Source organism: Corticium candelabrum, chromosome 16, assembly GCF_963422355.1.
Source record: "Corticium candelabrum chromosome 16, ooCorCand1.1, whole genome shotgun sequence".
NCBI classification, from domain to species: domain Eukaryota; kingdom Metazoa; phylum Porifera; class Homoscleromorpha; order Homosclerophorida; family Plakinidae; genus Corticium; species Corticium candelabrum.
In genome coordinates, this window is record NC_085100.1 from 3,133,388 (window position 1) to 3,203,973 (window position 70,586).

The 70,586-nt window shown below is 45.3% G+C and overlaps 9 protein-coding genes and 1 long non-coding RNA gene across 11 annotated transcripts in view; 7 read left to right on the top strand and 3 right to left on the bottom strand.

Annotated features, from left to right (window-relative positions):
• Positions 1-2,308: 2,308 nt before the first annotated feature.
• Positions 2,309-2,634, bottom strand: LOC134191729 (uncharacterized). The gene is made up of 3 exons (XR_009971849.1): positions 2,537-2,634; positions 2,404-2,467; positions 2,309-2,328 (listed from the first exon to the last, which is right to left on the bottom strand). It is a non-coding gene; the product is annotated as an uncharacterized LOC134191729 (long non-coding RNA).
• A 95-nt stretch (positions 2,635-2,729) lies between these two features.
• Positions 2,730-26,453, top strand: LOC134192511 (uncharacterized; the record flags this gene model as incomplete). Its single annotated transcript, XM_062661247.1, has 6 exons — positions 2,730-2,765; positions 2,844-5,607; positions 5,665-5,937; positions 5,996-6,280; positions 6,963-11,882; positions 11,938-26,453. Coding segments are annotated over exons 1-6 (22,794 nt in total), but the record flags the coding sequence as incomplete, so codon positions are not given.
• A 39-nt stretch (positions 26,454-26,492) lies between these two features.
• Positions 26,493-31,593, top strand: LOC134192364 (uncharacterized). Its single transcript, XM_062661101.1, has one exon. It carries the CDS (start codon positions 26,544-26,546, stop codon positions 31,455-31,457), a length of 4,914 nt encoding a protein of 1,637 aa, XP_062517085.1. The 5' UTR covers positions 26,493-26,543; the 3' UTR covers positions 31,458-31,593.
• Positions 31,594-32,481: 888 nt separating this feature from the next.
• On the bottom strand, positions 32,482-36,497 carry LOC134191962 (methionine synthase-like). The gene has a single exon (XM_062660615.1). It carries the CDS (start codon positions 36,420-36,422, stop codon positions 32,670-32,672), a length of 3,753 nt encoding a protein of 1,250 aa, XP_062516599.1. The 5' UTR covers positions 36,423-36,497; the 3' UTR covers positions 32,482-32,669.
• A 594-nt stretch (positions 36,498-37,091) lies between these two features.
• On the bottom strand, positions 37,092-37,774 carry LOC134192059 (2-C-methyl-D-erythritol 2,4-cyclodiphosphate synthase-like). The gene has a single exon (XM_062660737.1). It carries the CDS (start codon positions 37,730-37,732, stop codon positions 37,247-37,249), a length of 486 nt encoding a protein of 161 aa, XP_062516721.1. The 5' UTR covers positions 37,733-37,774; the 3' UTR covers positions 37,092-37,246.
• On the top strand, positions 37,700-39,287 carry LOC134192058 (putative 4-diphosphocytidyl-2-C-methyl-D-erythritol kinase). The gene is made up of 2 exons (XM_062660736.1): positions 37,700-38,648; positions 39,244-39,287. The coding sequence occupies exons 1-2, from the start codon at positions 37,787-37,789 to the stop codon at positions 39,285-39,287; spliced, it is 906 nt and encodes a 301-aa protein (XP_062516720.1). The 5' UTR covers positions 37,700-37,786.
• A 118-nt stretch (positions 39,288-39,405) lies between these two features.
• LOC134192512 (uncharacterized) lies at positions 39,406-41,502 on the top strand. The gene is made up of 2 exons (XM_062661248.1): positions 39,406-41,420; positions 41,492-41,502. Exons 1-2 carry the CDS (start codon positions 39,902-39,904, stop codon positions 41,500-41,502), a joined length of 1,530 nt encoding a protein of 509 aa, XP_062517232.1. The 5' UTR covers positions 39,406-39,901.
• Positions 41,503-47,069: 5,567 nt separating this feature from the next.
• LOC134192087 (uncharacterized) lies at positions 47,070-50,062 on the top strand. The gene is made up of 2 exons (XM_062660774.1): positions 47,070-49,038; positions 49,521-50,062. Exons 1-2 carry the CDS (start codon positions 47,162-47,164, stop codon positions 49,789-49,791), a joined length of 2,148 nt encoding a protein of 715 aa, XP_062516758.1. The 5' UTR covers positions 47,070-47,161; the 3' UTR covers positions 49,792-50,062.
• A 9,738-nt stretch (positions 50,063-59,800) lies between these two features.
• Positions 59,801-64,473, top strand: LOC134192549 (uncharacterized). Of its 2 annotated transcripts, XM_062661290.1 has the most exons (5): positions 59,801-59,944; positions 62,036-62,456; positions 63,403-63,495; positions 63,561-63,591; positions 63,947-64,092. In XM_062661290.1, the coding sequence occupies exons 1-5, from the start codon at positions 59,847-59,849 to the stop codon at positions 63,958-63,960; spliced, it is 657 nt and encodes a 218-aa protein (XP_062517274.1). In that variant the 5' UTR covers positions 59,801-59,846; the 3' UTR covers positions 63,961-64,092. The 2 variants fall into 2 exon arrangements, with proteins under 2 accessions (XP_062517274.1, XP_062517273.1); XM_062661289.1 differs by having other exon boundaries at positions 63,403-63,591; positions 63,947-64,473.
• Positions 64,474-68,977: 4,504 nt separating this feature from the next.
• The window catches only part of LOC134192237 (uncharacterized), a 6,856-nt gene continuing 5,247 nt past the window's right edge, over positions 68,978-70,586 (top strand). Inside the window, exons 1-2 of the mRNA XM_062660952.1 lie at positions 68,978-69,165; positions 69,696-70,086. Coding sequence (XP_062516936.1) covers positions 69,059-69,165; positions 69,696-70,086 — 498 coding nt within the window. The 5' untranslated portion in view covers positions 68,978-69,058. The remainder of the gene's footprint in view (positions 69,166-69,695; positions 70,087-70,586) is intronic.

Below are 70,586 nucleotides of genomic sequence, written 5' to 3' on the forward strand. Positions count from 1 at the left end.
GTATCGTTTCTTTATTGGAACCTCTTCCAGAAAAGGCAGACCACACTAAACAAACGCGCCCCAAATGTACAGTTTTTCAGGACTATGTTTGACGCTTACTTTCGGTCTGAAATCTCTAGTACTTTGTGGTGACTGCTTCCGTATTTTAACACCTTATCCACCTGTGGGTTTTACTACTACTGTACAGTGTAGCTTAGCTGTTTAGCGCACGTTAGACAAAACGGTTTGAATTACCTAAATTAGTGGGCGTCCATTCCCGTCACCTTTGGGCAATCTGGCAACCGAAACAACAATAGTGGATAAAGTTTGTGTCTCAGACTCTGGGCTACCCTATTCGCTACTTTTTCTGGATAAGGCCGGATAATCATCCAGAGCATCGTAGCAGGCCTGTGACCGTTGGTCAACAGGTCGAACCTGTTGTTCTCTTCCACTCTCCACCAGTACTAATTCACAAAGACATAAATCTACCTACAGCCATACACAGGTAGGCTTCTTCTCTATCTCTAGACAGGAAGTCAGTACAAAGTTACGTGGGAGTAACACCAATCTCTATCTACCACCTTGTATCATGTTAACTAAGTGTCATAGCACCCGAGCGACTCCTGCTGTTTCACTAATCAAGACGTCGTCGTCGTAACCTGCCGCCTCCTGCTCATCCCGCATGATACTGGGCTCAGTTGTTTCATTGATGTGCTAATTGAATTGTGAGGTGGATCAAAGTCGGGTGGGTAGGCGAGGCTTGTGCCTTACGCACGCGACGTTGCCTCTTCACATCCGTACTGAACAAGGTCATCACGTCCTATGCTAACATCGTCTCTCCTGTTCGCTGGAGCGATCCTAATCGTTGTGCATGCGGGCGAAACGCAACAGAGTACCGGTCACGAGGATTGCGCAATTGACAAGTTTGAATCACCAGTCATTGGCCGGCTTATCGCTAACTGCTCAGTCAGTGGAATCTTGCCGTTGAAGCGCCTACGATATCTCTACAGAAGATTTCGTTTGTAAGTTCAGTAGCCGTTCGAGTGCGATGTGCATACTTCACCTGTTGATTGTATTAATTTGAAGAGACCTGTCCGGACGGAATATTTCTCGCGTTCCCGAGGAACTCCATCATTTGCCTTTCGTTACTCGCATGTATGATTCACTGCAGTCTTTGCAGTGTCACCCGTTTTATGTAATAGGGTCTTGAATGGTAGAAACCTTTCTGGGAATCCTTTGATTTGTGACTGCCAGCTGGCACGGTTTGTTGGTGGCTTCAACAAGACGCACTATGTGGATGTCCAAGGCACATGTCACGAGCCGGAAGATCTACATGGTCGACGGGTGGCCTCTAGTATAGACTTCATGAGATGCAGTGAGCTATGCACCTCTGCTTTCCTTCCCAGCATTGAAAATATTTCTTGTCGATACAGGAAAGGCCATGATTCAACCTGCTAATATTACGGTCAGAGGTGGAGATGTCGTCACTCTACGCTGTGTAACGACACCGGCAGGCATCACTGCTACGTGGCAGTGGATTGACTCGAAGGTATTTAATCCAGAACACACACACACACACACACACACACACACACACACACACACACACACACACACACACACACACACACACACAACGCAACGGTCTTCCAAAGATGTAGGGCTGGCTGGCTACAGGATATCAAATACATCATACCACTTAGAAGAGTACGTCGTCTAGACACACAGGAGTACTCTACTCTTGTGTAACATATTTTCCTGATTGTTTTAACACACAATAAACCGGGGAACTTAGAGTATTAGTACAGTTTCAATTCGTGTTTTTTATCTAGACTCACAAAGCCATTTTCTTTGGCTGGAATGAGTCTCTAACGTTTGTAGCAGAGGAGGAAAACAGTCCGTACACGTTTCAATGTATCGTACGAGATCAAGCTGCAGTGATCGTGTCTGAGGCGGCAATCGTTTCTGTTGAAGGTGCAATTTCTTCTGTAAACCTAACCTAATGACTGTGACCGGCGTAAAATCCATCCAGAAACGACTCGTAATGCGTCATGCTCCAAGTGCAATGAAGCTGATGAACGCTTAGTCTGTCTCCATGACAGTACTCACATCGGCTCGTCTGGCTGCTGTTGTCGCTGTCGCCCCATCACCGTTTCAGGTACTTCCTACTTTAATAGACTCTCACAGGTGTTGATTAACTGTCGGCTTGTGAGCACAGCTAAAGACACGCTTGTGATGTGTTAGTTTTCAGACATACTGATGACTGCGTTCTGGCTTCGCATGGCAGCACCGATCAAGCAAATTGGACAACCACGTTCAAGTCAACAGAAGCAGAGCACCCACGGTGGACTACGTTAGATGAGGAGAACGCAAACAATTCAATGAAAAGAACGTCCTACAACGTGAGCACGATTGAATGCCTACTTGAAGTGTAGAGAACTGAATCAATGACATTCTCGGTTTTAATCAGGTTAGTTCTGAACGAAATCTTGTTGAATGGCACACAGCTAAAGAGTTCAAGACATTAATTCTAAACGATTCAATGAACAGTAACAACCTTAGAATGTGTCCTGTTGACGTGACCGCACAGGACTCGCTGGTGACCTTATTCAACAGGACGTAAGGATCGAGCTACCGTTGCAGACAGCCGGTTACAGTAACCCGTAACTTGTCTTCCTAGACTACACGCCACGTGGTATGGTCTTGATTTCCGTCATCTTCAACTTCATGGCCACGTCATTTTGTCCGTGATGGCCACTTCGGCTGTCGAACTTGCCTCAATTACCGTCAGCTGATTTATCTAACCCATTAATTCTGTTTGTACAGTAATGGTGATGTTGCTGTTGTTGTTGTACTGTATGCAGGTGCAATGGAAAGCTGTCAATGCAATATCAAAACAGCTAAAGATTGAAAGCGTCGTCAACAGCTGGAACCTCTCCATCATTCCGGTTAACGACACTTTCTTCATGCCCGTAGACAGATTCAGAGAACCAGTAGACATGCGTTTTCTCTTCACGAGGAAGCAAATGACCGGAAAGGCCACCGGATGTGACATGCAGTCTTGGAGTGCGAACTTGGAGTACCGCAAGTCAACGGTACCCATTGGTGGATGGATTCCAATAATGTATGCACACTCGCAATATCACGTCGGTACTGGTCATCAGTACCTGTTGATTCAAGATGCTGTAGATGCCGCTAAACCAGACGCAACGATTATACTCCATCCTGGATCTTACAGTGGACGAGTCGTCGTCAGCAAGGCGGTGCGCATTCAGTCTTCGGGTGATGTCCAGTCGACAATTGTGACCGGTTCGTGGGAAATCAGAAATGACGTTATAGTATCAGGAATTACGTTTTTCATTTCTCACCATATGTGTGCTCTGTATGTCGACAGTGGTAGGACTACTGTAACAGACTGTACCATCATTGGACCGTATCGTCGTGTAGGTCGGAGACAAAGCATTGGAATCAAATTTGGTCAAACCGTGGAAAAGCCTTTCGTCTTCAACAACAAATTTTCCTCTTGGCATCGAGCGGTGGAGCTGCTTGGTGGAAGCTACGACGGAGCGATTGTCGGTAATGTGTTTGAGGATAACGAGCGAGCGTTGGTTGTGGAGCATGCGGCAAGATTGACAGTTGAACGAAACACGTTTGTAGGGAACCACTACGGGTTTGATCTTTCAGAGGAAGTTGGATTTTCGTACAATATAACGATTCGCAGAAACAAATTCGATAGAAACAGGAAGTCTCTTCGTCATCTGGTGTGGAGTTGGATAGGTACCGCGATGCGGGAGAAAATCGATGCCAGACACAACTTCTGGGTCCAAGGAAGACCGACCACAGCTGCCTCCTACTGGGAAGATGGTGACATTTATCCTGGTGTGAAGGGTCTTCGAGGGTTTCTAGTTGATCCTGTGTTGGACGAGATGGTATCTGCTGTAGATTTCCCACCAGTTGCTGCCCTCAGCACACGTGGAAGATGTGATGTCCGTTGGACTGGTAAACGGTGGTTTGTACAGCCTGACGCCTTGTCTTATGCTGTTGCTATTGCACCTCGACACTCTGTGATTCATGTTCATCCAGGAAGCTACCATGGCAGTATAGTGATCAACAAGAGTGTGACAGTGGCTGCTACCGGTCAAATATCTAAAACTGTTTTCCACGGTCAGTTTGTGATCACGAGTGGTGTTCAGGTGAGGATTGTAGGGCTAACTATTCAAACAAAGAGAAACAATGCTATCACTCTGAAAGACCAGGGCAGTATTCTCACTGTAGAGAACTGTGTATTCCTCTATGATTCTGCAAATTCATACAAGCTGTCTCAGTCAGTGGCTTTGGAAGTCGATTCAAGCGCAAAAAACAGCATTCTGTTGCTCAGCAGTGTTCGATTCACCGGTTGGACGTCATCCGTCTATGTAAACGGCGCTTTGTCAACCATCTCCATTCATCACACAGACTTTTCAGACTGCAGCAAAGCTGTTGAGATGGTAGATCCCGCAACTGTCAATTTTACGGACAACAGTTTGATGAACTGTCGAGAAGGTATCGTAGTTCTTGCACACAGTCCAACTCAGTCAAAGTTTCACCTATCGCGAAACAATTTCATTGAAGTAGCGAGAACGGTGTCCATACAAGGAAAGACACTGACGCACTTTTGGACGGCCGACAAAAACTTCTGGTTCCCGGCAGCAACGCTGGCCGTTTCTGTTTTGATGGATGATAGATCAAGTAATGACATATTGTCACCATTGTTGGAACGGCAGCTGAGACTGAACCAGTCTGCGACAAAGAATGTATTTGTTCCTCACACCTATTCGCCAGTCCATTCCGTCTTTGCCATCAACGCGGGATTTCAGTATATTCAAGATGCAGTCCGATTTGCTAACCCATGGGACACGGTTGTAGTTCGGTCAGGTGTGTATTCTAATGCACATGTTCACATCACCAAGGCTTTGAAGATGACCGGAGAGGGTTTGCCCGTTTTACTTGGCTCCATCACAGTCTCTCATAGTCACGTGATTCTTGCTGGTTTGAAGGTCCATTGTGTTTCAGACTGGCAACACAATGCAAGTTGCATCCATGTTGATATGGGTGTCTCACACGTTACCTTTATTGACTTGCACCTTAATGGATCGACCAATCAAAACGTCACAGGAATACGTGATGGTGGCCAAGGTTCAGTTCGCTTTGGCCTATTCTCCAGTGTCTTCGTACAGTTTCAAACTGCAGTTTATCTTCCACGGTTCACGGAAAATGTCATAATCGAAGGCAATCAGTTTGTGTCCTGCGACAGAGCTGTTGTAGTGCATAGCAATAGCAGTGCACGAATACAAGGAAATGAGTTTCAAAGTGGATGTAAGGTGGTAATCAAGAGTGCTAAATATACGTCGAAGTCCCGTGTAGTTGTAGGTCACAACAACTTTGGTGTGGGTAGTTTGATAGTGTACGAAGGCACTGCGGGCAAAACTGGCGTCCACAAAAATTACTGGGCCGAGTACTCATCTCTGACTAACTTGATTTCCGTGCGACCACTGCAGTTGCCTCAACCAGCCGATCTAGCAACTTTCAGACTCCAAGCTGCTGCTTGTTTCAAATACGAGGGAATTCAGATCTTCAACGTTGCTCATGGTTAGCGCTCTAATCCACTTTGTGTTTTATCTCTGTTGAATACGGTGTGTATTCTAGACGCCCCGACTCTTCCGAAAAACTCTTTATGGCCGGACCGTCTCGTTGTTGCTGCTGGAGCGTCTCTACGACTAGTAGCTGCTGTTGAAGTCAGAAATCAGATGTGTGCGTCGAACATGGTGTGGTACGAGTGGAAACTAAACGATAGCATTATCCAGGTTGGAAGAAGTCCAGTACTTCTTATTCGCAATGTGGCCACACATCAGCAAGGACAGCTTTCCTACACTGCCTTGACTGACGGAGGTTCAGTGACGTCCCCACCGACCATGATCGGTAAGTTGAGGCTTGATACTCAAGACAAATGTAGTTGCATTGCATTTTCACATTGCAGTTGTGAGATTCTGTAGGAGAGGAAGTCCCAGTTTATCCCACTTACTGTACGACGTGATGGTTGTTGAAGGTCGAGCTTTTTCGTTGAGGTGTCCGATTTGTTTTGCCTCTGTAGTAGCGAATCTGAACGTGACGTGGCATAAAGACGATTCGTCTCAACCCAGCTTCTCCGGCTTGGTATGGAAGATAACAACTGCAGTAAAGCAAAACGAAGGACGATATCATTGCAAGGTTGTCTACTCAGGACAGACAATAGTTTCGAATGCTGCAAGAGTAACCGTGGAAGGTGAGACCATTTGTTACGTAACATCGGAAACCAGGACCCGTGAGGGTAGGGTGGAAATCAGGGATCACGGACGCGGATTCACGGATCATTTACCTGAGACCGTCAGAGAACACTCGTGCGCGTCGCCCTTCTACTGAATTCAGTTAGTCTCGTGTAACCAGACCGTAGATGGACATGTGCACAGTTGGTTTCATCGCCGATTTCGCTTCGGTACTTTTATAAGTACTTGTTCCGTTGCTCAGCTTGCCTCCAACCGCGTGGACGAAGACTATGCAGGCAGCTGTTTGGTGCTTCCTTCTCATTACGACGCGTAACCGCCGTTCCTGTTTGGTGCTGTCACTGTTGAGCGGCTTAGTGCGGTTGCTTCTCGTTGTATTCTGAAAAGATGTTGATGAGCTGTCGGTTCCAAATGGACGAGGATCTTTCAGCTGACAGGAATCAGGCAAGGCACGGGTCAAGTAAACAGATGGTGCGACTACAGCTACAGTCTAGCTCAAGAATCTAGCTGGAAAACTGACAGGCGCGGTTCCCGGACGGTGTCAGGTAATCATCCGTACGCGTCAATCCGCGTCCGTGATCCGTGTTTACAAACCAACCTTCCGGTGACATCTTTGTTTCTAACTGTTTTTCTGTCGTATGGGAGTTTGATGATCCCACGTGCATGTCTGTACCTTCCATACAGGAAAACCTCGGTTCATCGGTCGGACTCGACTGAGGGCAGAAGAAAACAGTCCACCCGGAACGCCAGTTGGTGACGCAGTCTCTGCCGTTGACAGTGATATCGGACAAGTCTTGCGGTATCAGATCTCCGGAGGTTCGGGAAAGCTCCATTTTGCAATCGATCAGAAATCAGGTCAAGTTTTCGTAGCATCCTGGAATTTGGACCGTGAAACTACCGACTTGTATGATCTGATAATCACTGCTACTGACGACAGCATCTTCAACCACAGTACCGCAGTCAATGTGTCGATAGAAATCACGGATACAATCGATTCGCCTCCTCGATTTGCGGAAGACTTTGCTGTTCGGCGCATTTTTGAAGATGCCAAGAAAGGAACTCTTATTTATCGACCGACCGTAATGGACGACGACATGGAAGACTATGCGCGGATGGAACTTGTTGATGGTGATGACGACAAAAGTGTTTGCCGTAAGTTTATTTGGGATGCCGAAAGACAGGCTGTCGTGGTGTCTGGTTGTCCCTTCAACGTCAGCGATCGGTCAGTGTATGTGCTTACCCTCCAGGCAATCGATACCGCAAACTTGTCTGACTTTATGGTAATAAATGTAATAGTTGAAAGATTCGAAATTCTCTTCTCACCGCTCAACTATACCATCGAGTTGGAAGAGAACACAATTCCAGTCGAGTACATATTGCAAGTTTTCGTCCTTCCCGATGAAACGATCAACTCCACTGCGCTTGATTTTAGTCTCTCTGGACAGGGATATAAGCATTTTCGAGTAGACAGCCAAGGAAAGATTTTCGTTGTTCACCCGGTTGACTTTGAGCAGTCAATGAAATACAGCCTATCTGTGTCAGCATATGATGGTCGAATGGTGTCGAGAAACCCCGCAGAAGTAGTTGTTCTCGTCAAGAATGTCGATGACAATCCTCCCACGTTTCTCTGGACGTCTAGGAATGTTACAGTACGAGAAAACGCTCCACCGACGATGATTTTGGAAATACAGGCATCAGATCCGGACAGCAATTCCAACACTTTGTCTTTCAGTTTGTTGGACGAGAGTCTTCCCTTCGCCTTGAAGAAGTCAGGTGCGCCAAACAGAGTCGTTTTGTACAACACACAGTCACTCGACGCAGAGAAGACCGACCTCCACCATATCATTGTCACTGTTCACGATCAAGCCAACAACTCAGCAGTCGAACATGCTAAGATCACCGTGTTTGTCGAGGATGAGAATGACGAAGTACCCGTATTTCAGGTCGAGTTGTACGAAGCAGTGACGATGGAAAACACCAATGACGTAATACTGACCGTGCTAGCAGTTGATACAGACGTGTCGGAGAATTTCAGTAAGCTCGTCTACCGCATTATTGTCAAAGAGAACGTACCTCTAAGCATCGATGCCAACTTTGGTTCGATCACTTTTGATTACCCACATGATTACGAAACTGACGAAAGAAATTACAACTTTAAAGTGATTGCAACCGATCGTGGTGGTCGTGAATCGGTTCCAGTTGAAGTACTTATCACTGTAACAGACGTTAACGACAATGCTCCTCGATTTCATGGTCAGCTATTCCGGCAGGTTTATGTTTTAGAAAACACGCTGCCCGAGAAGCATCACCAAGAGACAGCCAACATCCTTTTTCAGCTCAAAGCGTTTGACGATGATGAAGTGTCTCGTTCGCTGGACTACATTGTTGAGGATTATTCTCATCTGTTTGCTGTCGATCATAACGGCTATCTCTGGTTGAAAAGGCCACTCGACTACGAAAATCAGTCGAGCTTCAACGTGAGCGTGTCTGTGTCTGATGGAGAACTGATGGCAGTGGATCCGGTGATTGTTCACGTGCAAGTGGTCGATGTAAATGAATATTCACCCTTCTTTTCTAGACGTCACTTCTCCGCGTCCGTCAAGGAAAATACATTCCCCACAGGTCGCTGGCTCAACGTCTCTGCAGCAGATGCCGACGGTGGACAATTTGGTCAAGAATTGGTTTATGACATAGAGACAGCGGAGCATAAAGAGCTATTTGTTATCAACAGTAAAGGGGTCGTGAGTCTGACAAGACAGCTTGACTTCGAAAGCGATTCACGTAACGTATCCTTCATATTGACTGTGTCTGATTCAGGGAACAGATCAGACTCTGCAATTGTCAATATAATTGTCCTAGATGAAAACGAATTCTCACCCGTTTTCAACTCGAAAAGCTACCATATCTCACTTCCCGAGAATCGTCCAGAAGCGGATGTCCTACTAAAGGTTAAGGCCTACGACAGAGATGGTGGTGAAGTATTTGGTTCTGTGCTATATTATCTAGAAAGAAAGGAAGTGCCGTTTACGCTTGATCCTAAAACTGGGTACCTGTTTGCTTCAAGGAGTTTTGACTTTGAAGCAGAAACAACACTACACTATAATCTCGTTGTACGAGTCAGTGACGGAGGTGGGCGCTCAGACTACTGCACCGTTTCAGTTAGCGTAACGGATGTGAACGAGTTCAACCCGTATTTTGAGGACCACTTACTTACTCTGAATCTTTCAGAGAATGTAGCAGTGGGAAGTGTGCTCGTATTAGTATCGGCCAATGACGAAGACGGCGGCAACGTGTACGGTACCATCCGAAATTATACCGTCGTCTTTAACGCGCCAATTTCCAGGGCACCGTTCATTGTACACGCTGACGGGAATCTGGTTCTAAATCAAAATTTGGATTTCGAGAATGGCGACCGTTTCTTTCGAGCAGAAGTAGTAGGGTACGATGGCGGCGGCTTACCGACCTCTCAGTCACTACTGCTACATGTCACTGTCCTCAACGTCAATGACAACGCGCCTTACTTTAAAACGACATTGTTCAACTTCACAGTTGTAGAGAATATGATTCCGACCGATCCAATTGGTTTCCTTCAAGCAACTGATCCAGACGGTAATTTGAGCTTCTTATCGTATGTGGTACACGAAAGAGTAGATAACATGTCATTGGACGTGAATTCGAGTGGAGCTGTAACTCTAATCAGTGCCCTTGACTACGAATCGAGTAGTTCCGTGGTCTTCAACGTTACGGCAAATGACGGAGTCTTTAAATCCACTAATCTGGCTATGGTTGTGATCCACGTCCTTCCGGTGAACGATCGAGCACCTAATTTCTTAGTGACACATTACACAGAAAGCTTGCAAGAAAACGCTCCTCCGGGAAGTCTCAATCTTTCCATTCGTGCCGTCGATTCGGATCGACGGGGACACAAAAACGAAGGTGGAATAATCAAAGCGTACCGGATATTGGAGACTTCTTTACCATTTCAAGTAACGACTCTCAACCAGATAGGATACATCACCAATACACACGTCTTTGACTACGAAGAAGACAAGCATAGCTACTCGTTTACCGTTGCTGCCGTCGACGAGGGAGACTTAGTCTCTGCAGTACCTGCTCAGGTTGTCATCACGATTACTGACAAAAACGATCACAGGCCCGTGTTTGCTCAAAAAGCTTATCGTGTAGAAGTCGACGAGGGAGACACCTTTAGAATCTCAGTCAAAGCTTACGACGCCGACAGAAGTCCTGACTACAGTCTGGTGGAGTATGAGCTCGTCTCTCCGGATCCACGAATCAAATTGTGGCGGAACGGAACGATTGATGGAGTTGGACCGTTTGACTACGAAACTCCACCTAATATCATTTATGCGTCTGTCGTCGCTAGAGACATGGGTGGGCTGTCGGATACCGTGACAGTAAAGGTAATCGTTTCTGATGTCAACGACCATCCACCTGTGTTCAATCAAAGCGTCTACAGGGTGTCGGTCCCCGAGTCGACGACGATTCATTCGGTTATCTTGACCGTACACGCGATCGATCTCGACGCGAGTCCTCAGTTTGGTGGAGAAATTATGTACTACACAAATGAGACCGAACAATTGTTTCTTGTTAATTGGCATACAGGTGATATTTATCTGGCAACAGAGCTGGACTACGAAAGCGGAGTGATGGTGTATCGAACAACACTCGTTGCACGTGACCAAGGCGGGTTGTCCGGTACGGCAGTGTTGGAAGTCGAAGTCGTCGGAGTCAACGACAATCGTCCTGTATTCATCGAAAATATGATTTCTATTGAGGTGGTAGAAAGCAACATGCAAACGCTCGACAAGGAACGTAAGCAGATAGTGGCTCAGTTGACGGCTACTGACCTCGATGGAGACGCGGTCTCGTTCGAACTCGCAGGCGAAGACAGCGTGCCGTTCTCTATCGAATCAAACGGATCGGTTGTTCTTTATGATAATATCGATTATGAGACGCACGATCACTATCACCTCTTCGTATATGCCACCGACGGAGAGTTACGATCGCAGCGTCCGGCATTCCTCAACATTATAGTTATCAATGTGAATGACAACAAGCCAATATTTCAAAAGTTGAGGTACGTTTCAAAAGTGTACGAGAACACAGAACAGGGCAATCCCTTGTTCCAACTGAAAGTGTTTGATCCCGACGGAAACCTGACCCGGATTTCCTATGTTGTCCGCGGTGGTACTATAGGACCCGTGGAAATTAATGAAGAGGGAAGTGTGTACCTTAACGACGTTTTGGACTATGAAAGTTTACCGGAGGCTGAGCTCATTGTGTTTGCATACGATGGATTGTTCATCTCCGAAGTGGGCGCACTCATCAGAGTAGAGGTAGTGAACACTAACGACAACTGGCCCATTTTCGATCCCACTTTCTATAACGTTACGATTAAAGGAGATCTTGCGGCACAGAGTATTCGAGTGCTTCTAAAGGCAACAGACGAAGACATGGACGATATTGATTCAGTGCAAAGTGGAAGCGGGAGTGGGAGTGGGAATGGGAGTGGAGGAAGCAACGGAGATGATCAAGATCAAGAAACATTTACAAACCTCAGCCATGCTTATGGCCAAATTATGCGTTACGAATTTTGAAGACACTGACTTGTTCAAAGTCGATTTCGATGTCGATACAGGATTTGGTATTTTGACAAACCCGTTTTACATTCCCTATAATCATCTAGAAAATATGCTACCTTTCACATTGAAAGTTCACGCATACGATGGAGGAGGTTTGAGATCTTCGGACCCCGCCATAGTAAGAATTCGCCGTCATCATAACCCCCAGAGCAAGACAGATACCGAATTCTCACCAGTATTTGAATTGGAGCAATACTACAAGGAGATACCAGAGAATTCGACCGGCGTTGTGTTTACAATATACGCAGTGGACAGTCGCCACGGTCAACCATTAGCCGAAGGACTCGTACGATACTCTATTTCTGATTCACCATTCGCGATTGATCTGTGGAATGGAACAATTAGTTTGAAAGAGATGCATTACCTCGACTACGAAGAAGGAAGGAACTTTTACAATCTCACCGTTACCGTATCGACCGCTTCGAACATCAGAACATCTGCCCAAGTCGTTATCGTCGTGGTAGACCGAAACGACCATTACCCTTTGTTTGGAAATCTCAGCTACTCCATTGCAGTTGCAGAGTCGTTACCGGTAGGCACGTCCATCTTGAAGTTGACAGCAAAAGATGACGACTTGAGCGAAGAGTTTTCCACCATAGCTGAGTATAGTATTGTCAATGCTTCTGTTGAAACACTGCCATTTCGAATAGACTCAAAGACTGGGTGGTTAGTTGTAATCCAGCCTCTTGACTACGAACTAGGACGGCGCAATTACAATTTCACAGTAAAGGCAGTCGATATAGGAGGACTGTCGGGCTTAGCTGCTGTTCGAGTTGACGTTCTAGATGTCAACGATGCTCCACCTTGTCCCTCAGAACGTCTATACCACGTCGTTATCAAACCAAGCACTACCAGAAACGACGTGCTGAATAGAATCACCGTCGACGACAAAGACGGATATTCCGACGACATGAAGCTGTACTTCTTTCCCGCCACTGAGCTTCTTGTCGTCAATCCTAAGGGAGAAATATTTGTCAACAAACCACCCCACATGTCTCTAAGTCTTCACGTTTTGGCTGTAGATGGCAACTTGTCGTGTCCATCGATGTCTGACCTAGTCGTCACAGTGTTCAAGTATGATGTCATCATGCCCGTTTTCAAGTATACTTTTTGGAATGCGTCTGTAAAGGAAAACAGTAAAGCTGGTGAATGGATGGTTATCCTTGAAACAACAGGCGACAGCCCTTCTCCAGATTTAGGTTTCTACGTCGACGGTTGGACGGGTAATAAAACGTTTAAAGTGGTAGCCACTGAAATGCGTGTTTCTCTCACAAACATCCGATCTCTGGATGCAGAGAGCGACCCAATGTACTCGGAGTTGACGGTCACTATGTTCAATAAGTCTGAACCACTAGTCAACTCGTCATGTGTCGTCACTTTGCAGTTGATTGACGAGAACGAGTATGACCCTGTTTTTATCGCCGATCGTTATAACGTGACAGTCACTGAAAACTCGCTAAACACCAACATTTTTCTGCTGGCTACGGACGCCGATTACAGCGAAAAATATAGCAAGCTAACGTACAGCATTGCGTCTATGGACGATGTCAATCTTCCATTTGCTGTGAACGCAGAAACAGGAGAAATTCGGTGCACGCGACCGCTGGACTACGAATCCGATCGACATTATTTCAATTTCTATGGGATAGCGGCTGATCATGGTGATCGACAGTCGAGTGTGCTGGTAACTGCGTACTTGCACGATGAAAATGAGTTTACTCCAGCGTTCGAGAAAACTGTCTATACGATAACGGTTCCAGAGGACACTGCGGTTGGTTCGGAGCTGCTAACCGTCGCTGCACAGGACGAAGATGGAAGCCGACACTTTGGTACGATTCGCAGCTACGCATTAGTGGAAAGCATCGAGACTTCTGGTATCTTTAGTTTTGCTTCGAGTAGTAGCACGATCGTTCTAAATTCACCGTTAAACTACGAGACACGACCAATAGAGTATCAACTGATCGTCACGGCTACGGACGGCGGCAACCTCACAGGATCGTGTACGGTGAGAATTGTGATAGAGGATACTCCGTCGGCTCCGTGCCCAATACGGAGATTTCAACAAGCGAGTGTGCCCGAAAACTCCGGCGAAGGTTTGGTGTTAGCCGTTGTTGAATTGGATAGCTATCCTAATGATATTTGGAATGTCGTGTTTACTCTTACGCAAGCAAACAAACACGTCGAACTAAGAAAAGGAGACCTCATTCTCAAGAATACGTTCGATTTTGAAAAAGTTCAGAGAGTAAATGTCTCGATCCTTGTGAGATACGGAAGACTCCTATGTCCGTTTGTCTCTGTCGTCTCTATTACTGTCTTAGATGTCAACGATAATTCACCCTATTTCTCTCAACCAGTATACGAAATTGAAATAGAAGAAAACGTAGAAGGACGTATACTAAGACTATCATCATCTGACATCGACAGTGGACTGTTTGGCGAGATAGTGCGGTACGAGCTCACATCGTCCGTCGATTTCTTTAATATTTCTACCGACGGTGATTTGATTCTTACGAGACCGTTAGACTACGACGACGAATCTGGCAGCATATTGTTCGCGATCTTTGTCACAGCTATCGATGGAGGTGGCATGGAGTCGCAAATTGCCGCTGAAGTGTTGGTCTATGTAATCAATGTCAACGATAATCCTCCTTATCTGCCGTCTAGTTTCTTCAATATTTTGTTGTATGAGAACAGGTCGTATGAAAACCAGTCTGTTCTCTACATAGCTGCTGATGACGTTGACGGAGATGACGTGTCTTTGGTATTTTCGGTGTCAAACCCATACTTTCATCTGTCTCCAGACGGTCATCTGTTTGTGATCGAAGAGTTGGATTACGAACGACAGGCAAAACATGTTTTGACAGCGATTGCAACAGACGGAAAGTACAACTCTACTGAAGAAGCCAAGATCATTGTAGATGTTAAAAACGTCAACGACAATCCACCCCGTTTCGATCGGGATATATATAAAGGCGGCATTGTCGAAAATTCTCCGAAAGGAACATTAGCTATTCAACTTCGTGTGTTTGACGATGACGTGAAGTGCGTGAATGAGGAAGAATGTAACTACAACGTAAGACTCTACCTGACCGAAACCGTGCCATTTGACGTATCTTTCAACGGTACAGTAGGAATTATATTCACTACAAGAGAGTTGGATTCCGAAACTGATCCGTGTTCGTTCCGTTTTGCGGTCAAGGCTAGTGATAGGGGAGGATTGGTGTCTACCAAGCAAGCAAACGTCCATGTCACTGTTCTAGACGAGAACGAATACAGCCCGGAGTTCAATGCCGACGTGTATTTGCTCAATGTTACAGAGAACAGCTTTCTTGATCGACTTCAAGTGACGGCCCACGATCGAGACGGTTGCGGTGTTTCGCAAGACATCCATTATCACATCGTACCTAAACAATCATTTCAAGTTTCACCCAGAGGTTTCGTAACCAACCGAATTCCGTTTGACTTCGAGACTATTTCTCGTGATCTGAACGTGACCGTAGTTGCTACCGACAATGGTGGATTAACGGGAGAGACTCTAATTCGTATTCGAATCACAGACGTCAATGAGTACCCTCCTATTTTCGACAAAAGCGTCTATTATTTCCACGTACCAGAAAATCAAAGTAATTTGGAATTACCGATTGGTCAAGTGATTGCTACCGATGCGGACGGAGGTGACGTCTTCGGAGCAGTTACTGGCTACACTATGCTTAATACGACACTCGTTCGGCCACCATTCCAAATTACTTCCGATGGCTATGTGTACTGTACAGAGATTTTGGATTATGAATCTCAGCAGTCTACGTACCAGTTTACCTTGGAAGCTTTCGATGGGGGTGGACGCTATTCGTCACCGACGGAGGTAGTAGTACGAGTACATAATATTAACGACATGGCGCCACAGTTTACGGATCGACATCAAACTGTGTACATCGAAGAAAGTGCCGTCATCAATACAACAATTGCTACGCTTACGGCATTCGACGAAGACAGAAACACAACAGCGTTCACGTTCGTCATAACCGACAAAGAACTCGCAGAGCGGTTCCTTGTTCGTCCCGATGGAAACATGGTCTTGTTGAAAATGCTGGATTACGAAGCCAAGCAAACGTATCACGTAACCGTTCAGGTCAGTGACGGTCTATTCTATGCCAAATTTCCCGCCAAAATCGTCGTCGAGGTCGTCAATGTCAACGATCACTCTCCCGTTTTCCCGCCCTTTTACAAACGCCGAATTCTGGAGAACACGCTGTCGGAACCAAACTGGCTGCAAGTAAAAGCAAAGGACGCAGATGCTGGACATTACGGAGAAATCACCGCATACAAAATTCTCGAAACCGACGTTCCCTTCCGCTTGAACGGCAAAGGCAAAGTCGAAAACATACGATCCTTCGATTACGAAAACGACCCTCGAACTTACGTGTTTACCATCGTGGCATTTGATAGTTTGGGATGGAACGGCTCCGTGCCGGTCATCGTCCAGGTCGAGGACGCCAACGATAACTATCCGTCGTTTAACTCCACCGTCTATAAAGCCAGCCTGCCCGAGAGTTCTCTGCCGGGAACGACGGTAACTCGCATGACAGCCGTCGACGCAGACTCGGACGCATTCGGACCGCTAACGTACACGTTTGTCGAAAACTCGACCGCTTTCGCAATCGATCCATTATCGGGAGTCGTAACAAGTCTGCAAACGTTCGACTACGAACGAGGCCAGCTCATGTACTCACTAGCCGTAATGGCCGTAGATGGGGGCGGACGGTGGTCGACCGTTCTCTTAATTGTAGAAATTATGAACATGAACGACCATGCTCCTGTGTTCAGACGAGATGAGTATAAGGTGTTGGTGCCCGAAACCACTTCTGTTGGTTCTGTTATTCTGAGAGTATTCGTGTTTGATAGAGACGAAGAGGTTGGTAACCACAAAGTCACATACGTCTTGTCCAGTCTGACCGCCTCTGGTGTCGCCGTAAATCGAACGCTGATTTCGATCGACCACTGGGGACTGGTTGTGTTACAACAACAACTCGACTATGAAACGATGCCGACTACATTCTACTATTTCCTTACTGCCATCGATTTAGAGGGCTTTGCATCAAAACCGGTCCCACTGACTATTGTCATAATAAACGAAAATGATTCACCACCTGTTTTCACAATCTTGAGCTACAGTATATCATTGAACGAGAACCTAGACCCAGATGCGGCTGGAACTATAGTACAAGTCAAAGCCGATGACTTAGATCAAGAAATATCACAAGTAGAGTATTTTATAGCCGACAATGAGTCCACCATATTCTCAGTCGATCAAGAAGGAAATGTGCTTCTACGGCGGCCACTGGATTATGAGCAAGAAGATCGGTACGTCATTACCGTGGCAGCATACGATGGTGAGCATTGGTCACCAGAGAATGCAACCGTTCACATTCGAATAACGGGAGAGAACGACAATCGTCCGGAGTTCTCAAAATCAGTGTACGAAGTGGACGTATATGAGGATACACTTCCCGGACGTCTGAACGTTACAATACTTGTAGTTGATAATGATAGACACGATCCGAGCCAGTCGTTTGATCACGGCCGTGTGAGCAGTTTTGTCATCCACCCGCCTGACTCTCCGTTTGAGGTCGTTCCGGGTACACGCTTCAGTCCACCCACGTTGGTACTATTGCGATCACTTGACTATGAGTCTGGCGTTGAACGGTACAGTCTCGACGTCACAGCATACGACGACGGTGGCTTATCATCTCTCAATCACGCTAAAATCTATGTCGACGTGATGGATGTCAACGAATTTCCACCTGAATTTGATGAGTACTCTTATACCGCCGAACTGCGAGAGAACACGTTTCCACAACCCCAACAGGGATATCCGGTAGCCGCACTTCTTTATATTAAAGCTCATGATGGCGACCGTGGTAGTCAGATCACTTACAATTTAAGCGATCACGTAGTTTCAAAGTTCGAGATAGACTCAAATGGATATTTGATTGTCAAGTCGACATTAGACTACGAGCACTCGGCCGTTGTAAACTTTAGCGTGACAGCTACAGATGGATTCTTCGTTTCAAGACCGGCTACGGTCGCTGTCAATGTTGTGAACGTAAACGACGAACCTCCACAATTCCTGGAAACGCTATACATCGCGTCGGTCAAAGAGAACACACTGCCTTTAGACCCTCTCGTATTTTTTAATGTATCCGATCCGGACGGGTACGAAAAACTCGAGTTTAACATGGAAAGTCGCAGATTACCGTTCAGAATCAACGCAAGAGGAGAACTCTTTTTGACCCGACCAGTTGATTTCGAGGCGAATCAGCAGTTTGTGTTTACTGTGTCTGTGTCTGATATGATTCAAAAGTCGTCACTTCCGGCTACCGTTGCGATCGACGTTATCGGTGTAAACGACAACTTCCCTGTCTTCAAACCGATAAAATACTTTGCTGAACTATCGGAACTTGATCCGTCAGGAACGATGGTCGTCGAACTGACAGCGACTGATGCAGATCTCGACGACCGACAAGAATCGGAGTTTAATAGAAACGGCAATCCCGGGGTTGTATCTCATTGTCGCTTCTCTGGCCATAATAGTACGATGCCGTTTCTGCTGAACGAACCATCAGAGATGGGCACGATTCGTGTCATAACATCACGCCCACTAGATGCAGAGACTGATCCCGAAGTATTTGAGCTGCTCGTTGACGCTTTCGATGGGAAGGGACTTCGTTCCAAATTTCCCGCACAACTTCGCATCAGGCTGTCGGATTCTAACGACAACAGTCCACATTTTGAACTACCGTACTATTCGACTGCTGTACAGGAAAATAGTCTTGACATGAATTTGACAGTGAAAGCTCACGATCTAGACAAGAGCGAGAGATGGAGTTCTGTTGTGTACAAGCTGGACAAACAAGACGGCTCTCTGTTTCAGATCGACACAGTTTCAGGTGAGATCACCCTAAAGCAGCCTCTTGACGCTGAGATACACCCGTCGACGGTTCTGTTTACAGCCGTCGCAACGGATAGTGGTAACCTGTCTTCATCTGTTAACGTCAGTGTGTCGTTAATTGACGTCAACGACGTTCGTCCTGTCTTTACCAGTTCAAGGTATATCGTAAGAGTAAAGGAGGATGCTGGCATGAACCATACCATCGCTCGCTTATCTGCATTCGATGGCGACAAGAACGAGCAACATTCCCAAGGTCTTACTTACCACATACCATTTCAGTCTTCCCAACAGTTTGTCATCGACCCCCAGAACGGAGACCTCTTTCTGAGAGAGAAGTTGGACTACGAGGAAGGACCACGGGAAATCACGCTGACCGTGGTAGCTCGTGATGCGGGAAATCTCACCGGTACTGCAGTTGCATCAGTAAGAGTGATGGACGTTAGAGACGTCCCTCCGTGCGCGTCCGAACGAACCGCGTCCGTTGCCGTCCGGGAAAACAGGCGGCCAGAAAGTCCTCTTACGCTTCAACCACACGTCACATCGGATGGCAACAAATCGGTTTCGTTCGAGTTGTCGGATTCCTATAATGACACTTTTTCGTTGGTAGATGGGGCCTTGTTCCTGCTGTCTCCACTAGATTTCGAGTTTCGCAGTCGATACGTTTTGAATGTGTTCATCAGTGACGACGAATTGGCGTGCCCCGAGCCTCTCGTCGTCACAGTTAACGTGCGCAACTTGAACGAACACCGTCCCAAGTTTTTAAACGAACGAAGAGAATTCTCGGTGTTTGAGAACAGAGAGGCCAACACAACGATCGGGTACGTTGTCGCAAGAGACTCGGACTACGGAGTATTTGGAAACATCGTCGACTATTGGCTGGATCCTGATAATGATACATTCGGTGTATCGTCCGACGGTCGCCTATATTTGCTGCGGTTCCTTGACTTTGAGGTGGATCCTATAGAATACGAGGTGGTCGTACGGGCTGTCGACGGTGGTGGTGATCTGTCCGAGAACGTTTGTAAGGTCACAGTTGCTGTCTTGAACGAGAACGATAATCGACCAGAGTGGCCTATGCCCTTTGTCAATTTGACTCTCACTGAAGCACAAAATATTACGTCACCAGTCCTCCGTCTCGCTGCAATCGATCGAGACGGAAATAGTCTCAAGTATCGTTTGAATAGATCCGACCCGACATTTTCTGTGTCCTCTACTGGCGACCTGTACGTGGTCGACGTCTTAGACTATGAAGCAAAATCTCATTTCCAGCTGGTAGCGTTCGCTACAGACGACTTGTACGAGTCCCTTCCGTTGCAAGTGGATGTCTTTGTGTTGAATGTCAATGATAATCATCCCTACTTTCTTCAGTCAGTAATCAACGCAACTGTATTCGAGAATAAAGCCGCAGGTACGTTACACCTGCAGTTTGCTGCCTGGGATGACGACATACAGACTAGCCAAGACCGTTCTGGATACCAAGAGTCGCTCACATTTTCGTTGAAACGACAGTCAGTCTCGATGCCTTTTAAAATCGTTCGTAACGGGTCGTTTTCCTACTTGACTAACAGTCGTGCTTTGGATTACGAAACAGATCGATGTCGCTATTTCATATTGGTAACATGTACCGACGCTGGAGGCCTCTCAAGCAAAGAGCCTCTCACTGTGATCATCACAATACAAGATGAGAACGAGCATCCTCCCGTTTTCGACCGAGATGTGTTCAATTTTACACTCAAAGAGCATACTCTATCTGCATTTCGGCTGCTAGCTGTTGACGGCGATCGCAACGAGTTCTGTGAGAGCAGTCCGGCGAGATCCCCGCGTTACTACATGTCTCACGTGACCAACACAACTCTAGTGACTTCAAAGGTTCCGTTCAGAGTCAGCACGATCGGTTACCTCCTGACGACAACATCATTAGACTACGAGAAGAACGACACACAGTACAGTGTTGTCGTCGTGGCTGTAGATTCGGGTGGCCTCGATTCTCGTGCTCTACTTCGCATCAGCGTCGAGGATGTCAACGAATTTGCGCCCCGTTTCCTATACTCTAGCTACAACTTTACAATATACGAGAACGCGCTACCGCAATCGGCGTCGGATTGGTACGTCAAAGCTGTCGACGACGACGGTGGATATACGTATGGTACCGTAACTACATACACCGTCATCACCAAAGACTCTGATTCGGCTCCCTTCGCAGTCGATGAGAGCGGGCGTGTGACTCCTAGAGAGCCACTGGATTACGAGGCTATCACTTACTTTCGCTTCGGACTTCAGGCATTCGACGGCGGCGGTCTCGGATCGAAAGAAGTCGCCGTCGTCAACGTCTTCGTGCTGAACGAGAACGACAACGCGCCCGTATTTCTACGTTCAGACTATTCGTTTGCGATCGAGGAAGACGCTCGCCTCGATACCACAATAGGCACTCTCGACTGGATCGACGCAGACGGTACGGAACAAGACATGGTGTTTACTGTTGTAGACGACGATTCGTCCGGACAGTTTTGGGTAGATCTCAATGGCTCCATCGTGGTCGGACAAGAATTGGACTACGAGACAAAAACAAACTACACGATATATGTTCGTATATTCGACGGAGTCTTTAATTCGTCTGACGTGGCACACGTGCGGATTGCGATAATCAACGTGAACGAACACGCTCCCGCCTTTTCGCATCACTACGTCCGAGCACTCGACGAGAACACCGTCGCTAACCACAGCTGGTTTGTTGTTACCGCAACAGATGCCGACTCCGGACTGATGGGTGACGTCGTCGAGTATAGAATCGTCCAAGATGTTCCGTTTGTTATCAATAATCTGGGAGTGGTAACAAACTCTCGAATGTTCGACTACGAAGCTGACCAACAGCATTTCGATTTTGCGATCACCGCTATTGATTACGGTGGGAAAAATGCATCAGTTTCGGCTACAGTGACATTAAATGATTTGAACGAGTTTCCACCTCGATTTGAACCGGATCGCTACTTAGCGAGTATAATGGAAAACACTCAACCGGAGAGCGTTTCTCTTACTGTCCTGCGAATAATTGACAACGACGGAAGCGACCGTTTTGGCGTCCGCTCTGTAGCTTTCTCTTTGTCAGACCCACTTGGTGCCTTTCACGTCGGTGCCAGGAGTGGGAGGATCGTGCACACGCGAAGGCTCGATTACGAAGCCGATCCGTCGTCTGTCTCATTGGTGGTGACGGCGCTCGACGGCGGAGGCTTGTCATCGACGGCGACCGTTACGGTTCATTTAATAGACGAGAACGACCACGCGCCGTACTTCCCCGGACCTACCAACGTCACAGTGGGATTTCCCGAGAACGAGACGATGAAGGACACTTTGGTTACTCAGGTGTTGGCGAGGGATGACGACGCTGGAGTGGCGTATTCCAAAATAACGGGATACCGTATAGAGTCTCTAGATCCTAAACGCAAGCAATTACCCTTTGTTGTCGATGCCACAGGTTCAGTGCGCTTACGGCGCGCACTCGATTATGAATCGGATCCTAGTTCGTTCAAATTCATGATAATGGCGGTCGACGGAGGCGGTTTGTGGTCGCAACCCGTTCGAATTGCGTTTAATCTCTACAACGTGAACGACAACCCTCCCGCCTTCTTACAAACTCGTTATGAAATCGCGGTACCAGAATCCACCATCCCCGATAACGTGAATCCATTACTACATTTTGGTGTATCAGACCGAGACGGCATCGGACGGCTAGTGTTCACGTTAAGAACCGACGCGACTAATCTTTTCTTTGTGACCAGTGCCGGAGACCTAATGCTACAAGAGCCTCTCGACTATGAAACTAAAAAATTGTGGGAGATAACCGTGATGGTCTCGGATGGCGAGTTGCAAGCAGAGAAGGATGCTATGGTTACAGTCAGAGTAAAAGCCGTCAACGAATATTCGCCAACGTTTGTTGAGAATGACGTCGTTGTCGAGATCGCTGAAAACGAACCTGCTGGCTCGACTATCGCCAAGCTTACCGCGGGTGATCGTGACGCGGACACGGACGAGCCCATTCTTCCTTGGCACGGCACAATTGTCGCTTTCTTTGTAGAGAACGCTGGCGTTCCCTTCCGAGTGGCGTCCATCTTCTTCCGGGTGTCGGAAAGAATCGCCGAGGCTGCCGTCATAACTACTCGACCTCTGGATTTCGAGACGGATACGCGTACGTTTGAGTTCACGGTAACGGCGTGGGACGGAGGTGGTAGGAAAGCATCCGTTCCCGCCAAGGTCACCGTCAGAGTAGTAGATATCAACGAGTACCGACCGGTAGTGTTTCCGGATCGATTTGTTGTAAACGTGATGGAAAACTCGCTCTCACGAGGCGAATTACTGCGAGTGAATTCCTCGGATCGAGATATTTTTCAGGTATTGACATTATCCGTATCTGGTTGCTCGAATTCGTTTACAATAAACAGTATGGGTGTTCTAATGCAACGGCTGCCTCTCGATTTCGAAACGTCGCCTCGATGTCTGTTACGTCTCGACGCATCGGACGGACAATGGAACGCGACACGCCCGGCAATGGTCACCGTAATCGTCGAGAACGAGAACGACAACGCGCCCGTATTTCTACAAAAGACGTACATGGTCAACGTACGCGAAAGTCAATTGCCACCATATCCAATCGTGCGGTTGTCAATCCACGATGCGGACGGTACCGACACTCACTTCAATTTTTCTACATCACCAGATATGTCGTCCATCGTTGCCATTAATTCCACTGGCGACATCTTTCTCTTGAAACCGCAAGACTACGAAGAGAAACAATTTATCGAGTTTGACGTCAGTATGTCCGACGGTGTCACCTCCGCCGACGGCGTGGCTCGCGTCACAATAAGCATCGTCGGTCTCAACGAGTACCCGCCCGAATTCGTTCTACTGTCTACGAATGTTTCGATCGACGAAGATGTCGATGGTGGAACAATAGTCGCTCGATTAAATGCGACAGACAATGATCGATGTCCGGTCTATGATAACAGCGGCAACTGCTCCATTTCTAGATGCGAATTGGAAGACGACGACGTGCCGTTCTACGTCTCCAGTAGCCGCAGCGGTACGTGTCTTCTAAAGTCTTCAAAATCGTTCGATTACGAGAGCGGAAACCGCCGGTATGACGTCGCAGTTTACGCTCTCGACGGACAAGGACTGCGATCGACGGTTCCGTGTCGTGTCGCCGTCTCAATCAGAGACGTCAACGAATTCAGTCCGGAGTTCAGCCGCCAGTTGTTCACGATCACGGTGCCGGAAGGCAAAGACTTCCAACTACGAGTTTCTGCCGAAGACAGAGACGGTGGCGAATCATGCGGGTCGGTGTCGTACCACCTTCCCGAAGATGTCGGAAACTTTACTATCGATCGCATCAGTGGCGTCATAAGACCGACGTACTCGCTTGACTACGAGACCACACGAGAGTTTGTTTTCAATGTCGTCGCTGCGGACATGTGCGGCAGCAGCAGCGTCGCAAAAGCATTCGTCTCGATAACCGACGAAAACGAGTACAGCCCGGAGTTCGATCGACGCGTCTACGTGATCGATATTCGAGAAGACGAGCCTCTCGGCGCCAGCGTATTCAATTTCACGGCGTTCGATCGCGACGGAAGCTCCGCTTACGGAGAAATCGTCAATTACCGACTAGTTCGATCGGATCGCTACTTGCCGTTTGCAATGAGTGCGACGGGTATGCTGTACGTGTCCGGTTCACTCGACAGAGAGACCGTTTCGGAATACTCGATGACGATTGAAGCTGTCGACGGAGGAAACCTAACCGGCACGGCAATAGTGAAAGCAGTAGTTAGTGACGTCAACGACAACCCTCCCATGTTTGACAACAGGCAATACTCGTTTAACGTGACCGAAAACTGTAAAGCTAAAAACGGTGATCGGTGTCTAGTTGGCTGGACAGTAGCTGTCGACGATGACTCTAATTCTTCTCTATCGTACTCATTGCACGGAGACGCTTTCATGTTCGTTATTGATGCGCACGGTCGTCTATCTGTACACCACTCTCTCGACTTCGAGACTCAATCCACGTATGTATTCAACGTGCGTGTGTCGGACGGCGCGTTTGAGGACTCCGTCACTGTGAGAGTGACCGTCATCGACGTCAACGACAACCCTCCATATTTCGATACATGTTTGACTGGCTGTTGTGAGGAACCGCCGTCCAGTCGATTTGTTGTGGTCCACGCGGATGTTGTAGAGAACTCGGTGAATCCACGTCCACTGCTAAGATTTACGGCGTGCGATCGTGACGGCGATCATCTAACCTACACTATACAACTCGAGACTGGAAATCTGTCTACTCTATTACTAAACATTGGAGACACCGGAGCTGAAATGTATCAGGTCGGTCCTGTCGACTATGAAACATATCCACAAATGGTGATATTATTGACAGCGACAGATGGGAGTTTCAATTCGAGCAACGCTTTGCGCGTAATCGTTTCCGTCGAGAATGTCAACGATTGCCGTCCGGTCTTGGATGTGCCGTCCGGTGCATTTTTGAACGAAAACGCGCCGCCTGACACGACCGTCGTCACCATCAAAGCGACAGACTGCGATACGGAGACCGGAGCGGTCGACATCTTCTCTCACATTGTGTCGATCGCGGTAACGAACGCGGTACCGTTCCGAGTCGTCGTCAATCGTACCGCGCAGTCCGTCGCAATCGTCAACACAGAGAGTCTAGATTTCGAGAAGGACACATCACACTTCGTAGTTCGACTTCAAGCGACGGACGTCGGCGGCCTACTCTCCGACACCAAAACTGTAACCGTACACCTACGGGACGTCAACGAGCATGCCCCTACGTTTACTGCCGAATCATATAGAACGACAATCAAAGAAAATGTAAGAGGCCTCGTACTTTCGATCGCAGCGCTGGACGCAGATGGAAGCGACAAGTACGGAAGAGTCGGATACCGTATAGTAGACACTAATTCACATGTGGACGTTTTATCCAACGGTAGTATAGTTGTGATTTCCTCTTTCGATGCTGAGCAGGATGAAAGCCCGTATATGCTTCAAGTGATTGCATTCGACGAAGGAGGTTTGTCTAGTACCGCCAACGTCACCATTAATGTAGAGGACGTAAATGATCATGAACCCAAATTTGGTAAGAGTAGCTACGACGTCGTGTACGGTGTGAATTGCTCACATCTGCTGACGGTCGAAGCTACAGACGGAGACAGAGATGCTCCCTTCAATTCTATTGTCGAGTATCGGATTATTGGCAATGTTCCTTTTGCAGTCGACAATATGGGAAATGTTTTCATCGACGGCGCTGTTGTTGTCGACCCAGAATTACAACGCAATTTTTCGTTTCACGTGGTTGCAGTGGATGGCGGAGGGTCGTCGAGCAAAGAAGTGAGCGTCCGAGTTAGGGTTCCGTCGGGTCGCCAGCACCTTGTGCCCTTGCTAAGTCAAGAGTCTGTAGCAGCGAGTATTAGAGAAGACGCAGCCTTGGGTTCTACGTTTCTGTTTCTAACAACGACAAATACGGATATCGACGTAGACGCCGTTACGTACCAACTCATGGACATGGCGTCTCCATTTGTCGTACATCCTAATGGATCTGTGGGGTTAGTCACGTCGGTCGACTTCGAAAGACAGTCGAGTTACAATCTCAGTGTCATGGCGATTCATGGCGACCTCAAGTCGTGCCATCGAGTCCGCGTTATCATCACGGACGTTAACGACGCACCCCGATTCGCGTCGAAACTCTACGAGACGGCAGTATACGAAGGATCCGTGTTGCGTTTCGAATTCACCTTGACCGACGAAGATGACCCGGATAGTGCCAATGGTACAGTAACACCATACCTCGAATCGAATCTCTTTGCGGCTGACTACAACAGTTCTAGAGGCAAGGGTTGGATTATCAGTGTACAAGAACTCGACTTCGAAACGCAGCAACATCATTCTTTGCAGCTGTTTGCCCAAGACTCTGGACAACCTCGATTGAAGACACGCTTCCCTGCGCGGTTAGACGTGGCCGTGTTGGATAGAAACGAGTTTCGTCCTGAATTTGTTGAGACTAGCTACGAGGCAACTGTTAGTGAAAATGTGTTCGAATCGGTGGTGGTTCTCAACAGTACAGATCGCGATGGAGGATCTATATACGGGGAAGTCGTTTCGTACTACATACCTTCTCCCTTCATTGCGCCTTTTAACGTGACATCACGAGGTCACGTCTACAACACTCGACTTCTCGATTTCGAATCAGATCAGTTAGAACATCGCTTCTCTGTGGTAGCGGTCGACGGAGGAGGATTCGAGAGCAATGCGGTCGACGTGACCATTTACATTACAAACGTCAACGACAACAGACCTCGGTTTCCAGACGGTGTCACTGATGACGCAAAATTTGTTGAAATAGAATGGGATAGGCCCCCTTCTTCTGATCCTGTAATTACATTGAAAGCTGGTGATGACGACCACACCGATGTCTTATACTACTATATGCCTATTGGATACCACAACTTTCCCTTTTCACTGCCAGATCCCTTAGTGGGGGCTATTGTGCAAACTGCAGATCTCAAGGCACCACCAGGCTCAGCCTACAACTTCTCCGTTCTCGTACAAGACAGAGAGAGAGCTAGTGAGTCTTCTGATGTGTTGAGATTTCACTGGCCGGTTTCCATCATATTGATCGACACAAACGACCCACCTTACTACCTCGAGGATGACATAACCATCTCGGTAGATTTTGAAGCTCTATTCTATTCTGAGAACAAACGCATTCTCAGCGTACAAGCCCAGGACGACGATTATATTCATTCTAACTATTCCGAAATAGTCTCATACAACATTCAATCGTACGAGTCCCTTCCGATTGCTATCGACTCTTTGGGTGTTGTGACATTGACTGACGACAGGGAGTTGCCTGTCACCGTGACTTTCAATGTGAGTGCTACAGATGGTGGAGGTTTGATTTCGATTAAACCAGCGCGCGTTATGGTCAACGTTTTGTACAGAAACGCACACAGTCCAGTCCTTGTTGGATTCGAGGAAGGCAACAGTTACACTACTGTGGTCGACTTGAAAGAAACGCAGCCAAATGGTAGTGTAGTGGTGGTAATTAATGTCACAGACAATGACATGGGACCAGATGGCATGGTTAAGATGTTCTCGTTGCCTCATCCCCATTTCAAAACATCTCCCAATGGCACAATATATTTAACCAAGATGGTGGACTATGAACGGCTCGATGATAAAACGTTTAACGTGACTGTAATTGCGTCTGACTCTGGAAAAATTAGAAAAACCGCTAGCGGTACCGTGATTATCCGGGTTCTAAACGAGAACGACAGTCCACCACAAGTTACATTCCCTCATTCAACGTTTCGTTTTAGTACAGGAACAATCCTTAACGTCAGCAGCAACGTCACCTACACAGACGACGACGATCCAATGCCTCAGACACACACCGTCGTATTTTCGTTGCATCAACAGAGAGGCCCACGGTCACCATTCACTGGTCGGTTTTGTCAGGCCGGAGTATTGGCACCCGTTCCAATACTGTGTATGGAGCAGACCACTAGTATTTTGACGTCAAAGGTCTTTTCCGCAGATCGGTTTGAAGGCGAGTGGGGAGCAGTTAGATTTAGCAAAATGTTTCCCGGCAACTGCAGTAGATTTGACGGCTCAAAACATTTTATGCTTATGAAGATGACAGTACAAACATGGATACGCATCGGACCTGCGGCTATGGGCACCATCTTCACTCTACATCGATGGGACAGCTATTACCTGTTAGCTATTCGACTAGAACGAAAAAGCAGAATTACTGTACGATATCGTCTCATCGACGGGGTCGTAAACTCACACCGCTTCTTGTTAAAGAAACCGTATTTAATTGATAACAATCAGTGGCATCATCTAGTGGTGGCAATCAACTACCCCAACATATCTCTTTACGTAGACGGTCAAAAGCAGGAATCGCATTCGGCCGTCAAATATTTTTCGAGTTTTTCAGGAGACCGGGTCTGTATCGGAGTAGCATCAAAGGTCGGAGACCGGCAACTGACGGGAAGACTGGCCGGTTTGTCACTCGGCTTGTCTGCGGCTAATCAACTGGACGTCGGCTGTATGATGAACTGCGGCGAAGCCATTGGTACGGTCGACGCAGTGGAACGTGTATCTGTCGTACACTCACCGGGAAAGGTAACCTTTTCTAGTCCTTCTAGTGAAGACATGCAAGCAGCTCTACGTCACATCGGTTACGTCAACCGCCACTTGGACACACGCGATGTCCGTCGATGGATTAACGTAGACGCATCGGACGGTGTAAATACGGATTCAAAAAGACTTCGCGTAGACCTACCGAGGGGCAACTTTTACTCCCCAACCTTTCTGTTTCCAAAAGTAACTTCAGTATTTTTATCACAAGGAAGTGTGTTGGTGTCGCCTAGTCTACAACTACAGGATATGGATGGCGTCGTGTCTCCTTACAATACACTCGTACAGTTAGACGCTTCTCTCTGCGACCGAAATTCGTACGACGTCGATGTCCAGCTGCAGAGATGTGGCGCTACGCGGGCCGTCAATCTCCTCCCTCGCAACGTACAGTGGACCAGACACGTACCCCAGCGATTCCAAGATTTTCGCTATTGGTTTCACTTCAATGCGACAAACAGAGTCGACATACCGTCGACCGTATTGCCCACGGAGTTTATTGGGGCTTACTATTCTATCCTAGCTTGGGTATATCTGGAAACGCCGGGCGTCATATTCAGGAAAGGGTCGCCGGACGGTGAAGTGATCAGTGTGTTGGTGAGAAAGCGGGCCGTTGAGATATCCGTGTGGACGGACGAAGGTTTTGTCACGCTGCAGTGGGATTTGCCCGTTCTCCGACAAACGTGGCATCACCTCTGTTTCACAGTCGCCAACTCGTCGTCTGCTCGTCTCTATCTGGACGGTCACCTCCTGCCGTTCCGAAAGCACATACCGAGCTCGAGTCCGGCCCAAGCAGCACCAGAGACAAGCATCGGCGGAAACTCTACCCACTCGGGTTCGAAACGACGCCAACCATTCCAAGGCAAACTGGCCGCATTCGCTGTCGTCATCGGACAGGCCGTCGATGAAAGCAACTTGCGTTGTCTTTTGGCGTGTAGAGACCGCTTGCTAATTTCGGAGCAGTACGACAGGCAAGTGTGGAGCGTACGATCACTCAACGAGAGTACGGCGTTGAGAATCTACGGAGTGGCCGACATATCGGACGTGGAGTCGATGCTGAGGTCAGTGAGCTACGACAACGTGCACGACTTCCCGCGCAACCGACCACGTCGGGTGCAATATATCGTCGAGAACGAAAAGCACGTGACGGTTGCTGAAACCAGCGTGGCCGTTCGGTCGGCGGGTCGACGTTTGTCTCTCGACGCGAGTTATCCTATCAAACGTTTGTCTCGCAGGGAGACCCTCGGTGGGTACCCCGCGCTGTATGACGTCACTTTCCTTCACGATTCCAAGAGCCAGGTGATCGATATGGTGAGTGTAGAGCTGACATCTCGTCCGCACATTACAATTCCATTTACGGGCGTGCGATTCGAATGCGAAGTCGCACTCAATGCGGCAGAACGCAACTTGCTCTGTGTGGATAGCCCGGACATGGTTCACCTCCTGTCGGCTCCTCTTCTCGTGGGTGGACGGTTGGTGTCGTTGGGAGATTTCACAAACGTCCTTAACCTTAGTAACGCGTCGCCTGCAGATGTCAGAAATGCTGTGGTCAGAGGCTTAACTGGGAAATTGTTTTCAGCCAATGAGGCGGCGTTTACAACCTTTATCAAGCAGGAGGGTAAAGATGAAGGTTTCGTCTTCGCTTGTGTAGAAATGGGCTTCGTTTCGTGGGGCATCGAGATCGACTCGTCTCAAAAGACTATCAAGTTTGTCCATACACCGTCGACGAAGCGTGGCTCGGCTCGCCAACAAGCCTACACAGTATTTACAGCAGACATCGACGACGGCAAGTGGCATCACCTCACTCTGAACGTGAGAAACCGCGTAGTGACACTGCACGTCGACGATACGACTCTTGCAGCCAGTCTGCACTACATAAAGGAAGGCAATCGAGTCACCAAGCAGTCGTTCTCAACCAAGCTACCATGGAGACTGCGCATGAGTACTATCTGCAACCTGTACGTAGGCTACAGAGGTCCTAACTCTCCAACCATGTTTAGTGGTAGCCTTTGGGGGCTGAGCATTCTCCCGGGTCAAATTCTGAGCGACCCAGCAAGAGACTGTTTACGGTTCAAGGCAAAGTCCAGGTACTGCTTGGAAGAATTAACGCTCCCGCACTTAGACGACGACGTCACCAACATTCTCCAGCGCCACAGTATATCAATGGATACTCGTGACTTTGGTATTACCTTGTGGGGTCCCGCAGACCAGAAAGTATACCAGAAAATTATAAACGAAGTGGTGTACGCAAATTGGGCACTAAGACCACATCCTCGCTACCAAACAAGAACGTTGGAGGTGTATGCTACTGATCACGGTGGTCGATTCATCAGTAATAATTTACGCATTACTATTATGTTCACTAAATAATTAAGTGGAACTGGTGACCATAAATCTATAGATTGAACTCACTGTATTTGAATTTCAGACATTTGCATGTTGATTGACTTGAATAGATAGATACACAGATTGCACTCTTGTCCTCGTGGAGAGGCTCCTTGTGCGTCTTGGACGAAGCAGTTTAAGCGCAATAGTTCAAAGTAGTCATGCTCCCACTGTAGTCTCACACAAACCTAAATTAGAGATAAATGTTTGTGTTTGTTCGTGTCTGTGTGCAACATTGTCTAGACACACGGTACAACACTACAGACACGTACGTACGAATCTACACATGTACTGTACGGTGCATATTCACGTATCCATCTGACTGTATATCATCACGTTAGATCTACAAGGTCCGTGCAGTATCCGGGAATATACGTTTTCCACTACACTATTATGGAATGATCGATGTTTGTACATGTAGAGAGTCTACTAGGTAGTCATTATAGAGACCCATCCATGTAGTGCTAAATTATTACCGTTAATTGATTAAGTAATTAATTTTTAAAATATTATTTTCATCAATCTATTTATTTATTTGTAAAATGAAAAGTCTCCTGTACAACTAACTTCTTAAGGTATCACATGCACGCTGCATCACGTGTAAACTGTGTGGCACACGCGCTGGTAAGTCTACCTACCATGCAGAGCTTACCAACTCCGTTTCAACTGTTTGGGGCCTTGGGAGTAACCAATAGCTGCTACCTCGAAGTCCAGCCGGTGTTTTACTAAGTAAGGCGTCCGTCTTACGTTGTGGTGAATACTTACCGTGACTTTTCTGACGTCAGTAGGTACTATATATGTATACGTCTGTTGTTGTGTTGAGAACGAAAGAGAGGACAGAGGCTGGCCAGCTGAGGTAAGTGATATCTAAACATAGACAAGACAAGCTCTGTTTCAGCCTCGAAGAGACTTCATAACGAAAGAAGAAATGGTAAAGAAACATGCGCATGACAGGCGGGAAATTTAATAAGCGCTCGCATGTCCAGTTCACTCGCGCAACAACGAGACGTCTGGTCTGAACTTTATTAGACTCATTAAAATTAAAGCCCTACATGTGAGAACGCCAATCTTTAGAACTTAAAATCATAGTAGTGCAATCAATGTTGACTTCGATAAGTCAAATAATGAAATAAATTAATAAATGTTACAATGATACATATATCTCAAAACAAAAACTGTTCTTTTGGCCCTATCAGTTCAATCTTCATCATCAGGATCATAAGAAAGACAATATCCCAACCACTTTTCCATGTCTGTCACTGTAGCCCCCTTTCTCTTGGCATAGCTGTGCAACTGCTCTCTCGTTATCTTCCCAACTGAAAAGTAGTTGGCCTCTCGATTAGCAAAGTAAAGACCACTGACTGATGCAGCAGGATCCATGGCCAAAGACTCGGTCAGTATAATTCCTGTGTTCTCAGCTACTGCCATCAGATCCCACATTGTCTCTTTCTCTGTGTGATCTGGTTGACTGGGATAGCCTGGTGCTGGACGAATACCTTGGTAGGTGACGCCGTGGAGGGCTTTTGCATCCAAAGTTTCTTCAGGAGAATAACACCAAAACTCTTTGCGTACTCGCTCGTGCATCTCCTCTGCAAAAGCTTCAGCTAGTCTATCAGCAAGAGCTTTCACCATTATGGAGTTGTAGTCATCGAAGACTTCTTTGTGTTTGGAAGAGAGATCCTCACACCCAAATCCAGCCGAGACAGCAAACATACCTATGTAGTCTACAATCCCTGATTCGATCGGAGCAATAAAATCTGACAAACACAGATATGGAGAAGTGTCACCTGCTTCCTTTTCTGCTTGCTGCCTCAGTCCATACAATGTGGCCAGTACGTCATTCCTCTGCGCTGCCTCTTCATCTTGATATAACAGGATATCATCACCACTACTTTGTGCAGCAAAGAAACTTATAGCCCCTGATGCTTTGAGTGACTTGTCAGCATGGACCTTCTCCAACATGGCTTGAGCATCATTGAAAACTTTCTTGGCTTCCTCGCCAACTTGCTTGTCATTGAAGAGCTTGGGGTATCCACGATTAGGATATTTGCCTCTGAGCTGCCAGACGTCGAAGAATGGCTTCCAGTCAATGTATGGAAACAGAGATGAGAGATCATAATCATTGAAAGTCCTTGTGCCAAGAAATGTTGGTTTAGTCGGCTCAAATTCATCCCACTTTAGTTTTAGCTTCAACTTCTGTGCTTGCTGGAGGCCCAAATACCGACGGTCCTGAAGGGATTCGTAGTAGTCTTCACGAATGTCAGCATACTCTTCTACAATTTCTTCAAAAAATTCTTGCTTCAAGTTGCTGTCCATCAGAGCAGAGCAAACAACCACACTCTTTGATGCATCTAGAACATGGATAGTCGGTTGATGGTATCGTGGAGAAATCTTCACAGCTGTGTGTGCCTTTGAGGTCGTGGCACCTCCAATGAGAAGAGGCAACTTGCACTGTGTACGTTCCATCTCCTTGGCAACATGAACCATTTCATCTAGCGAAGGTGTTATAAGACCCGAGAGACCAATGATGTCAGCGTTGTTCTCACGAGCTGTTTCAAGGATCTTCTCACAAGGAGTCATAACTCCCAAGTCAATCACCTTGTAGTTATTACAACCCAGCACGACACCAACGATGTTCTTTCCAATATCATGAACATCACCCTTTACAGTTGCTAAAACAATAGTGCCTGCATATGGGTCTTCCTCCTCCTCGTCCTCTTCTATCTCGACTCCCGCTTTCTCATTGGCCTGTTTTCTTAGCTGCCTCATTTGTTCCTTCTCTTGTTCCATGAATGGTATCAAGTGCCCTACAGCCTTTTTCATGACTCGCGCAGATTTGATAACTTGAGGAAGGAACATTTTACCAGCACCAAAAAGCTCACCCACCACACTCATGCCTTTCATTAGAGGGCCCTCAATGACATTCAAGGGTCTTGGATAACGATCAGTACACACACGAGCTTCCTCGGTGTCTCCAATAATATACTTGTCGATGCCCTTCACTAGTGAATGCTCAAGTCTGAATTCTACATCATTATCTCTCCACTCGTCGGTTGCAACTGTTTGCTTGCCTTTGTCCATCAAAGACTGTGCATATTCAAGCAACATTTCTGTGGCTTGAGAATGCCGGTTCCACAGCAAATCTTCACACATCTGCAGAAGATTGGATGGAATGTCATTGTAGAGTGGCAAATTGCCGGCATTGACAATTCCCATATCCATGCCTGCTTTGATGGCATGGAATAGGAACACGGTGTGAATAGCCTCTCGCATAACATCCTTGCCTCGAAATGAAAAAGACAGATTTGATACACCGCCACTGATTCGTGCTCCAGGCAAAGTCTTCTTGATCGTTTTTGTAGCTTCAATAAATGTGATTCCATATTCGTTGTGTTCCTCCATTCCAGTGGCAATGGTAAGAATATTGGGATCAAAAATGATATCATTCGGGTTGAATCCAACCTTGTCAGTTAGAATGCGGTACGATCGAGTACATATGGCAACCTTCCTTTCAGCATCGGTAGCTTGGCCTTCTTCATCAAATGCCATGACAACAACTGCTGCTCCATATCGCTTGATGGTTCTTGCCTTTGACACAAAGTCCTCTTCTCCTTCTTTCAAACTTATGCTGTTGACAATACACTTCCCCTGTGTACACTTTAGGCCAGCTTCAATCACTGCAAAGTTGGATGAATCGATACACAGAGGCACACATGCTATTTCTGGTTCCGTTGTAATCAGGTTGACAAATTTGCTCATAGCTGCCACTCCATCAAGCATGCCTTCATCCATGTTGATATCAAGAACTTGAGCTCCCATCTCTACTTGGCTCTTGGCCACACTAAGAGCTTCATCATATTTGTTTGTCTTGATTAATCTGCAAAAACGACGAGAACCGGCCACATTGCATCTTTCACCGATGTTGACAAAAAGGGTCTGTGGACCAATTTTGATAGCTTCGAGGCCTGAGAGAAGAAGCATATCAGAAAACAGGTTCTGTGGCCGTTCACGAGGTTTGCATCCTTTGACAGCTAAAGCTATAGCCTCAATATGTTCAGGTCTGCTACCACAGCACCCTCCAACGATGTTAAGAAGACCATCTTGTGCAAAATTTTGGAGATGACCGGCCATTGTTTTTGGGGTCTCATCATATTCCCCCATAGCATTTGGCAGGCCAGCATTTGGATAGCACACGATGTAGCATTCTGTTGATCTAGCAACAGCCTCAATAAATGGCCGCATTTGTTCCGCACCAAGAGCACAGTTGAGACCAAGACCCATAGGTTTCGTATGTGACACACTAATAACAAATGCCTCGGCAGTCTGCCCAGACAGGTTTCGTCCACTCTTGTCAACGATAGTACCCGACACAAAAACAGGAAGTCGCTCGTATTCAGACTCAAACAGTTCCTCAAGTCCAAACAAAGCTGCCTTCGAATTCGCGGTGTCAAAAATTGTCTCCACAATAATTGCATCAACTCCACCATCCATCAGACCTCGTGCCTGCTCTTTGTAGGCTTCTCTAAGCTCATCAAACTTCACATTCCTATACTCGGGTTTCTCAACAGAAGGTGAGATAGACAAGGTCCTATTGGTTGGCCCAATTGCTCCCATCACAAACCTCGGGACCCCTGTTTCCGCGGTGACTTCGTCCGCCGCTCTACCCGCCACCTGAGCGGCAGCCTTGTTGATGTCATAGACCACGTGCTCCAATCCGTAGTCAGCCTGCGCGATGCTCGTCGCGTTGAATGTATTTGTCTCGATGAAATCCGCTCCCGCGTACAGATACTGTTTGTGAATCTCAACGATAACGTCCGGCTGTGTTAGACAAAGGAGGTCGTTGTCACCCTGCAGATTCTTCGAATGGTCACGAAACCGCTCGCCGCGAAAGTCCTCCTCCGTCAGACGCCGCTGTTGGATCATCGTACCCATACCTCCGTCTAGGATCATGATTCGCTCTTGAAGTGTTGCTTGTAGGTGCGCTGTGAAGCGTTCTGGGCTGCGGTGTTCGCGGGAATACGTTGAGTCACCCATGATATCTACGGGATACTGGACGTTTGACAGTCGCCACGTGGTGTTGTGGCATGCGTAAAAGGCGTGATCACTTGTTGTACGAGTGTCACTTGCAGGGTGATCACTTCTACTATTTTAGTTACTGCTAATTAGTAGTTGACTGAAATTTTAATTAGGATAGTTAGTCTGTTTGATAGTAGCAAGTTTTTGAAATCTCACGCCTAGCGCGCGTTAGACCATTTACGAGTTTGTGACATGTGACAGGATCTTGAGTTACTTCTGTAGACTTCGTGTATCACTTATTGTTGCAAGCCATAGAACCCTCTGAACACAGACACAGACACAGACACAGACACAGACACACGGACACAGACACAGACACAGACACAGACACACACACAGACACACACACACACACACACACACACACACACACACACACACACACACACACACACAGACACAGACACACACAGACACACACAGACACACACACACACACACACACACACACACACACACACACACACACACACACACACACACACACACACACAAGGCAGCACTCTTAGTACCATGGCTAGGAAGTACAATGACAACCCAAGCTGTATGCAACTCGCTAATTATTAAAATATTTCTATAAAGCTAATAAACATTTCATTGCAACGGCTAACATCAAAATCTGGTAGTAATGCGTAGTCTGTCTAAACAATCTCAACTTGCCATGTATACTTTATCATCAATCATCACAGAGTATGGCATCAAACTCTGCTACTCAGGAGGACAACTGTGCGAGCTTCAATAGCCTTGCCTTCTCCAACAGGCCCCATACCTTCACTTGACTTTGCCTTTATGCCGACACAATCAATACCTATTCCTAATATTTCAGCTATATTTCTTCTAATACTTTCTTTCCAAGGCCTCAGCTTTGGTCTCTCAGCAATGATTACACTGTCGACATTTTGTATTGCTAGGTTTTTCTGTGATGCTCTTTGAACGGCTTCATTGACAAAGATAACGGAAGAAGCGCCCTTCCATTTGTCATCTGACGAAGGAAATATCTCTCCAATGTCTGGCTCTCCACAAGCTCCCAATATGGCGTCAGTGATGGAATGAAGAAGTGCATCAGCATCACTGTGACCGTCCAGTCCAACGTCACTTTCAATAGCAACCCCTCCTAAAAGCAGTCTTCTTCCTGGAACCAGTTTATGGATGTCGTAGCCCAGTCCAACACGACAGACAGCCATTTGTCAATTGCCAGCATCCGGGAGCGCTGCTAAAGCCTACATCACGTGCATTCGATGGACCAAATAGTGGAGAAAGCTCCTGCCAAGCTGAATTTAACGTTGGAAATAATAGGAAGAAGGAACGATGGTTTTCACGATTTAATGTCGGTAATGCAGACAGTAGACTTGCACGACGTCGTCCGATGTCACGTGACCGACGACTCCGCACTAACTTTCGAATGCAACGTGAAAGAACTGAGCAACGAAAACAACACTGTCTACAAATCAGCCGTGGAACTGCGAGACTATGCGGTATCAAAAGGTTGGAGAAGAAATTCCTTGGGAGCTGCTATCAAGCTAGCTAAGAAAATTCCGATTGCTGCTGGTCTCGCTGGTGGCTCATCAGATGCTGCCGCCACTCTGAGAGCTTTGAATGCGTTATGGAAACTCAATCTTAGTATGACAGAGCTTGTTTCTCTGAGTTTGAAAGTAGGATGCGATGTACCATTCCTAGTGTCTGGAGGAACAGCTTTGGTTGGGGGCAGAGGGGAGTTGATCACACAGTTGCCATCTGCAGTAATACCTGGATATGTTACTATTGTTGTGCCTGAATGGAATCCCGACGGTCAGGGTGAAGGGTTGTCGAAGAGTGGAACTCTGTTCAAACATATTACGTCGGCTCACTTCTCTGCTGTATGTGTGTCTTCATCGTTGACCGAGAAAGTGAGAAGACGGGAAACTGTGGTTGATGATGATCTAGCGAACGTATTTAAGTCTGTGGTAAATCAAGCGTTTCCTGGCTGGAATTCATTTCATTCAAATTTAGAGCATGGTTGCTCTCAGCGATTTGCATTGTCGGGTACTGGTCCGGCCATGTATGCATTGGGTTGTGACAAAACCACTGCGACACAAGCCATGCACATTGCAGACAGAGCAGGTATACCTGTTCAAGTGTTTTCGTGTTGTGCACAATAGGCAGTAATGATATTTTATGTAATAATGTCTCTGTTGTTTGCATAGTTTTAGTTTTATTTTCAAAAATGATTTCGTCATATTTGTTTGGGTCACTTGTGATCAGTTGATTGTGTAGGCATCTGACTTTGAAATCTGATTTTTATATATTATGCATAGCGAGCACATGCATAGTTAAAACAAAGGGTATAAACAAGGGTGTAAGATGTTTGCCTTAGAAAGAGTTAAGGCACTTACCATGTTGATTTGAGCATCAAGGGTGCTACAATACACGACTGCCATGGATTCAATACTTCATAATGCCAAGATTATCTCGGCATTATGAAGTAGTATCAAATCCAAGCGAGATAGGTGGATATATATATATATATATATATATATATATATATATATATATATATATACGTTCTCATAAAGAAAGTGGTCATGGTTCTGGCACTCTAATAGAATCTAAGATGATTGATATCTATACTTTCGCTTTAGGTAAGTGACTTTCTGTATACATTTATTGTTTAGTGAGCGCGTCTGTTATGATATCAGTAATTAATGTGCTCTTGTAGGCAACTTTAAGGCTGTTCAAGCATTTTGTACATCATTGGAATAGCGGCTACCTATTAACTGCGTATTGTTGGTCCACAAGTGAAAGTACAAATTATCACATTATATATACTAAGTACCGCCCACAAGTTTCACTATCTAGATTTAGGAAACGATGGCATAGAAGACTAGGCTTTAGAGTACATAGTCGCATGCATCAAGCTACGGGCAGATGTAGTCTTGTGTAACCAGACCCTTTCTCGCCGCGTCATACTTCTGGGCTGGCCTGCAAAATGTGCAATAGTAAATGAGGCGTCACTCGGTAACGACAATTTACGAAAGGAATCCGGGTGATGCTCTAATACACTCGTATACATTGCACGACAATCGCGTTTGGGTGGAGCCTGAAAGCGAATGTCTTTCCAATTGAAGACGTATAGTATAGGGCAATTTCTTTTGTTGGTCACTGTCAGGTGCAACCTATTGATTGCGTCTTGGTTAGACGGAACGCGATATTCTACATTGCGTAATTATACATTTCTATGAATATATGGCGTCACATGATGAGCAGTGTAGATACGCAAGTCTAACATTTCCATTACTTTGTCGCTGTTTGGTGTCAGTAGATTCCTGTATATATAGTCAAGAGGATAATAGACGCGCAGTGTTTCGGACTCAAGGATGAGCTGGGTGCTATTTCTTTCCTTTTTGGGATTCACCATCTGCACAGCGGCAGAGGTGCCAACGGCTCCCAAAGACGTGCGTGAGCCGGACAGTGACGGACAAGTAAGACAAAGAAACAGTGAACTGAACCTTTTGAGGAGTCTGGATTATTTCTATCCTGACAAACCAGTGAACAAGTGGAATATTTCTCAGATAAGTCAATCAAGGCAACTCAACACTCCAACTCCAGCAGCACAGATCAGAGCTGCAGTCTACGTGCGCTACGACGACCAAACGCCCGAAGAAGAACGCGATCGTTTGCACCGTGTCTTGCTATTCGGCGGATGGGAAGCTTTCGATCTACTGTCCATCACACAACCGAGAGGTACGTGGATCTACACTCCAATCGTCAACTCTTGGTTTCGTCTTCCGCGTACACAACTTCAACCTCGAGACAGACTAGGGCATTCCCTAACAACAATCTGTGCTAACGAAGTCGTACTATACGGAGGACACACGAACTCTTATGTATACGATCGGAAAGACTGCGGCGACTGCAGTTCTAGAAACAGTAGTTGTCGGGACCCCTCGACGACACAAGATCTGTGGATATTCGACGGAGTACAAGAAACGTGGGAGCAAATAAATGTGACAAATGACTCTCCGCCTCGGCGTGCGTTTCATTCGGCAGTCGCTTTCGGCTCCACTTCTAACAATAGTTCTAGTGGGGCGTGTCGTTGTCATCAATCTCTTCTCATTTTCGGCGGTGTAGGCGAGAGTGCTACGAATTTATCTGACAAGAGGCTGGACGACTTGTGGGAGCTGAAATGTGTTGATGGTGGAGACGGAAATGGCACTTATCAATGGACACGTCACCAACGAAAGTTTCCGTGGCCAGCAATGCGATCTCTTCATTTCAGTTTCGTCCGTGGCAACGAAATGATAATGTATGGCGGTGTATTAGACGTTGCCAGCGTGAAAGCTGAGGCAGACAGGTTTTGGTCTCTTGACGTTAGGTCTATGAAATGGACCTGGAAATCGTATTGTCGCAGCCAGCAAGCATCTTCCCTCATATATAATCTATTGACGTCATCTGCACAGTCGTCGTCGTTCGTTTTCGAGAAAGATAAGAATAGGATTATTCTCATTCAAACTCGTTGCGTTTTCTCACTGTCTCTGACGGCTTCTCCTTTCTGGCAAAGACACGATCTCTTCAACGTCGATGCGGCGCCCGTTGATATGACAGACTTTACGGCCGTGTCTGTAAATGGGAAAATAATTGTTTTCTCGGGAATAGAAGCTCACAACAATTATCAAAACATACGCGTTTGGGAGCTTGCGGAGAGCAACGGCGTATGGGTATGGCAACTTCGTCCTCTGCCGAGACGCGATCCTCCCGTGCACCCGCTAGTTTCGTGGAACCTTGCAGGAAATCAAATCATTTTTAGCGGAAGCACGTCACCCAGCTGGGCTGGAAAATTCAAAAAAGTGTGGTCGCAAATACGAGATTCTTTTATTAATAACGAAATTTCTGTAAGTAATTTGTTGTCTGCAGAGTCTACAAATATGATCAAGTTATTGGTAGAGTCTTTTAACGCCTTTACAAAGCTTTTTCGTAGTTGCACAAGTTGTGAAGTTGTGGAAGAGAATTTCCATTCGGTTTGGCAGATAGATGTTACGCAATGGATGTGGTGGCAGTACCCGACTTCGACTGACATTCGTCCTGTCTTTTTCACTACCTGTACGACTACTGAATACGAAGGGTCGAGAATGATGGTTACTTACGGTGGATCGTCGGTCGCAACTTACAAAATGCTGAAATTGTCTTATTCGCGTGCAGGCATACCTATGGTTTTCAACATGTCCGAGGTGTTTGTCTATTTTATAGACAGGCGACAGTGGGCGAAGCCCAAGATAATTTCAAGTTTTCAAGGGAGCCCTGGTGTGCGATTGTTCTCTACATTGACAGACATGGGGAATGGCCGTCTTATTATGTATGGAGGTGCAGCAGTAGACAATCAAATCATAGAAAGTTTTCTCAGGAATATGACTGGAACAGATTTTTTTAAATTTCTAACGAAGTCTTCGAAGTTTCTTAAAACTGACGTCTGGGAGATGTTGCTGTCGACAAACTTGAGCAGTCGTCACAGAAGTATCAAAGTAGAGTGGAGAAGGTGGGAGGACAAGTCTGACCTGCCACCGAGCAGAATCGGCCATCGTTCTGCCGCTGTGCGAGACATTGTCGTCATCTGGGGTGGCATGGCGATAGCCCAAGATAGGAGCGCAACTGTAATAGAATGTGTGTCAACTCTTTTAGTTTTGAACATCAGCAGCCAGAAAGCAACAACTTATAAACAAAGTGAGTCTGTGTGTTTGAGCTGGAATCCAACTGGATTTTGCGGAATGCCTATCACCGTTTTGGGTTCTAGAATTATAGCAATAGGTCATACACAACACGAAAACGGTCATTGTACTAGTACACGTCCTTCAACAGTTACTACTAGTACGCGTAATTCAACACTTCTGTCCGTCATGATTGGTGAATTGTCAAACGAATCAACTTGGGAGCCGCACGGTTCTCCTTTGCCTTTCATGCCGGATTTTCTGTTTGGAAGAAACAAGAAAATTGTAGTCGTTAAACAGGGAAGCAGAAATGACGAACAAGGCAAAGGCCAAGAGCTGACGAATCATTTTAACTACAAGGACAATGTGTATATTTCTGAGATGACTCCCGGATGTGGGGAGGGGCAATATTCGGACGATTGGTTTGTCAATGTTTGCAAGCCCTGTAATAGCACTTCGTATGCCGCTCCTGGGCAATCCAAATGCACTTCGTGTCCTACTAAGGGCTTGTTTACTCACAACACGCCGGCTGGATCCAAGTACGACTGCCATTGTGATCCGGCATATTGTATTCACGGTCGCTGCTCGATTGCAAAGTTAGATGAAAGTGTTTCGGCTACCTGTCAATGTTATTTTGGTTTTACTGGAAAAAGATGCCAACATCCCACTAATGCCATCATTATTACCACTTCCATTATTAGTTTTATCCTATTTACGGTTCTAATAGTATTTTTTGTAAGACAAATGAGAAAATACAAGGAACAGAAGGCTCTCAAAGAATCAGAGCTGGAGGAGATGAGTCGAGCATGGAATATCAATGGCTCGGAGATTGTTCTTATGGGTAGAATAGACGACGGTGCCCCGGGAAGTTACGGCGACGTCTACAAAGCGCGCTATCGTGACATGACAGTCGCTCTGAAAAAACTGAGACTGCGCACAAAAACGTTTGAAAGAGAATTTCAAAGAGAAATTCATCTAATGAAGTCTATACGTCACGAGAACATTGTCTTGTTTCTTGGCGCAGGCGCTTTTGCATCAGACGAATGTCCGTTCTTGGTGGTGGAATATATGCAGAATGGTGCACTTACAACTATTTTGTACGACACCGATGTAATGATTACAGAAGAACAGCAGATAAAGTTTTGTTTGGATGCTGCAAGAGGCATAAAGTTTCTTCATCTCCAGCGACCACCAAGGATTCACCGCGATTTAAAGAGCAATAACTTGCTTTTGAGTGCTGATTGGGTAGTGAAAGTGGCTGATTTTGGAAGTGCTCGCTTAATAAAGAGTGTAAGGGCTAGACAGCCCGTGGTTAAGCAGCCCACTGTTTCTAGTACTTCTGAAGAGTGGCAGCAAGCTGCAGTGCCATTGCTCAGAGCTGACGGAGAACTCTCTGACAGCGTGGGTACAGCGCTTTGGAGAGCGCCAGAAATCTTTGCCGGTGCCAATTACGGAGCTAAAGTAGACGTGTATAGGTACACTCTCTCACACACGCGCGCGCGAAAGCACGCACGCACGCACGCACGCACACACAAACACACACGCGCGCACGCACACTCACGAACACACACACACGCGCGCGCACACCGCGCCACATCATACCTTCACACACATAGACACACTCAATCAATATCCAATTGCTAATTTACTATATATCATGTTTTTACAGTTTTGGTATTGTTATGTGGGAAGTAGTGGCCCGTGGAAGACCCTACAAAGACAAAGGCTATTGTTGGATAAAAGAAATAAAAGAAGCAGTTCTCGCTGGAGTACGACCTACTTGTCCCAGCCACGTTTCAGAAAACTACGAGTACCTAATGAGCCAGTGTTGGATCACGTGTCCTTCCGAAAGACCAAATTTTACTGAAATTGTTCAGCATTTAGAGACAATGTTAGCGCAGGTCAGCAGAAAAGAATACGTGAAGGAAAGTGGACTCTGATAGTCTTCGTCGCATTCGTGGTGCAGTTGGAAGCTACACTGACTGACAGATAGTTAGATATCGGATCGAGTCTGTCAGATATATTGACTGTAACATGACGTTGCGATAGCTTTACTGTATTGTCTTCCTGTACGGTATCCTATTTGTGCTATTAAATAAAACGAAATTCTAACTAGAAATGGATAGCCCGGATGCTGACGTAAACCAGGTACTTTGGATTTTGCAGCAGGGGCGGGGCGTGACTTTGCATCCAATTCTACAAACTCCTAGCGTTGTGCATTGATATTCATTTGATTGTGCACGAAACGTTTTCAGATTATTTTCAAACTAAACAGCTTTCTCGCATAGCCATTGTCTTCTATATTCTGTATTGTCTCTTACCAATATACACAAGTATCATCACACGTAACGCCAGAACACACATAATATTATATTGTGAGAAAGCCCTGCGGTTGTACACATTCGCAATACAAGTTGGTGATGTACATGACACATCGAGTGCACTCACACGTCGTGCTAGATCGGTTTGTCATCGACTTCGTATATGTGTATTTAATTTTCGAGGCGATTTTAGCTAATTATTTTTCACTTGTGCCTATTTTGCAACGTCTTATCGTTTACACTCTAAGAGTGTCTGATCACTTGCCAATATCAATTGACATCATTCTGCATGTGCTTCGATCTTTCCTTGGGGTCTTATTCTATTAGTTTCTTGCACAATTTTTTTGAAACTGGTCGATTATTCGTTTGATAGAGGGTTTCGCTTGCGCAACGTTTGGCAAACGAATTATATACTTGACATGTGCCAATTAAGATATACTCATTTCTCGTTTATCAAGAGACGATTGACGTACATTTTCTGTGGTGGCACAACAATTTGCTAAAGTTTAGGTGGACGACTGAGCGTGATCGCATGAAGGCAAGAGAGCACGATTACATACTTTGTACTCTGGGTTCGCTGAGATTTCTGTTTTCTAGTTTTGCGCGTCATGAGAAGGAGGAACGTGTGCGTGATCACTTTGCAAATTTTTAGTTTTGTTTGCTGTTTTATGTTGCAGTCATCGAGTCAGACATCTGAACATGACATCTGCCAAGAGAAATACAAGGAAAGACGACATTTCACACAACAGTGTTGTGCGTGTACATACAAATCGAGTGTGATAGGTTGCGATTTGATTTGCAGGATCCCAAACGAATCAACAAGTGGAGCGAGCCGCAGATGACGTACTCTTCTCTTCGAAACTGTCCGCGGCCGGCGGCATACGTCAAAGCGGCCGTCTACGTGCGCTACAACGTCACAGACAGTCCAGAACAACGCGACAATTTAGAACGAGTCTTGTTGTTTGGTGGATGGGAACACACGAATTTCTACGCCTCCGAGAAGTCTCCACAACGGGGCAGTTGGATTTACACCCCGACCGAGAACTCGTGGTTTCGTCTTTCGTCGAAAAACCAGCCTCCCAACAGATTAGGCCATTCCCTCACAACGATATGTCGCAACACAATCGTCATGTTCGGCGGGGTGTTGAACTCGAGGGTCAGCCATGACGTTCATGAGTATGGATTTGATCTAGAAACATTGCCGACTCCTACCGGTGAACTCTGGATTTTTGATGGAATAACCGAAGAATGGGAGAATAAAACTTCGGTGTCATCGGAGAGCTCTAAGCCTGTTCCCCGAACTTTCCATTCCGCCGTCGCTTTCGACGTTGGAAATTCTATGTGCCAACCATCTATTTTCATTTTTGGTGGGATGGCCAAAACGTCCAATTCTGATTCGCCTTACCTGTTAAGCGAACTGTGGGAATTGAAACTGTTAACTTTGCGCAATGGGGAGAAAAAAGTGGAGTGGGAAGAGCATATACAAAGTCTGAAGCATTCGTGGCCTTCCGGACGATACCTTCACAGTGCCGTCAACGTAAACAACAGAACCATGTATTTGTTTGGAGGATTTGTTCGGACAGGACAAGGTAAACCATACGTTACAGAGTCATTTGTTTGGGAGTTTAATCTTTCGGAAACAATCTGGAATCAAAGGGCTTATAATTACTCGAAACTGAATCGTTCAAGTGATGACATTGACAGTCCAGTAACGAGCACTTCCGCCTTTGTCTTTTATCCAGAAAGCAACCAAACTCTCCAGATTACTTCAGGTCACGTTTTTACTTTGAGAGAGCCGTTATCTTGGATAGAAAATGCAACGTCGGCCGGAAGTTCTGCACCGGTTTCGCTAAGGACCTTCGATGCGGTATCGCTTTACGGGAAAGTGTTGGTGTTTGCTGGCGTCGAACCGCACACGTCGTTTCTGACAACGAGAGTGTGGTACGTCGAGATGAGTTACGGTATATGGTCTTGGCAGCTTCGGCCGACACCGAGAAATAGTCCGCCATTACAAGCACTCGCCTCGTGGAACGTCGCGGACAAACGACTCGTTTTTAGTGCGAGTGCCTCCCACGAGTGGTCCGCGTCTCTCTTACAAAATTATTCTATATTAACGGCATCTTTTATCAAATTATACAAGAAATTTACTGAGTGTGTGGAGAAACCGACTGCAGACAAGAAGGTCTCCGAACTGGGACAACAAATTCGAGATCTAAAACATCATTTTGACCACATTGGGCTCAACACAACTAAGAATTCAGTGTGGGAGATGGATCTAGACAGCCATATATGGTGGCAGTACTCAACTTCCACTGGTATTCGTCCCCTGTTTTACACTGCATCCAACCTTATGACATTTAGGCACACGCCGAAGAGCAATATGTCGTTACTCGTCACATATGGCGGTTCGTCGGTGTGGGCGTACCAGAAAACGAAATCAGCATCAAGCAATTGCTCCAAGTGTATACTGACTCTGTCTTTTACCGTGGCCGACGTGTTTGTGTATTTATTGGAGCGGAGACAATGGTTCAATGCGACAGACAGCTCTAATTCATCTTCTAGACCTGAACCTAGAATCTTCGCTGCTTTAACGGACATCGAAGATGGCAAATCTATGATCCTTTTTGGAGGTGTCTCTCTTAATGTTACAGTGCTAAACAGAATCTTAAATCAGAAGAATGATTCAATATCTGCATTTGTCGATTTATATAAGCAAGGAAGAGAAAAATTGAAAAACGATGTTTGGCAACTGACTTTGACGGCCCCCGAAGAAATCGTTGGCCGGATTAACTTCAAAGTTCGTTGGCGTTTGCTGGCAAAAAATTCCAACCCCAAAAATAACAAAACACCAGAGGGAAGATTTGGTCATATTGCTCTGTTTGTATCAGGTAAGCTACTTATTTGGGGAGGAATGCGTTTGATATCATTTGCAGTTAAAAACTATTCTGAACCGCTCCAAGATATTTTGCAATGCACGAAAAAGCTTTGGATATTTGATCTGCGAAACAAAAAGTGGCACAACGTGTTACCTCAAACAGAAAGTAAAGTACTTGCATGGAATTGCTTGAATATAATGGACTTGTGCAAACCTCGTGCTACAATATTGGGACAAAGAATCGTCACTATCGGTAAATCAAAGTCTGAATCTGACAGCAAAGCGAGCTGCAACAATCCATCACTTTTGTCCACGTTTGTCATGTCTAATGACTTTAAACATTTGGGTCAACACAATGACAGTCAAAAGTACTGGGAAGAACACACAGCGTCCATCGCTTTCAAACCCGAGTATTTGTTGTCGTGGAAAGACAGTATTATAGGGGTTAAACAGGACATAAACAGCGACGTTCAGAAACATGGATTGCAGTTAGCATTGACCTTAGAGTATCAAGACAACGTATATATCACGAAGATGCAACCGGGTTGTCTAAATGGCTCATACTCTTCTGACTGGAAGACTTCACGTTGCTCTCAATGCAATGAAAGCTCATATGCCCAAGAAGGTGCAAAAACCTGCACTGAATGCCCAAAAGGGTTGATTTCTAACGGATCGTCTGCTTCGTCTCCTGAAGACTGTTCATGTAGTAAGGGTTACTGTAGCCACGGACAATGCTTTGTTGCAAAATTGGGAGACAAATTGTCGGCTGAATGTCAATGTGACATTGGCTTTACCGGTGACAGGTGCCATTATCCCACTTATTTCGTGTTTGCAGCGGTTGTTGCGGTCGTGCTTATCGTGCTCGTTGTGCTGCTCGTGTTTCTCTGTCTGATGTTGAAGTATAGAAAGCAGAAAACTATCAAGGAAATAGAGCTGAAAGAAATGAGAAATGTGTGGACGATCAGCTGTTCCGAGCTGCAACTGTTAGAGAGGATCGACGACGGCATGCCTGGCAGTTACGGAGACGTGCAAAAAGCGCGTTATCGGGACATGACTGTGGCTGTAAAGAAGCTGAAACTGCGGACTAAAGAATTTGAAAGAGAGTTTAGGAGGGAGACCGAGTTAATGAAATCAATGCGTCACGAAAATATTGTGTTGTTTATCGGTGCCGGACAATTTCAGACAGATGACTGTCCGTTTCTGGTCGTCGAGTATATGCAGAATGGGGCATTGACCAAGATCTTGCGTAATAGAGAAGTGACAATTACAAAACAACAGCAACTGAGTTTTTGTCTGGATACGGCCAAAGGAATGGAATTTCTACACAGTCAGAGACCTCCCAGGATTCATCGTGATCTCAAGAGTAGTAATCTGTTATTGAGCGCAAGTTGGGTAGTCAAAGTAGCTGATTTTGGATGTGCTCGTTTAGTCAAAGTCGAGGGCAACAGACAACCGGTGGTAAAACGGAGGAACGCCACAGAATACTCGAAAGACAATATTTCAGTGCCATTACTTTCTGCTGGAGGGGACATGTCTGATAATGTAGGAGCAGCTCTTTGGAGGGCGCCAGAGATTTTCGCTTGTAAGCCATATGGTACGGCTGTAGACGTTTACAGGTAAAACGATAGTTATTTACATTGTTATTTACAAATTTTTAATAAAACGCGCGCGCATGCACACACACGCGCGCGCACACGCACGCACACACACACACCACCACCACCGCCGCCACCACCACCACCGCCGCCACCACCACCACCACCACCACCGCCACCGCCACAAACCACCACCACCACCACACCACACCGACACCAAGATGAACCAAATTTTTTATTACAACGCGCGCGCGCGCACACACACACACACACACACACACACACACACACACACACACACCACCACCACCACCACCACCACCACCACCACCACCACCACCACCATCACTACCCCATACCACACCGCACCACACACAGGCACACACACACACACGCGCGCACATGTCCACACACATGTCCACACACATATTTATGTTTTAGTTAACTTAATTATGTTTTACTATGTATACATGCAAGTATTAATTTAAATGTTTCTGTGACAGCTTTGGTATTGTTATGTGGGAAATAGCTGCTCGCGTCGTCCCTTACTGCGACATGAGTTTTCGATTAACTACTGACGTCAAGGATGCCGTCTTGTCAGGAGTGCGACCCCCTTGTCCCAGCGGCATCGCCAAATCTTATAGAGATCTATTGGAAAAATGTTGGGCTGCTCATCCATCTCAAAGACCTACGTTTTCCAAAATAGTTCAGCGTTTACAACGCATTTCTCAAATCGATAACAACAACGCGCAAGTAAGACAAGAAGATTGTTGACACTAAAGCAGCAAAGATTTTTGAGACTTTAGCATGCACCTGCATGTTCGTAGAATTAAGCAACTGCATGCTTTGTTAGATGTTAAGCAGCGCCAAGATATGCGGTGCTCTTGCTAATTGATTCTGACTACAATATTCCTGTGTATCTTATGTATAGCTCTCTTTAAAGTTTAGTAGTTTGACTCATACACTACAAGAATGTTCGACAGGTTTCGCTTGCTCAGTAGCTTGATGAGCAGTGGTTAAATGAAGACATTGCAGCAAAATTGGTCTGTCACACTATAGTTGGTCCCCCACCTCCAACTGGTCTGGGGGCCTGGCCCTATGTACCAGTTGTGTTTGCCATAGTTGGTCCGGTATTGCCGTAAGTGGTCCTAGACCTTAACTTTAACCCTAATCCTAACCCTAGCCCTAACCCTAACCCTATAGTCTCGGACCAGGCAGTCATTGCTAGGGCCAGTTGTCGCGTGACAGGTCTGTAGCTATAAGAGTTTATTTTATCGTTTACAATGAGTGGTATAGCTCTTCCTCCTGTAATCCTCATGCATATGTCGTCATGACAAAAGAATCTTTCTGCAAGATCAAACAAGTAGAAATAGCTCGATCCATCTGCAGCACTTTTTAACACAGAGTGTACTAGCATACAGGCTGCAAGGAATATTGCTAATGCGCGTGTTGTTCTTCAGAACAACGCAGGGAAACTTCAGAATAGAACAATTATGAAACACACTACCACACCAACAGTTATACATTTGTAAACCAGCAGTAGTTGGCAAAAGTCAGCAACACAAGAAACTTTTTGTTTCTCGCAGTCCAATTATAACCTTCACCGGGGCAACTCGCCAACGCGGACGTTTATTTCACTGAACCGCACATGCATGTATACGCATGCATACCGTATTACCCCGCCTAGAAGGGCAGGAGCACTTAGAACATTCGGAACTATGTGCTTTGACAAGTTTGTAGAGTTTGGTTAGGGAATAGGGTAGAAGCCATGGAATTCCCTGAAGGATTGTAGACGCAAGAAGACATCACTGATAGCCATATTTTTTCTGATTTGGTTGCTTCCTTCACAAATAATTTTCAGTAACATTGTGCATCAGTTAGAAATGCTACAAAATTTATCAGAACTGTAGCTATCAGTGCATGAAGTTTTTTTCTTTGTCTGTAATCCTCCAAGGAATTCCATGGCTTCTACCCTATTCCCTAACCACACTGTACAAAGACACGTAGTTCCAAATGTTATAATGAGAGCCCCTGTCCTTCTAGACGGGATAATAAGGTATGTACCATCTCACGACAAGAGACGCCGCCGTTCCAGTCCAGAGCCTTGTAAAGCGGCTTACGATTTCAACTGCTTTAATTAGCCTAGTGAATTGTTATAGTCAATTGCGTAATATATAGTTTTGTTGGCACCCTAGACTGCATTTTCTGTATCATAAATCTTGATTTCGCTGAAGCAGCTCGGTATACGAGTATAATTCGTATAGTAGGCGAACGGGTTCTGCCAAGTCCATCTGTAATTTAAAAGATCTCTATATGAGTCTGACTCTGAGTCGAGTTCGAAAGCAATTGCAGTTTCACTGTGTCTCATAAAGAAACAAGATTAAGTAATAAACTTACATAGGATGCTGGTCATTGTGCCTTCTATGACAGCCTTGCGAAACCGTAAATGTATAAGTGAGATAATCAATGCATAGAGAAAATTGCTGCGTTCACGGGTTTTCTAATTTCTTATTCAAGTGCACCTAACGTAATTTCGGTTTGCGTTTCATTTAGTTAGATATTACAGCCTTCATCAGTAGCACCAAGTCAGTCATTCTCTAGCACGACAATTATATACCATCTCGGCTGTTTTCGATACAGAGGCACTGCACGCAGTACAAAATGGCAACAGTAAGATTTCTGACCTTGCTTGTCTTCATGGAAAACACGAGGTTGACATCGGTGTCGGCAACGACGAACACTCGCAGCGGCCCGATTTACAAACGACAAAAAGTAAGTCGCCTGCTTTATACGTTTTGCTGTCCTTTCCAACATTTGTGAATGTACAGGACGGGCGACCGGTGAATGAATGGACAACGCCGCAAATCACAGGGCTCGAGTCCATTCAAATCAATGCTCCACGACCGGCCGCCCACATTCGAGCCGCTGTGTATGTACGGTACAACGAGGAGACACCCGAACACAAACGAGACGATTTAGAAAGAGTCCTACTATTTGGTGGATGGGAACACGTCAACAGCTACAGGTCTGGCTCGACTTCAGAGAGAGGGACGTGGATTTACACTCCGACCGAAAACTCGTGGTTTAATATTTCTATGAAGAAGCAGCCACGCGACAGAATTGGTCATTCTCTCACATCCCTATGTGGCGACGTCGTCGTTTTGTACGGGGGAATTCTCAACGAAGATCTGTTGGGTAAGAACGACTTACGTAATTGGACATTTTCTATTCGAAACTTTCGACGCCCTGTCAGTCATGACCCATTATGGATATTTGATGGAGTAAGAGAACTATGGGAGAATCATACGTTATCTCCTGCTCCAACTCATCGAGCTTTTCATTCCGCTGTCGCTTTCCGTTCTACCATCACTTCCGGTTGTAACACTTGCCACTGTCGACAATCAGTTTTCATTTTCGGAGGACTAACGAGATTAGACTCTACTGGTGTTTCAAAATTATTGGACGATTTGTGGGAACTGACAGTCGTTAGAAAAGATGGAAGAAATTTGGTATTTAGATGGAAGCAACACGCTAAAATGGACAACACGTGGCCTATGGGGCGATTTCTTCATTTCGCGGTTACCACGGGCGACAACAAAATGATGATATTTGGAGGCAAATTGCAACAAAACAATAGTGCGTACGTTGACTGCACAAGCATACTGACTTGGAACCGACGGGGATGGATAGAAAGTAATTCTAGGCCTTTAAACCCATACATGTATCAGCAAGTAAGCAACAATGTCTTGAGTCCTAATAGATTTACAGCTGCACTGGTGTCTGACGAATCGCAATCGCAACGTCGTATTATTCAAATACAAAACGGTCACATTTACACGTTTTCCAAGCCTTTAAACAGCTGGGTAAGAAACAAAACAGCAATTGGAAAATCAACGCCGACCAGCCTGAGAGACTTTGCAGCTGTCATGGTGAATGGCAAAATTACAGTCTTTTCTGGAATTGTATCTCAATTAGCGTTTCGGATTCTTTCTGTGTGGAACGTTGAGTCGATTGACAACATTTGGATATGGCAGTTGCTTTATGTACCGAGAAACACTCCTCGTCTACAAGCATTTGCCTCGTGGAACGCCATTAATAATAAATTGGTGTTTACTAGCAGCACCTCACATCAGTGGTCAAAGTTTCTTCTTTACCGTTGGTCCCGCCTGGCAGACTTTATAAGTACAGTTACAAAAAAAGTGTTTGATGCACTTATCGGATGTAACGACACATCATCTATTGAAGCTGCAAACAGAGTTCGAGTGTTCACTGACCAAATTTACTCTTACTACGTTGGGCTAAACAGGAGCTCTAACTCGGTGTGGCAGATGGATTTAGACACGAGTACTTGGTGGCAGTATGCTACCGCATCCGGCAATCGTCCTCTGTTCATTACGAGTACCACGGGTTTACTGTTAGACGAGTCTCACACATTGGTGACGTATGGGGGATCGTCCGTATCCGAGTTTCCAAATGAAGACAGTCAATTAAGATCTAATATTTCACTCTTCTCTTTTGCACTAAACAGGTCGGACATATTTGTGTACTCGCTGGATCGTCGAGTTTGGGTAAAGCCCAAACGTCTTGGTACTTTGGAACCGATACCGCGGCTTTTACCGGCGATGGCACAAGGAATAGATGGTCGTTCGGTGTTCTTCTTCGGAGGGTTGTCTCTCAATGTCTCAGCCATAGAAAACGCTGTCGATTTCTCTTCGCCGAATATTCTAAATCTTATTTTGAATATGTTTTTTAAAAGAAATCCCCGTTGTGAAAACGAGGTTTGGAAATTGACGTTTCTGGTCGCAACTCTAGACGACATTAAAATGCGTTGGGAACGGTTAACAAATAAGACGTGTAGAAGATCAGAAGCACCTACGGGAAGGGTAAACCATATTGCTGTGATGGTTGACAACTTTCTCGTTATTTGGGGTGGAATACTGACGAGCGTTTCGGTAAAAAATGGCCCTAAGTTACTGGAATGCTCAAAGGATTTGTGGATTTTCAACATTTCCAATTATCGATGGAAAAAAGTTTTGCCCGAAAACACGGATGCGATGTTTAGGAGTTCTGAAGCAACCTACCACATGCATTGTACTTCTCCCGTAGCTGTAATGGGTAAACGGCTAATCGCCGCCGGAGACTTCAATGCAACTTACAATTCAAAACGCAATCTTCTCGGTCTCTGGTCGATTACGATCAATTCGTCAGATGTTGACTTTCATTATCTAAATTACACTATTCCGTTGTCGCCCGAGTATATGTTTACATGGAAATCTAGGATCCTAGCGGTTAAACAAGAACCGGGAGATGACTTTAGTAAAACGACATCGGAAATCAAGTTGGATCTGCAGTATCGAGACAATGTGTATGTAACCGAAATCGAACCAGGTTGTTTGGCGGGACATTTTTCTCCCGATTGGTCAACGACGAACTGCCAGGAGTGTGGTGTTGGACGCTTTGCAGTAAACGGTTGGAAAACTTGCGAACCCTGTCTGAAAGGGTCCACCACCTTCGTGCATAATGCTTCCTCGCTCAAGGATTGTATTTGTGATCCGGACTACTGCGTTCACGGGCGCTGTCTTCTCGTTCACGGACTTGATCAAAAGCAACTCGCGATCGAATGTCAGTGCGATTTCGGTTTTACAGGAGAACGGTGTCACATGCCAACCTACTTTATCATTGGTGGTGTCTCTATACCAACGTTTATCATCGTGTTTTTTGCGCTCGTGTTTCTTCGAAAAATGATAAAGTACAGAAAACAGAAATTCGATAGCGAAGTAAAGTGGAATGAGCTGAATCGTGTGTGGACGATCAGTTGCTCGGAGATCTATCTCTTTGAACGAATCGACGGCGGTGCCCTCGGGAGCTACGGTCACGTCTACAAGGCGAGATACCGCGATATGACGGTCGCTCTGAAAAAGCTAAAACTGAGAACGAAAGAGATCGAGCGAGAATTTCAGAGAGAAACGGAACTGATGAAATCGATGCGTCACGAGAACATAGTCTTGTTTATTGGAGCTGGAAAGTTTGACTTAGACGACTGTCCCTATTTGGTCGTAGAATACATGCAGAATGGTGCTCTGACAAATATCATAAGAAATCCAGCAATCATGTTGACAAGCTGTCAGCAGCTTAAATTTTGTCTTGACGCGGCAAGGGGTATGGCGTATCTTCACAGCCAGCGACCGCCTAGAATTCACCGAGATCTCAAGAGTAGCAATCTACTGGTGAGCGCAAGTTGGGTGGTCAAAGTTGCTGATTTTGGGTGTGCGCGACTGGTAAAGAAAGCTGGTGCGAGATTTCCTGTTGCAAACCGTAGACCGAGTCCAAGCTCTTCTCTCGACGAAGCTATGGAGCCGCTTCTGACGACGGAGGGAGACTTGTCGGATGAGGTGGGGGCGGCGCTGTGGAGAGCCCCAGAGATATTTGCAAGCGAAGCGTACGGTACCTCAGCCGATGTTTACAGGTAATTTATCATAGTTAACTGCTCGATCAAATAGATACCAGAAAGTATAGTTGAGATATGGAATGCATTTGCAGTGGCGTAGCCAGAATTGCGAACCAGGGGTGCTCGACATAAATGCTATATTACATACATTTTAGATTGTCGTAAAGTGTTGCTGACATGTGAAAAACGTCAAGCTATAATTGCAGTGCATGTACTGCATGCCAGCCTTGGAGCACGGACTGTCTGTGTACAATTTTGAACTTGCAGTGACGACGGAACATTTCCTACCAGTGATCCAAGACAAGGTGCGAGGGTGCTCGAGCACCCAGTGCACCACCCCTTTGGCTACGCCACTGATTTGGAAGATTGGAAGAATGTCATTGGAAAGACGAAAACACTAGAGGATAACTTGACGAACTAGACGAACTAATATAGTAGTATTCCTGGTCTGCTGCATGCGTTGAATCTTCATCGTCAGTCAGTGGTCCTATCTGGGTGGTCATTTCATCTCAAACGTATACACATTGCTAGACACGCATGCATAGTAGAACTGCATGGGTTTGAATACTACCCCAATGGGAGCACGGGCATTATAGGCTCACCACGGGGCATTATTTGAGCATGGGTCACAATTTGAGCATGGAGCACAATTTGAGCATGGGGCACTATTCGCGGAAATACGGTAGTGCAGTTCAAAATTAAAATGGTGACGTACTGCATTCTGTGCTGTATGCTTCCAGCTTTGGAATTGTCATGTGGGAGATAGCAGCCCGACAACTTCCGTACACGGACAAGGGCTTTCAGCGAATCAGACAAGTGAAAGAAGCGGTACTGCTAGGAGTGAGACCGACGCGGCCAGAGAATGCATCGCGAAGCTACCGAGATCTGATGAAAGAGTGCTGGTCGGCAAACCCTTCCCACCGACCGACATTCACTGAGGTAGTACAGCGGTTAGAATACATCTAATACTATACAGCAAGCGAGAGCGCGAACAACGCGTTCGTGATCATCTCAGAATAGACGCCCTAGTCCAACGCATCCTAGAAGAAAAAATCAACACGTTTTAGTTAACTTAGAAACAGTCATTTAGGATGTATAGATCGATATAATGGCAGTCTGTATAGGTTTGTCAAATAGTTAGCTAATATATGTATATGTATATGTATAGTTAGAGCTCTGTAGCTAGAGAGGCTAGAAATGATGATCACACGGTTTGAATTTGTCTAAAAACAAGATTACCCCACAGTGTTTTCAAGTGAAAATAGACTGAAAATAGACTGGTTTCCTTTCAAGAGCACTCACGTAATTTCGGGTTATCTTTGATTTGGTTCCCAGTGTTGCTACCGCAATTATTCTAATTGATTGATTGATTGATCGATTGAGACTTTATTTTACGACGGGAATCCCTCGACACAGTGACCGATCTTCCGGGAACCGTGCTTACAAGAAACTATTTACACTATTAATTACACTAAATCTAATCAAGCATACAGATATAGTTCCTTAGACGATATCTAAACACTGCTCTATTTGAAATCGTTCTCAATGAGGAAGGGAGCGAGTTCCAGAAACACTGGGCCCGATAGAAGAAGATACGGCGCAGGACTTCAGTGTGCGCCCGTGAGAGGATGACTCCTGACGCTGAGAGACGCGTGCCATACGTGCTGCTGATGTCCGCCTTCTCGAATCGAAAACAAATTTCGCTGGGAGCCAGCGAATAGAAACCCCTATGAGCTAGAGATTTTAAGTAGAACGCATGACGTGTCTTGCAGGTGCTCAGTCCAGATGCTGACGTGCTCAGAAAAGCTCGTACTGCTTGGGTTCACAGAAGTCGCAAAGGCTATTGCAAATGGGCCACAGTTTCTGTTCCCTTATTGTTGCTGTTGCACTGATAATTACTCAAATATTTTCATCCTTATCTGCTACCAACGTGTAGAGATGTGACAACTGCCTATGAAGAGGATGGTTGAGGTCTCCAGGTGACTGACTGTCAAACGTCTCAACACACATGGGTTAAATATTCTACTGTGGATGTCATCAAAAAAAGGTTTGTCGTTACGAATCTGTTCAGCTCTGTGTACTCAGCTGGAGCAAACCCTATTGCAGATGTACCAGTATGGGGTGACAACAAACCGGCCACGGTGGGAAACTACTTCAGCAGTTTTGCTGCTACCGGTGCAATATGAATGTCAGTCAACCATTTACAGTATTTTCTAATAGACATCAGACATTGATACTTGAAGATGGGTAACCAATTTCTACTTGCAGATGATTGACTTTGATTGTCAGTATCTTCATCACTGCTGTCCAAGGCAGTGCAATTGTCACTGATTTATCAGCTTTTATCTGCTGCAGCATTTGTCATGATGTCATGATTGGTCAAGATAGCACTTGCCTATTTGATAATTGTCCTGGTGGACTTGTTTGGAAGGCATCCGTTTTATCAGCATTTAATTGTCCTTGGCTTTGAAGTTCTAGGAATGGCTGCTGCACCTAATTACTTGAGATGTGTTGGAAGCTGTCAGTCACTGCACTCATGCAGCTGAGGCATTGTTTGGGCAATGGATAATGGATTTGATTGCACAGTTCTTTTGAAGGATGATAGTAGATACACGCTTTTATTGAGACCCTTGGTTGGGTTGTTGTTTGAGGAGCAATGATGTTGGTTGATCATAATAGTGGAAGATGTAGCTTTGCGAGTCCTGGGTGCGTTTGGTTTGCAGTTCCAGCAGTTCTAGTGCTGTGTGTTCACGATCTAACAACTGAACCACACAATGTAAATCACACCAGTGATCATGTTGAAGGGTTTTGGCAGTAGCTGAAGACCACAGAGGCTCGATTGATCTCGAGATTCGCAATGAGAGTGTATATAGTCTGCTCGTAAGGATGTCTCTGGGCTCTTGTTCTTGTGTATTTGGTAAGGCTGCGTCTTCAAACAAGAGAAATGGATGATTTTTTTATCTGCTGCTGCTGCCAAGGAAACACAATACATATGCCCACGTAACCAGACCCAAATTGCAATAACCAACCTGTTTGGTAGTCTGCTAGACAATTTTTTTAGTATTTTAGTAAGTTAGCTTACTAGAAAGAACGCAAATTTGCGTTTACAACTGTGTAGTTACAGCTTAACGTAATTAATTAATTGTGACAACAAAAAATGGCAAAAAATTGTTTGCAAGGTTTTGGCATTCTACTAAAGCTCAGACATCAATGAAAACAGTTGTATAACTTCTCCAATTTTTCAGCAGACTACCATAAAGGTACTTTAATTCTATCGCATTTTGTGTCCGGAAACGTGGGCGTTTAGGTGTTGTGTTTCTTTGGCAGACGCAGCAGATCGAAATATACTAAAAATCGTCCATTTCTCTTTGTTTGAAGATGCAGCCTTGCAAGAACAATAGCCCAGAAACATCGTTACGAGCAGACTACTCCCATTGCAAATCTCGAGATCCATCGAGCCTCTGCGCTCTTCAGCTATTGCCAAGACCCTTCAGCGTAATCACTGGTGTATCAAATAGAGGCGAGAACTAGAAAAGAGTCGCGACCATCGACTGGCAAAGTCCCGGATTGTCATGGTTTCGGTCTACTGAGGACGCCAAGATTGAAAAGAATCATTTGTGATGATATATTTGTGGCATTTTAGTTTACAACGGTAGGGAAAATGGTTTCGTTTTGCCAACCAGCTTCGTTGGACACAGTCCGGGATTGATCCGGTTGAAGGGGTGGTGACCACTCACTAGACAAACATGCACCATATACTCAGTGTACACGAGATGACTATCGTTCTGTCATGGCTGTGTAGAGGAGACGTTAGTGTGTCTTGTTTAGCTATTGATAAATCAAACATATTGTCTGTTGTTCGAATAATGGTGGATATCCGGTAGAAGATGACGGTGTCCAATTACGGGGGTGGAGACGCTGCCAAGTTGCGAGCGACGTAGTGTGCACGTTCCTGCTCTGATTTGGACTAAACTTGGCCAGCCGGACCTTAGACGTATCGTATTAAATTAGATCGAATCTTGACTTCGTGGATTCATCTAGCGGGCTGTCCGGCTATTGATGGTGTCCAGTAACAGGGGCCGTACTCTAGTACGGCATCATACTAAAAGTCTATGAGGTACACGGAATGCGTGAACGGTCTTCAGTCCATTCGTGAACGGTCCAGATTATATTTACTCTATTCGGTCTACCCAGATGCTAGTCGGTCTCGTAGTTATACAATTAACAGACAATTGGTGATAATTAGTCAGCAGCTGGATAGCTAACACACCAACGCGACTTGCGCACTCTACGCTATAAAATCCTAATCGAGCTGCTCAGCCAGACACTGCAACGTTAACGACGTAACTAGACCTGTCAGCATCTCTTCTACGCGAGAAGTATGTGGACGATTGTGCGGAGATATCCGGAACGTGGTTCCTGCCTGGCGTTCGTGACCATCGCAGGAATCATTCTATACTTGACAGTGATTGCTTTTCGGTGAGTTTGGAAGACCATCTTGGGCGACATGCTGTATTAATACTCAAATTGTAATCTAGAGTGAACACTCTTGTTTTGGGCAGACTAAACTTTTAGTTCTCTGCTCTACCTAGTTAGTTAGCATTTCTAGCTAAGAAAGCACGTGGCATGTAAATGTCTTCATTGTAGGAGGCATGCGACGTAGCCTCGCAATCCAAGCCTTTCTCCTAAGCTTGCCTTCCTTCCGTGCTGACTGTGCGACCTCACGTGTTGTTTCCTTGCTTGCACGTGAGAGGCAGTGCTTGGGCCAGGACTGCAACTATAGAGGCACTGGACCAGTCTGATGCAACAACAGACTAGTCCAGTATGTTTGATTCTAAATTTTTTATGTATGTACTACTGAGTTATGACAGAGACGTAGCGTGACCTCTAGAAATGGGAGGAGGGGGAGGAGATAAACTTCACGATGCCATGGGACACGCCTACTTTATTGGCAGAGTGATAGGGTGCCAGATCCAGGTTGGAAAAAGGTGGAGTATCTTCTTCTTCTCCTCTAGATCTATAAGAGTCTTATCTGTCTGTCTGTCTGTCTGTCTGTAACATCAATATCTAGATCTCTAGAAGTCTGATCTGTCTGTCCGTCTGTCTGTAACATCAATCCCGCCAAAATTGCTGGGCCGATCGCCACGAAACCGTGCATGAAGACTGCGTTCCACACCACAATGCAAACGCACTCCTCAGTATTTAGACGGTCCCCTCTCTAGAAGTCGATCCCCAAGTGAAATCTCGCGTCGACGTGACCGCGAATTTACGATCCCCATGCACATGCCACGGGAATATCTGTTTCATACCTGGGTTTCGCTCTACCGGCTGTATCAAGTGTATTCTGTACTAGCCGACGCAAGTGTCAGTCATGAATCGGACATCTGTTGGTATTACAGTGGGCAATCAAAACCAACTGGCTATCTTCCCACAATTACAATTATCTACCGAGACGCTGCGTACACAATAACGTGAGAAAGGCTGAAGCACCTCTTACTTCATATGTCTACAGACGTGAAAGACATACTGTAGAGGCTATAATATAATAATTAATTTGCATAGGGCATCTTACGTGTAAGCTAATATGTGTTGTTTTTAATACGTAGGATATGTAAAAATACGCAACCCTAGCTGCACCTGTCTAATGTTACCCGGGCAACGCCAGGTCGAGATGCTAGTATCCAGAGTTGCCAACCAGGAATACTGAAAATGCGTGAGATCTATCAGTACTTAAAGTCTTATATATGCATATGGGCGTGGCCACAAACAACTAGATACCTAAATTTTCACAAACAGCAGGCTATATAGCTCTCCCGTTGAATCTGGATATGTACAGGGTACAATGTATTGGACTTCCGGATCTGGATGTGGAAAAGGGGAGGGGCTGGATGCGCGGACTAGTAGTAGAATTGGCTGACTATCTTTGACAGCTTCAGAACTAGACTTGCCTGGGGTATCTAGATGAAAGACATCTTCATCCTCCTGCTGTGTGTTCACTGTTGGGCGCTTTCTCGAGATCGCGTAGCGTAATATTCCATATATTTGCATACTAACGCGCGCAGTAATATACGGGACTATTTTATGCATTCTTGATTTCCGGACTAAATTATCGCAAGCACAGGCATTTGGGAGTTCAGTTGTCGGTTATTCGTAATCATCGATCACTTTATGGCAGTCTCGTTAGATTTTATATTAGTTAGTATCAGACACTACAGATTTTTACATAATCTACGGTGTACCTACTGTACAGGTTCGTTATCTAGGAACATGTCTATAGTCTGCCTGGATCTAGTTTCAGCAATCTAAAAGTTGCGTGAGATCTGTGTTCCTTGCGTGTGAGCGTGTGACCTGAAGGAACTTGCGTGAGACTCACGCAAGTTGCGTGTGAGTTGGCAACTCTGAGTATGCTTTATACAGCTTTGGTCCTCACACGTATTTAGTTAGAGTTCACAATTTTAATGACTACGCCTACAAATGATGGGGCTGTAGCCAGGTCTATCCCATGCCACGCTATGCCCCCCGTTATGATAACATGACTTTTAGATGTTTAGTCAGATCGATTATTTTTAGTGGGCAAACGAGCTATCTAAACATTCTCAAGGCAAGGCGGGAAAGACATACCACAAACAATGAATCTGTTACTAATAATTTGGCAACTGGATTACAATTGGCAACTACGAATTCTACCACTTTTGGATTTGATTCTGTGAACTCTCTTGTTCTTTTCATTGGTTATCCACGAAGTGGCCATACACTTGTCGGGTCTTTGTTGGATGCTCATCCTCATGTTGTTATTGCTAATGAATACAAACTGCTTCAGCATTGGAGGTTGTTTGACAAAGAACAGAAAACAAGGAGTTATGTATTTGGGGAGCTGTATCGTGATTCAGAAATGCAGGCTAAAGAAGGTTATCGATCGGCAACAGTGAAGCACATTTTTAATTATTCTGTACCCAATCAATGGAATGGCCAGTTTGACAAATTTTTGCAGGTCAGTTATATTTTATTGTATTTGCAGACAAGATTGTAGCAATGTTTTGTTGAATTATAATTATGAACTTTGTTTTGTGTTTTGATGTAAAGTAAGTTTGCTTGCCTAGTTGTTGACCTGTCTGTATGTTTTTGTATCTGCTCATACACCAGTATGTATGAACAGGGTGTTTTTGTATGTGCACATCACGTGAGCATGTGATCTGATGTCATGAGATTTGATGTGATGTAATGTGATGTGTGTGTGTGTGTGTGTGTGTGTGTGTGTGTGTGTGTGTGTGTGTGTGTGTGTGTGTGTGTGTGTGTGTGTGTGTGTGTGTCGGATCCAATGGGCAGGTGGGCAGGTTGGTGGGGAGAAGAAAGAAGGTGGGAGGGGAGTAGAGGGAGAAGGCAAGCAGAAAGAATGTGAGCGGGAAAAAGATCAGGGAGGAAAGGATTCAAGAGGGAAAGGTATGGAGAGCGGGGAAGGACAGAGGGAGGAAGGACAATCGGGGGGGGGAGGGGGGGAATGGGGAGAAGAGTAGGGATAGAGAAAAAAGCAGGACATGGGGAGAGTGGAAAAGGGAGAGTGAGGAAGGGAAAGTGAGGAAGGAAGAGTGGGTGAGAAGAACCGGGAAATGCATGGGGAGGAGAACAGAGGGGAGGGAAGAGAACAGAGGGGAGGGAAGAGAGGAGAGGTAGAGCAGGGGAGAAGAATGGGTAAGAAAGAGTGAGGAAAGATCTGAAGAGCAGGAGGAAAGGGCAGGGAAGAGAGGGAGGAGAAGAGGACGGGGAGGGCGAGAGAGATCATGAGAGCGCGTGAGGGGAACAGGAGGATGGAAGAGAGTGGGCAGAAGGATAGGCTGTGAAGACAGGGTAGGAGTAGATTGGCAGGTGGGAGTGTGTAACATAAGCACATGTCCAGTGATTTGGTAAATTATAGTCATTAATTAATGTTTATTGTAAAGCTTATTGGTGACAAACATGGTCCAAAAACAACTGAATTTCTGAAAAATGAAAATCAACGGACCATTGTTGATGAAATCAGGCGCCGTCTCAAGGTTAGTGTTCGATTTCTGCATGTCGTCAGGAATCCGTTTGATGATATTGCAACAATGGCTGTCAGACAAGTGGAGGGAAGGCAATTCATAGAGCAGGTTTGAATTGCAACAACGTTCTTTGCGTGACTCTTTTAGTTTTGTCAAAGTGTTTTTAGTTTATTTTCCATGCTCAGATACCACATTACATTGCATTGATTTAGAATCATGGATCGAAGAGCATAGTTGAATACAGTGATAATAATTATTATATTTTAGTGGTTGTGGACAACACGCTGCTGTTGCATGTTGTGCACAGGCAAAAAACAAAGCACAGTTTTAGGTATAGACGAATAAGAATTTGTGGCTACAACCTACATGTACAATTTGTACTTCTTTCTAGTTCTAGTTCTGAATTTATCACAATAAGCATCTTTTATCGTGTAGTACGTGTTACATCGAGTTTCCATTCCAGGGAAAGGTGCTTGATAATCTCGAGGTGCTGAACAAACAGATTCGTTCTTATTTCTATCTCATTTCTATCAATTCTGTGTTGCTGAAAAAGTACAATGTCTTGACTATCTACAGCGAAGACTTGATTGCCAAGCCCAAAAGTGTTATCTCTACAATTTGTGACTTTCTTGAGCTGAGGTGCTCTGCTAGATATCTGTTTGACTGTGCCAGTCTTGTGTTTGGAAATGTATCCAGAACAAGAAACAATGTTGTCTGGACATCGAAACAAAGAGTCCTAGTTGGTAATGGGATTATGAAGTATTCATTTCTTCATCGATATGCTGCTCACACTCTAAGCTAGATTTTAATTGAGACAATTTATCTTTTATTGTAGACGTAACTGTTTCTTTGGTTTAATTCTGTGTTAGCTGGAAACTAGCTGTTTGATGAGGAAATCATTATTATATATGGGTTGGCTACAGTTGTTTAACACTTTTGGGGACAATTTACTTTATGTACTTAATAGTGAAATTTTACGGTTTAGTGCAATGAATGGCCCAAATTTTATGCAGGGTTTTCTATGAAGACTTTATTGTAACTGTACCTGTGTAATTGAGTGAGTTGACATGCTATCATGAACACACATCCATGCACATCCATGCAATTACAAACGCTAAGTTTCACGTGCAAACACAACAAGCTGGTGAGGCAATCTAAAGATTTAGGATTTGCTTCGAAAATTAAACTAAAATTTAAAACCAATTAGCTAATAAAGTGAGGAGTCACTTATGCAGGAGTGAGTGCGATATGTCTGTACATAAAATTAAGTTTCTTCGTAAAATACAATCGGTCCTGTTCATCTTTTTTTCTGGTATTAAATTTCTGCTTAGTAGGAATGTTTTTATCCTGGTAATAGCCATGCACTTTAGTTTGGTGACTTGTACACGTTTCCAGTTGTATACCTAGATGGAATGCTGGCCTCCACGTTCTGGTAGTAACAATCTGTAATGTGTGCACTTATGAGTGAATCTAGCTAGTGTCTACAATATCCCTAGCTCTTATTATATCCTACTTGTAACCTTATATGCACTATTACAACACATTACCATACACATCCCTATACATCCCCTTTTCTTTACTTTGAGTTGTGATACTGATTACTCTAATTTATTTACTACTTACACACATATTCTTTTAAGTATCTTGGTTGTATGACTGGTCTTCCACTTCTCGTCTTTCTGCAAGATCCATCTTGGGTGTTGTCTTCTTGTCTCCTTGAGTGTTCGCTGTGTTTGAACTTTGAGTTGACGCGTCTTCTTGTTAGTTATTGGTTTCCTTGCAACAGTTGGTTTCCTGATAGTTTTATGTGTTGTATGAGGCATTGGTAGAGTCTCTTTAGTCGGTCTCAGATGTATAGTGTTGTCTCGACTTCATACGATCTTGCTGACAGTTGTCTTTTCACAGTTCCTTGTCTCCATTCTCTAGTGCTATTGAATGGTTGTATTCTCACATGTTGGTCTGCTTGTAGTTGTCGTTTGTCTCTGGCTGTTCTGTTGTCATACATACTCTGTCTTGACTTGTTGGCCGCCAACTTGCTACAGTCATTAATTAGTTTTGGCTGCAATAATGGCTTAGCTGTTGGTAAGAGTGTTTTGTCCTCCTATTCATTAATTTGTTGTACAGGGCTGCTGATCATTCCTTCTGTGGGTGTATTACGATAATCCAGAAGTGCTAGCTAGATAAGGGTCAGTCATTGATGTAAGTGACTTCCCTCATCAGTTTCTTTACTGTCTTCACCGCATTCTCTGCTTTACCATTTGATTTGGGGTGATGTGGACTGCTTGTTTGATGATCAAAATTCCAATTCTGTGTGAATTTCTTGAATTAGATGGAACTGAATTGCGGTCCATTGTCCGTGACCAATGCATCTGAAATGCCATGCCTAGCAAAATGCTGTTTCAAAATACTAATCACTGCATCAGATGATGTTGATTGAAAATGATTCACAGAAATTGCTGTAATAGTCCCTGCCTGAAGAAGAAATAGATCTGCTCCGACTCGTTTCCGTGGTCGTTCTGGAACAGGACGGGCTTGCATTGTTTTTTTGTTGCTTTGGTTGAAATGTGTTGCACACAGCATTTGCTCACATACGTTTGTATATCTGCATTTTTAGCTGGCCAGTCTAGATGATCTCTAGCTCATCATATGCATCCTGTTATGCCCAGGTGTGAGCTGTGAATTCTCTTTAGAATTCTCTTCTTTCCTGACTGTGGAATCACTAGTCGATAGCCTCGAATTATTAGGCTATCTTGCACTATCAGCTCATCTCTCATCGAATAGTACATGTACTGAGTAATGAGCAGAGGTACACTGCGTTTCCGGCCAACCTCTTAGTATGATATCTTTGAGCTGTTGAATGGTCTCATCTTGGACTGTAGCAGCTCAAATTGCAAAGAATGTATCCTCTCTGATATCTACATGTTGTATCTGGTGAATCATCTCTGTTTCTTTGTCCAATTCTGTCTGTTCATTTTCACTTTCGATCGGTGCTCCTGACAATTTAATTAAAGTATCTGCCAAAATCATTTTGCTTCCTTTCTTGTACACTAGGTACACATTATGCTTCTCCAATCTTGATCATCAGCATGCGCTGTAATTTTAAACGTCTCGGTGCAGAACGTAACAGTTTCTTGACAATATAGTCTAGTCTCTAATGGTTGATTGATCAGTCTCAATCTACCATATGTATAGCAGTGAAATTTCTCTAGTCCATAGATAATTGCGAGCATCTGTTTCTCTATCTGAGCATAGTTTTATTTGGTTTTATCGAGTTAGACCTCTGCATAAGCTACAGGTTGTTCACCTTGTAAGAGAGCAGCTCCTAACCCCGTTTGTTATGCGTCACATTGTATTGTTGGTTGTTTCGGATCATAGTATCTGCATGAGAACAGGTGTGGTTGTGGTTGTGATTGTGATCATGCATGCACTTTTTTCATCTTGTTGAATGCTCGATCATGTACCTGCACGTGTCCATTGCCATTGCATGTCTTTCTTGGTCAGCTGCCTCAATGGTTCGCAAATGTCAGATAGATGACTCAAGAACCTTGCCAAGTAGTTCGCCATCCCTACCAAGCGACGTACTCCTGCAATTATAATATTAGTCGGTTTCTGCATCTTCATGATTGCTTCAATCTTTGATGGCTCGGGTTGAAGGCCTTCACTCGTCAAAATGTGTCCCATGTAGGTCACTTGTGACTTTGCAATTTACACTTGTCTTTGTTGAGTTTGATGTTCTGTTGTCTAAACCTGTCAAAAAGTGTAGTCAGTTTCTGGTCATGATCTTGTCTTGCTGCATGCTTCGTTGTTCTATTACCAACAACAAGGAGCTATGGTGAATACTCCAGATAATACTTGTAGTGCTACGTCAAGCCTCTTCTGAAATATTTCTGGTGCTGGTGCTATAATCCAAAGGGCATCCTTTCCATTTGTATAATCCATACCTGTATTGAATGTCGTTAATCTACTTGTGTCATCAGCTAGTTCAATGTGCCAATTAATAGCCATTTTTGACATCAAGGACACTAAAGCATTTGGTTTCTGCTAACTCTGGCAACAGTTTGTCAATCGTATGCATTGGATACAGCTGTCTGCACAAAGCTTTGTTCAAAGGCTGTGGATCTATACCCATACTCTAATTCGCTTGTATGCCTTCTGAGCAGTCACTAAGCTTGATATCCATTCGACTGGACCATTACCTTGTCTATCATACCACTTCTCTCTAATCTCAGTAACTCAGCCATTAGTTGATCGATCCTTTGCTGCAAATGGTGTACGTTCGCCTAAGTGGCATTTTGACTGGCTGTATTTGAGGATTGACATCCAGGTGAAGTTTCCTTTTCAGTTTGCCAACTTCTCCACTGAAAACATCATCCCATTGTTGCAAAATATTCTGTCTCACTTGCTGCATCTTAACTTAATTGTCACTGTTTTGTATTTGGTGTATTGAACCAGACTGAAAGTGTCATGATATACTTGGAGAAGCTTTATCTCCTAGCTGGCATGTTCTAGCTCCTAGGACATAATGCATGGCATTGCTGAGCTCTCCATGCAGCACCACAAATTCCTTCTTGTACTGCTTGCCAATCTTCGGATTCTTTACTGCTGGTAGATGACATTTCCTAGTGCATGGCTTTATCTTAATTGCCTCCATCCTAGGTACAGTGAGAGTTTGTGCTTGTAGGCTGTAATTTCTACATTTTGCTCACATCAGATGTCATCGTGCATTGGACCCTACTGGCACGTTTTCGCTAGCTCGATCCTCTAGGGCAGTATATAAGATATTGATCAAACGTCTCACCTTCCGCTTGTGCACGCTGATTGAGCATGAACCTCCATAGATAGAGTCGCAGAACAATGTCCATGTTTGCCTTGTCCTCCTCTCTAGATCTCTCAAATGGGAGCGCATTGTAGATCCTCAAGGCTTCCTGTCGGACACATGTGATGAATGTGGCAATACGAACTTGTGCAGGCTTAATTAATTAATTTGTTTCAGGTTGGAAAGTACTTTGTACGATTTCCACAGTTGTTTCCACATTCTCCACGTCTGTCCCACATTTCCAGTAAAGCATAAAGGTCTGGGAAGTGGTATTCTTCCATTAATTAAGCATTTGCATCAACGTTGATACTTCATGCTGATCAATACCCAGTCTGCACCCACCTCATGCACGCTCGTACATGAGGTTGCTCTTCAACGACGACTTCGTCTTGTCTCTGGTCCTCTGCCATTGCTACGTATATGAATCAAGCGTTTCAACGATCACTTCTGACAACATGCATGTACATACTGTCACAGTGTGTGCACCTAAGAGAAAATGTATTGTCGTAACTTACAATATATCACCTTATATGCGCTAGTAATTACAAAACATTACCATACACAACTGATCAGTAACCGTCTCGTCACAAACTTTTGAATGGTGTAAACAATAACAATTATTTAATTAAAATGTAAACCCTGTTCAATCCTGTTGAGTATCCGGGTTTTTTTCCCTGCCCTCTCTCATGCGTTCATGTCAACGTGGATTACTAATTCCTCACCTTTTTTCGACGATCTTTCCACCGGTGCGCACAATCAATGTTACGGTTGCGTGGAATATTGCGGATTCTCTCGAGAGATCGCAGATGCGGCTACTGTCTCGCTTTCGCGCTAGGATTTGTGACAGCTGTCATTATACTAGTCAGGTAAGTTTGCATTTGCGACATGTACGATTCTTTGTGTGTCTCGTGTACAGAGGTCAGAATGCAAGATACTGCCTCTCAGGCTGCAGTCTGTGGGCGTATTTTGAAGTGAAACGTGCGTGACACTGACACTTACCGTTCTTGTCTGTACTGTTTTCTGTTCTGTCGCAAGTCTTGCCTAGTTACGGGTTGGTGTTGGCTATCCGATATTGGATATCCTAGTATTAGCGAAGTGCCGTCTGTCATAGACTGTTTGTTTCGGCCGTTGTTACGTGGACGTTGTTTCTCTCTCAACATTGCCGATAGCCCTTCCTCCTGTTTGACTTCCGTTGGCGGGGAGGGCACGGGAGGGCTTTGCAGACTACTAAGTGGCGGATAAAGCTGATTTCTTTGCGCCATCAACACTGAGTGCATCTAGACAGGGGTTTAGGAGTATGACCTGCTATGCATTTAGTTGTTAGGTACACTAGAGTGACATTCATGTGTTTGGGATTCTCATTCTGTCAATTATTCACAAATTTTGTATCATCTAGCAAATATCAACTGGGTGACTGTGTGAAACTACTAGTACAAAACTCACAGAAGAAATTTGGTACAAGTACTGGAGAAACAGCAGCATTAGGAGATGATTTTAATCACGTGACCTCTCTTTTGCTTTTTGTTGGTTATCCTCGAAGTGGTCACACTCTTGTTTCATCTTTACTGGATGCTCATCCTCATGTTGCTGTTGCTAACGAATACAAACTGCTGGGTCATTGGCTGACATTTGATGCTAAACAGAGAACAAGAAAGTACATATTTGAGGAGCTGTACCGTGACTCGTTGATGCAGTCAAAAGAAGGATATCGATCATCAAAAGTAAAGCACACTTTCAATTATTCAGTGCCAAATCAATGGAATGGTCATTATGACAGATTTTTGAAGGTCAGTTTGTGTTGTGTGGAGTAAAGCAGCAGACTGACTAAGTTTAGTTTACAGTAACCCGTTTTACGATTTGATGATTAGGTTTCTCATGCACAATTAAGTTTACATGCATGTGCATGGTTAATTTCTTGGGATCTAATTAAGGTGCTCGCTCACGATTCACCATGCAAGCTCAGACACACCCACGTAAACTTGACAACGTGTCACGATTTCAAGTTGTGTCTTAACGAAGCAAAGCAAGCAAACATCTTAGGGTGCACCATGTTCTATGACATACAGTACCGGCAATAAGTAACCTAACATTTTTATCGTATGCGTATCGTATCGTATCGTATGGTATCGTATCGTATCGTATGGTATCGTATGGTATGGTATGGTATGGTATGGTATGGTATGGTATCGTATCGTATCGTATTGCGTATCGCGTATCGCGTATCGTATCGCATTGCGTATCGCGTATCGCGTATCGTATCGTATTGCGTATCATATATCGTATTGCG

What these genes read in the sequence shown, in the direction of transcription:
- LOC134192364 (XM_062661101.1), top strand. Translation starts at nt 26,544, where the DNA reads ATGGCGATTCATGGCGACCTCAAGTCGTGCCATCGAGTCCGCGTTATC.
- LOC134191962 (XM_062660615.1), bottom strand. Translation starts at nt 36,422, where the DNA reads ATGATCCTAGACGGAGGTATGGGTACGATGATCCAACAGCGGCGTCTG.
- LOC134192059 (XM_062660737.1), bottom strand. Translation starts at nt 37,732, where the DNA reads ATGGCTGTCTGTCGTGTTGGACTGGGCTACGACATCCATAAACTGGTT.
- LOC134192058 (XM_062660736.1), top strand. Translation starts at nt 37,787, where the DNA reads ATGGACCAAATAGTGGAGAAAGCTCCTGCCAAGCTGAATTTAACGTTG. An exon ending in GCACATTGCAGACAGAGCAG is followed by an intron (nt 38,649 to 39,243) that starts GTATACCTGTTC and finishes GTGCTCTTGTAG; the next exon opens with GCAACTTTAAGGCTGTTCAA.
- LOC134192512 (XM_062661248.1), top strand. Translation starts at nt 39,902, where the DNA reads ATGAGCTGGGTGCTATTTCTTTCCTTTTTGGGATTCACCATCTGCACA.
- LOC134192087 (XM_062660774.1), top strand. Translation starts at nt 47,162, where the DNA reads ATGATCCTTTTTGGAGGTGTCTCTCTTAATGTTACAGTGCTAAACAGA. An exon ending in ACGGCTGTAGACGTTTACAG is followed by an intron (nt 49,039 to 49,520) that starts GTAAAACGATAG and finishes TTTCTGTGACAG; the next exon opens with CTTTGGTATTGTTATGTGGG.
- LOC134192549 (XM_062661289.1), top strand. Translation starts at nt 59,847, where the DNA reads ATGTGGACGATTGTGCGGAGATATCCGGAACGTGGTTCCTGCCTGGCG. An exon ending in AGTTTGACAAATTTTTGCAG is followed by an intron (nt 62,457 to 63,402) that starts GTCAGTTATATT and finishes TTTATTGTAAAG; the next exon opens with CTTATTGGTGACAAACATGG. An exon ending in GAAGGCAATTCATAGAGCAG is followed by an intron (nt 63,592 to 63,946) that starts GTTTGAATTGCA and finishes TTTCCATTCCAG; the next exon opens with GGAAAGGTGCTTGATAATCT.